At 32.7% G+C, this 69,558-nt stretch overlaps 3 protein-coding genes and 2 long non-coding RNA genes across 9 annotated transcripts; all 5 read left to right on the top strand.

Moving 5' to 3' along the window:
* Positions 1-5,017: 5,017 nt before the first annotated feature.
* On the top strand, positions 5,018-5,865 carry LOC134230406 (uncharacterized). Its single transcript, XM_062712206.1, has 2 exons — positions 5,018-5,083; positions 5,167-5,865. The coding sequence occupies exons 1-2, from the start codon at positions 5,046-5,048 to the stop codon at positions 5,642-5,644; spliced, it is 516 nt and encodes a 171-aa protein (XP_062568190.1). The 5' UTR covers positions 5,018-5,045; the 3' UTR covers positions 5,645-5,865.
* Positions 5,866-11,947: 6,082 nt separating this feature from the next.
* LOC134230405 (uncharacterized) lies at positions 11,948-15,216 on the top strand. Of its 2 annotated transcripts, none has more exons than XR_009984350.1 (5): positions 11,948-12,750; positions 13,932-14,042; positions 14,208-14,319; positions 14,542-14,682; positions 14,858-15,216. It is a non-coding gene; the product is annotated as an uncharacterized LOC134230405 (long non-coding RNA). The 2 variants fall into 2 exon arrangements; XR_009984349.1 differs by lacking the exon at positions 11,948-12,750 and adding an exon at positions 12,882-13,084.
* A 2,093-nt stretch (positions 15,217-17,309) lies between these two features.
* Positions 17,310-21,208, top strand: LOC134230404 (uncharacterized). Of its 2 annotated transcripts, XM_062712205.1 has the most exons (5): positions 17,310-17,429; positions 18,788-18,886; positions 19,038-19,158; positions 20,113-20,256; positions 20,443-21,208. In XM_062712205.1, the coding sequence occupies exons 2-5, from the start codon at positions 18,797-18,799 to the stop codon at positions 20,685-20,687; spliced, it is 600 nt and encodes a 199-aa protein (XP_062568189.1). In that variant the 5' UTR covers positions 17,310-17,429; positions 18,788-18,796; the 3' UTR covers positions 20,688-21,208. The 2 variants fall into 2 exon arrangements, with proteins under 2 accessions (XP_062568189.1, XP_062568188.1); XM_062712204.1 differs by lacking the exon at positions 17,310-17,429 and having other exon boundaries at positions 18,461-18,886.
* A 4,518-nt stretch (positions 21,209-25,726) lies between these two features.
* Positions 25,727-48,947, top strand: LOC134230403 (uncharacterized). Of its 3 annotated transcripts, none has more exons than XM_062712203.1 (2): positions 25,727-25,836; positions 48,289-48,947. In XM_062712203.1, exons 1-2 carry the CDS (start codon positions 25,799-25,801, stop codon positions 48,761-48,763), a joined length of 513 nt encoding a protein of 170 aa, XP_062568187.1. In that variant the 5' UTR covers positions 25,727-25,798; the 3' UTR covers positions 48,764-48,947. The 3 variants fall into 3 exon arrangements, with proteins under 3 accessions (XP_062568187.1, XP_062568184.1, XP_062568186.1); XM_062712200.1 differs by lacking the exon at positions 48,289-48,947 and adding an exon at positions 25,920-26,618 and having other exon boundaries at positions 25,771-25,836; XM_062712202.1 differs by lacking the exon at positions 25,727-25,836 and adding an exon at positions 48,065-48,125.
* On the top strand, positions 39,386-41,457 carry LOC134230402 (uncharacterized). Its single transcript, XR_009984348.1, has 4 exons — positions 39,386-39,500; positions 39,672-39,792; positions 40,895-41,035; positions 41,206-41,457. It is a non-coding gene; the product is annotated as an uncharacterized LOC134230402 (long non-coding RNA).
* Positions 48,948-69,558: the final 20,611 nt, after the last annotated feature.

Raw genomic sequence — 69,558 nt, 5'->3', positions numbered from 1 at the left:
TTGTAATTTTTCCTTTATGATCAATTAGACTTAATTATAAAAAGTAGTAGTATTTAAATTATTTCAAAACATAAAATGTCTGTACAAAGAAATATTTAGTATTTTTTAAGAAAACAATATTGTACAGGACGACAGAGTATTTTTGTATCATTACGAGCTTGTAAATAAAATATTACAAATATGAACAACAGAAGTTTATGAGTATTAAATAAATGCTCTTTTCCTCTGTCTTTGAAGTAAGTAATAGCAAATTTGCAACAAACATCAAAGTAGCATCTCATTTTGCTTTCATGTTGATTTTGGCACATATTGAGAATGCTTTAGCTTTGACATTTACTTAACAAAATGTGATGACTTTACAACAGGTTTTGTTTTAAATTTGATTCATATTTAAAATAATTGAAAAAAAAAACAAATGATAGCTATGTGTAAAAGATGTGACTTAAAGAATTCCCCATGGTTTGAAATTTGAATATGTCTTTTATCAAATAAAGCAAAAATAAATTAATAACAATTGTCTGAATGATGCCGTATTTATCTTTTAAATATCAAATAAGGGTATACTTTTGAGAATGTGAGGATGTGTTGCTTCTATATATACATGAACTACAACTGCTTTTGAAAATTGTCCATTATTACTGCTACAGTGTCATAACTAATTAGTAGGTAAATTGTTTTCTTCTATTGGATTTGAACTTGGATTTAATTTTAAAAGTTGTAATTCAACTTATACTCATAGAACCATTTCTTAGGAGAAAAGTCTTCAAAATCATATGTCAGGTTTGGATATTTTTAATATTCCAAGCAACCAAATTGAATTTAAATATGACCGTAACTATATTGATTTCCGAAACTTTTGAATTTGTTTACAAAAATTATACATAGCAGGTTGAGGTAAATGTTCTACCAAGTCTCTTTCTTTACACCTCTCTAAGATGATTAACATTAGTGAAGGACAAACTTCAAGAGTATTGTTCAACATTATTTTCGATCCCCGCGAGAAGTGGTGTAAACCAGATGTGGATACGAAATAAAAAATTCCAAGGAACTTTTAGAACATTTGAAATCACAAAATTTTAACAAAATCAATAACATTAAAAGGTACCACTTATCAACTTTAAATACAACTATTTCCCACGACAAATAAAGGTCCAGGCTTCCAACATCATTGATAGCTGTTTTATAAATAAAAATTAAACTCGTACCCATTTTAAACAAGAAGCCAATTGGCCACATCGCTCATCTGAGCACATGGGCTAGTTAAAAACACAAATCAGCTCAGTATTGAAAAACTAACTTGTCGGGGAGAGGGAATTCGATTTTTTATTACTTGAGAATGTCATTATATCAATTAAATATACACTTTACAAAACTTCTAAGTGTTCACTTTAATAAATGTATTTCTTTAAAAACTACCTCATAGAATGGTATGATGTTTTCACACTATTACAACAAATGAGTCTTCTCAACAATTGCAGAACGAAATTAAAATTCAATATCACCGATGAAAACCAATGTTCCGTGACGGAGAGCCGTTGGAATATTAATATCTGGACCATCTGTTCACCGCGTTTTACTCGTTTTCATTTTAGTGCTTAATTGTACTTTTTTAAAAAATATCACACAATATCAAAACCCATTTAAACACATTTTTCTTTAGGCTGTGCTCATTTTTCGTCACCAATTTATCACAATTTGAAAGTTTTTGAAAAAATTTAACCACACCGGAAGTGACCTTAATATTCATCTGGGGAGAAAATTTCGCGTTATACCAGGTAAAGAGAAGTGTCCTAAAGAAATCCTAGAAACATAGAAATAAACCATTTCAATCGTACGAAAATGATAAGAAATCGGTGCTCGTGGCAGTCTTATATCAGCTCAAGCAGTCAGAATTATCCTTAAAGCGGCGCACTTACGTGCTAAATACCTAAGGACATTGACCAAAAGGTACTTGTGTGACGATACACTGTCAAATTCCCGGATCTGAATCCAATTGAACACATTTGGGATTTTAAAAGAAATGTCAAAGCCCCTCCCCTTTTCCTCACAATTTCAATGGTTTTGAAAGATCAAGAATGCAGAACATGAAGGTACATGTAGGTGTGGCAGCAGATGGGTCGATCTCCTATTCAGTGGTACATGATATCCAACAATAAAGATTGTCTTGAAGTAATTAGAGCGAGTAGTGGGTCTTACTTCATCGATTTTTTTTTTGTGCGGATTTTCATTTTGCGGGTACATCATTTCCTTGACACTTTGCTTAAAATTCTGACGAGATACTTACATGAAATGTACGCATTATCGAACTTAAATATGCATCATTTACCAAGAATTAAAGAAATTATTTATTAATTGCATTTGTTCTTTAAATCTTCAAAAATGTGTGGTGAACACTTAGAAGTTTGGTTCAGTGTACATGTATAATTTTGCCATAATTGAGAATAAGAGTTTTAAAGATTTTTTCTATATATTTCTATGTAAACATTTCATTGCCCATTATGGCCCCACCTTACCCCCAGGGGTAATGATATGAACAAACTTGAATTAACTCTAAAGGATGTTTCTATATCAATATCACCAATCAATGCTTTGAGGATCTTGAGAAGAAGATTTTAAAAAGACTTTTCATATGTATTCCTATGTAACACTTCGATCACCCATTGAATCTACACTTCCTGAGGATGCTTACACATGAAATTCATCTTTCCTGTCCCAGTGGTTCTGGAGAAGGTTTTTAATAATTTTCATATATATTCCAATGTTAACTTTTGATCAGCCATTCCGACCCAGCCCTACCATTGGGTTATGATTTGAACAAACTTGAATCTACACCACTTGAGGATGTTTCCACATTAGTTTAATCTTTCTTGCCCCAGTGGTTCTGAAAAAGATTTTTAATGATTTCTCCTGTATATTCTTATATATTCCTATGTTAACATTTAAACAGCAAATGTAGCACCGCACTACCCGAGGATGTTTCCACTAAGTTTCATCTTTCCTGGTCCAGTGGTTCTGGAGAAGAAGATTTTTAATGATTTTTCCTATATGCATGTATCCCTATGTTAACATTTGATCAGCCATTGTTGCCCCGCCCTACTCCCCGGTGTCCTGATTTGAACAAACTTGAATCTTCATTACCCGAGAATGTTTCCATGTGAGTTTCATCTTTCCTGGCCCAATGGTTCTGGAGAAGAATATTTTTAAAAGATGTCATTAATTTTTCATTAATACATGATTATCTCCCCTTGGAAGAGGGCTTGTCCTTTCATTTAAACAAACTTGAACCCCTTCACCCAAGGATACTTTGTAGCAAGTTTGGCTGAAATTGGTCGATTAATCAATTGCTAATGTACGTATCACAGCTAATTAAGAAGGCTTCAGTGGTATTAGTAGACATATCAATTTGGTAGCACACATCGATCAATCTGTTTTCATTTGATTCTTGTTTTGATTAAATATGACATTAAATCTCATTCGTCTGTCCGTGTGTCCGTCGTTCCGTCTGTCCGTCAATTCTTATTCAAAAAAACTTTGACCTTGCCCATTACTTTTGATATAGATGAGCTATGACTTTCATATTTCTCATGTGTATTCCTTGTGACAAGATCTTTCTTTAGGTACCAACAAATTTGACCTTGGAGTTTGATCTACTTTAACACAAGAATTCCAAACTTTTTTGGCCATAACTTTTGAATGGTAGATACTAGGAATTTCATATTTCACATATGTTTTTTGTAGGAAGACCTTTCATTGGATACCAACAACTCTGACCTTTTGACCTTGACCTTGGAGATTTACATACTTGTGAAAAACTTTAACCTTGACTTTAACTTTTGAATGGTAAGGGCTATGGCTTTTATACTTCACATACTTATCCTTGTGAGAAGACCTTTTATTGGATACAAAGAACTTTAACCCTTTGACATTGACTTTGGAGTTGACCTACTTTTAAAAAACATTTTGATATCATTGACAGCTGCTTTTTCAAAAAGAACAGAACTCATAAATATAAATACCTTGTCAGTGGTTATTTGTAAAATTATTTTGTTGAAAAATTCTAATTGTACACACAAATATTCTGAAGTTGATTAAAAAGATCTCTCCTTGAGTTTCTTATTAACAATATGGTGTTTTTTGGTGATTATGTCTTCCAACAATCTGTTGGAATTCCCATGGGTACCAATTGTATCCCGTTCTTAGTAGACTTATTTTTTATTCATATGAAGCAGAATTTTTTTTAAATCTACAACTGGAAAAGAAGAAAATATTTGCTGTGGCCTTCAACTCGTTATTTAGATGTAGCAACATTGTATTGTCAATTGACAATGGTTATTTCCATTCTTATCTCGATACGATATATCCCGGAGAGTTTGAAGTAAAGGATACCACAAAGTCAGACACATCTGTTTCATATTTGGATAATTTACTAAAGAAAGAGGATGCTCATCCCTCCATGGCACCTGATCCCACTTCTGATGTTTTAAAGGTCTGTATTTGCTTTGCTTCAAATTTTGTATTGTTTTATGGACTAACGAGCTTGAATACTGTTCGTTATCTCCATACATTTCATCCAAAGTCGGCCAGAATACGACCCATTGATCGTTTATATTTGTTTGCTAACAATGTCATTAAACAACTTTAGAATTTACAAATTGCTGACATATCATCAATTTATCTGTGATGTGTATCCGGATCATATTCAGAGCATGTTCTTAGCAAATAATTGGGAGGAATATATACAATAAGCAGGCGACAGTAGAAAAAAAAAAGTTGACTCTAAAATCATCTCGTTTTTTTATACACCCACAATTTCATTCATAATTATTTCTTTTATTATTAAAAGCTGATGCAAGTTACCCAATGTTTGTGAATTCAGAAAACTGCAAAACAGGACACATTTTCATAAATTTACACTACTACAACATAGGTAATCTCAAACGGATGAAGTTTGTCCGGAGTCGTACTTATAAAATCTCGTGTGTATATACATGAATTTAGTTGCATTTCCTTATGACAGAGTACTTTAAATTCATATTCTTATTAAAATGCAGAGTGACGGTCTGAATAGAGATGATTGCATAGAGTGAGTACTAAGTCAAATATATACATAAATACTTTTAATTAAAGATAACGACTTTTGAAAACATATATCTATTTACTTTACAGCGGCCGTTGGTATAAAACATATAGCTGGTTGCCAAACGACGTATTTACAGGCGGACAAGAAGCAGACGGCAAAACACTTTACGTAGTCTGCGCCTACATTGGTGGCGTCTTTACACCTGGAAAATTCGGGCTGCATTTTAATAGTGGAGCCTGTATTCCGTACGATGGTGAAGAAAGGATTTGCCCAAGTTTTTACCATCTGTGCAATAAGAATTCTAATAAATGGATGTATAGCTGGGAGCGCGCCTCCAACGGAAACGTCCCTCATAACGCTCTAAGGGTGGATGAGGGGCTGTACGTGGGTCGAGTCCACCACGAGGGGAGTCTTATTCCATGTAAAGTTCACACAACGGATGGATGTGCTTATTTTGGTTATGCTGGGAAAGAACACAAAGCCAAGAGGTATGAGGTGCTCGTCTCCACATTGAAGTCTGGTCAGGCAGAGGAGGGGGAAGGGCAGAAAGAGGCCAAGGAATAGTCTCAATAAAGCCGAGAGGGAAATCAACTTTCTAATAGATTGTTCACTCTATAAGGAAAATATCGAAGCATAGAAACATAACGTAATTTTTTCTAGTTCAGATAGTTATCAGTTTGAAATATTTCTGGATCATTACCTTTGAAAAAATATTGATAATTTACTTCAGCTTGTAAATAGTTCTCTCGAATCTTATGTAATATTTTAAAGCAACAACAACTTGCTCTGTGTGCATTTTAGATTATAGAGTTTTATTTCTATAATTCTTATCAATTTTTTTTATTTCTACGATGGTATATTTTTGATACCTCTCTGTAGGCTCTTGAATGGAAATAAAGTAATGTTTTTGTCAATTGTCTATAATTAACTTGCATAACATTTTAACAAATCTTCTACATGTGATCCTTGGTATTAAGCAGGCAAACTTGATACATGATTATTATAAGCAATTAAGGATGATTAAGGTAGATTAAATGTATTACTACCTAAATCACGATCCTCTGCGGACAGTTATTCTTTACATTTACATGCTCTTCATTCCGCCAATCCACGTGCTACAAGCCCTGCTTTTTTTCTCTATTTGTCCCGCCCTGCACATGATTTTTTTAGCCGCGCCTATCGATGAAGCAGTGCATTGATGAGGAAATAAAGTACATTGACTATTTGTAATTTTATCTCGGACAAAGACATCAAAAATGTAAATATTTATGAATAAATCTGCTTTACACGGATATAAAAACATCGCTCAGAAAGGAACACAATGAATTGCCATAGAAATTCCCAGTTTTTGGGGGGAGTCTCAGAGTACTTGTGTTTAGAATCAGGGTGACTTTTAACAAAGTAATGTTGTTGATGATCAATTATCTATATTGAAATTACAGTTGTCTGTGATTCAAAAAAAACCTAGTTTATGATTTCCTAAGGAATGGTTGTCTATTTTGTTGAATAATTTTGTAAGGAATGGTTGTTTATTGTGTTGAAAAAATCTCTCTCTCTCTCTCTCTCTCTCTCTCTCTCTCTCTCTCTCTCTCTCTCTCTCTCTCTCTCTCATATTTTTTAAAAGCATTGTTCATACTTATTTGATTAATCTCCGATATCTGAAATGGGATTGTAAATAATGTTCATGGAGGAAGTACATATATTTGTGAAATACTATGGATGTCCTAGACAAGAAACACTGATAGAGCAGTATTTCAAATAACAATACTCTCTACACTACCTGAGGATGATTCCACATGAGTTTCATCTTTCCTGGCCCAGTGGTTCTGGAGAAGAAGATTTTTAAAGATTTTTCCTATATATTCCTATGTAAAACTTGGGTCAGCGATTTTGGCCCCACCCTTGCCCCGGGGGTCATGATATGAACAAACTTGAATCTACACTACCTGAGGATGTTTCCACATGAGTTTCATCTTTCCTGGCCCAGCGGTTCTAGAGAAGAAGATTTTTTAAAAATACCATTAATTTTTTACAAATTCATGTTTATCTCCCCTTGGAAAAGGGCGCGGCCCTTCATTTGAACAAACTTGAATCCCCTTCACCCAAGGATACTCTGTGCCAAGTTTGGTTGAAATTGGCCCAGTGGTTCTTGAGAAGAAGATGTAAATGTGAAAAAGTTTACAACGACGACAACAACAACAACGACAACGACAACGACGACAAACGACGGACAAATTTTGAACAGAAAAGCTCACTTGAGCCTTCGGCTCAGGTGAGCTAAAAACACACCATTTGGACAAGGCAACAACATGTAGCAGCTTTACTGTATTATGTACATAACATATGTAAAATATGAAAATCAATCTTAATGTACATGTAGATGTTGGAGTGAATAAATAAAGATGGAATTTTAACTTTTATTGTGCTCTACGTGTCTTCATAAACTACCATTGCAACCAATATTCACGTAGGAATGTTAATTCGGCGAATTTACACATTTTTTGTAATATCATATATGCAACGCTGCTATAACGGAAAAGTCTTGTAAAAAAATTTTTTTGCTATCATTAGCGATTCTATAGTCTTCATGTGACGTATATAAATGGTAACATATGCCTTAATAAAAAAGTTAAAAGTTCAACACTACCCGGGAGATAATTAATTTCTATTTGTAATAATAGTTATGTAAAATAATCTCTGTACAATAAAAAGTGCTACTAGAATCCTACTCTCCTATCAGTCTACAGAGATAATTATTCAACACTTTCGGATGAAACCCTACCAAATTTTTTTACATTTTGTACAGAAGATTGAAAAAAAATCACCAAATCCTGTGAACCATACGATTCTAGCAGCACTTTCCAAAAATTGTAGAATAAGGAATTTTTAATAGGAATAAAATTTATGTTCAAAGTATGCGGCGTAGTGTTGAACTTTTGCATCTTTTTTGTTGCGAACGACAGAGGAAAGGCTGGTCGGGAGGAAAACATACTGTCTGCTTTCATTTTATGAAGAAATTGAAGAAATATTAGCATACCTTATTCATAAGTTTTATTACCGCATGAATCACACACAATAATCATGCTAAATGCTTTCACGCCTTTTAACCTCCAAATTCTTGTGTTACTGATCAAGTTATGACGTCACGGGTTTGGTATTTAACCCCCGTGACAAAATACATGGATATTTATACCACCCAGAAACGACAAGATTGTGTCTACATTAATTTGGGTCTACTGAAAACTATCTATAGGCAAGAAGAATATCTGGTTGTAGCCTTGACATACCCGCGTACCTCTTATATCGCCTTGCTAACGAGACTCTAAAGAACCACGTGATTTTCGAATGAAAATGTTGCAATTCCGAACAAGTCATTCATTATCACTCAAAGTAGAAATTGATTTCTGTCTAATTCGTCCCTCAAACGAAAGAAATCATATTATTCACATATGTAGTGATTTCAGGCAATTGATCTCGGTCATATTGAATACTGTAAAACGAGAAAATTTGGCGCATACGTATTTTAGCGCAAACGCAAGTGGGAATGCATTAGCGCAAATAATTAAATTTTAGTGCTTTACACTTGTCATTAAAATATATAAATGTGATATTGTTTTTTATCCTCGCCCGTATTTGACTTTTTGGTTAGTCAAGCAAACACTCAAGTATATAAGTCAACTTTACCGTCGTGTTGCAATCACATGGACGTGGCACAATGTTAATTTTATTGTAATTTTAAAAGAAATAGAGTATTTACGCAATTTATTCATAATCAAAGAAGGCCATGCATTGAAAGAAAATAACTCTGATAAACGGAACTGGGAAATCATACAGGCACGTGGCATCGTTTTTGAAAGTGGGGGGGGGGGGCAACTAGAGATTTTTTTTTCTTACCTGAAAAGGCTGACAAGCAAAAAAAATTTAAATTTCTCCAAACTCGAAAACTATTTCATGTGTTTGTGTGTGTATGGGGGGGGTGATAGTGGCCAACTTTTTTCAAGGTAAAGTTCCTTTTACTTCCTATCTTTTTGCTACATTTCCTTGATATCACTATACTGTTGTCAAAAGTGGGGGGCCAACCATCCTTTCAATGGTCATTCTCCATAGTGAAGGTAATGTTGGCAAAAAAAGTGGGGGGGGGGGCAGGCCCCCTGCCCCCCCCCCCCCCCCCCGGTTGCTACTTCCCTGTCATAATTAGGTATGTCTGCAAGCTCAATCGCCATGCTTGATTAAATTGTTTATCTCGAGGCGATGGATGATTGACACGCCGAGAAGCCAAACTTTGACGGTACTAATATTAGGTATCGGGTAACAACTAACAATAGTTTAATCAAATTATAATTTGGCAGAACTTTCTCGATCGATGCTACCATGTACACTGCTAGTATGTATATAAAAAAAATCCAAAGCCCCTTCGACATTACGTAGTCGCGCGTTCCGGTATACATGTACTTTTGTGAAAGCTTTGAACACACACAAAAAATAATATTTAGAAATCTGTTAGAGCACAACAAATTTTAGCGTTCAGGGGCTCTTGCGCCAAAGGCGCTAAAATTAGTATTGCGCAAAATATTCTCGTTTTACAGTATGACATCGTTTACTTATTTACTCAAAAATCTAGATGTGATGACGTGACAGTGGTGTCTGCATAAAAGTAGATTCTTAGTTTATTGCGATTAAATGCAAAAATTATTGCGATTAAACACAAAACGCAATAAGTATTGCGTTTATTCGCAAAAGTATTGCGTTTAAACGCAAAACATTATTGCGATTAATCGCAATGTTTTGCGTTTAAACGCAATAATTATTGCGATTAAACGCAACGTTTTGCGTTTAAACGCAATAATTATTGCGATTAAACGCAATAAAAAATATTTCTCTCTGCGAATTGGCCTCAACTGACGTCCGTAAGTTTAAACTCTCTATCAATAATTATTGTATTGACAAAAAAATTATTAAAATTATGGTAAGCAATGGAATGTTAATTTTCTTGTTGATAACTCGCACATTTTGTCATCAATTATTTGTGTAAATACATAAATATTTCAACTTACATATGTTTTTATTTAGTCATGTATAAATGTCTATACTACATTTTAAAGTAGTTTTTAATGTTCCAAATTGTCTGAAATAAAACAAATTGATTGATGGAATGTTTAGTTATGTAAAAAATATCAAACAAAAGTTGTTTTTTTTAGTACGTGAGGACGAGGTAACAATCAAAGTCACTATTCCTGTCCATGAGTCGAATTATATATTTGGTATTTTCATCTTTCTTTGATTTTCAGGGGGTAACTCTTGCTCATGAGTTTACGGCTAAAATAAGATCTTTCATTCATAAAGCATCCGAATTATCGCCTGAACCAATAGATCTAAAGATTTTTATTAAAATCTATGCATTAGGATATTATGAATCAGCCTAAAGTTCAAAGGTCTGCCTTTGAAGCTATGCAGAAAAACAAGAAAAAGTGCATTGGTTTGAGCGATCCTTACACTTTCCTAACATAAATTTATAGGCCAGATTTTTTGAAAATTTATAATTATAGACCAAATCAGAAGCTGTATAATATCCTAATGCATAATTTAGCTGTATTTCAAACTCGATTTTGAAAGATTCAGACATGGCTTTCTTTCTTTTTTCGATAATTTGGAGAATTAAAAAAAACTCCTCTACTGTTACATGTATATGACTGAGAAGAAACAAACATGTATTTTTATTTCTGCCATTTTTTGATATGTTATTTCATTAAAATGGTAGAAGACACGTTATTTCATTAAAATCTCAGACTGTTCTTAGGCGGTTTAACTCTAGATAATTTTAACAGGTTTAAAGACATGCATTTAAAAACCGAACAGTTGTCCAAATTAACAATTTATATTGATACAAATTTGTACTGTTAAATCCTCTTTTTAACTGCGCAGTACAGAAATTTGCCTACAATAAAGGATCGAATTACCAGGTAAATAAATAATTCTTGAGATTCTTGCGCTCTCCTGGCTAAGTGAAGGTAAATAATTCTCGAGATTCTTATGCTTACCTGGTCAAGCAATTTTTTCTACGATTTATCTCTCCCCTTATATAGCAGCACTCTTGTTACACGTTGTCCAAGAAATATAATGACTGGTTTATTTGTAGCGTATATTTGTGTCCCAGTTACATGTAAATAATGTTTTGTATACGATTTTATAGTACTACTAGTGAACTTTTGTGAGGAGCGTTGACTTTTACAGTTTACGGTTTACTTTTACCTCAGGACAATGTATGGAAGCTCTTCTACGATATTAATGTTTACTCAGCAATTAATTACTTGAAAATATTTTTTTTATTTTAAATCACAAATATATTGCCCTTGAAGGGGCATAAATACGGACCCCTGGAAATTCCACGAGTGGGAGTAGGTGTCTGGGAAAAGTAGGCATCCCCTATCGACCGATCCCACCCACCGTGGACCATGTATTGAGTATAAAAACAGAGGTTTAACAATTGATATGAAAAAAGTCAGACAAAATACGATCCATTGATAGGTCTCATTTGCATACAAGTTCATTTTAACGACCACAGATTTAACGAAATGCCGGCGTTTAAGGAGGTTGTTGAAATCCCTGTCACGCCAACTTATCAGTTTGTAGACTGCTCTTATTAAAAAAACGATCGTACATGGAACAGTTCCTTGAGTATTGAATACAGTGAGATGTACACACCATATGTAGGTGATAGCGGGATATAACTACCTACGGTAGGTAAGGACAGTTAAAGATGGAAGAATTGAAGATTTCTCTTTTGTTACACAGTTTAGTTGTTAGTAAGCCCTTTTCGTTTAAAGTCAGAAAAACATACGAATATGAGGCAGATGTGTCAGACACAGTGATGTCTTTAATTGCAAGATCACTGGAATATCGAACATGAATAAAAGTAACTATTGTTAACTGATATGACATCGTCAATATATCTTATTGTTGAGTAGAAGGTCGAAATCTGTGTTTTCTTCTTCTCATGTAAATTTGAAATAAATGCTGCTTCAAAGGAATATGAAAGTTAGCTACTAAAGACGCACACTCAACAAGGCCAACAGTTGTTGGAAGATCTTTCCACCTAAGACTACATAAATCTTGTCAATGAGGAACTCCAGCATGCTTTTAATATCATCTCCAGAGTACTTGTGTAGAACTAGAGTGATCTTTAACAAAACAATTTGGTTGATGACCAAACAAATTATAAGAAAAATACCTACCTACATTTTTACCGAAGAAGCAGTTATCAATGATATCAATTTTTTTTTTTCGATTTCACTTGAATGATGGTTGTATGAAGAAGGATATGTTGATAATGAACAGTATTCAATATCAAAGTCCATAAAACAATACAAAATAGGAGCAGAGCAAACATGGACCTCCGAAACATCAGAGGTAGGATAATTGTATAAAGTGTAAGGAAGTCGTACCTTTTGATGTCACCTACTCTCAATAAAAATTAATCAATTCCCTTTTATCTTGTTTTCGGACAAAGGAATACATAATAAAAAAGATCATAAGGGGTGGATTATGAACTTTCTTGAGAGGGGAGATAACATATCCAGTCATAAAACTCCAGGGTAGAGACTTTCTGAAAAGGAAAATTCATAAAAAAAATCTTCAGATACAGCAGAGTGTCTTAAATCCCGTTTTCAATGGTTCAATAGTGCAAGTATTTTGTTTTCATCTTTATACACTAGCACCATTATCACCAGACTTCTTGATAGAAAGCTTGTATGATCAGGTGAGCTATAATTGTGAGGGACCCCTCTTTTAAAACGGTTTAAACTACGCAAAATAACCTATAACAACACCCGCTGAAAAGTCGAGTCTACAAATATATATAACTTTTGAGAATTTTAATTTATGGATAATACCATTTTATTTACAAATACAGAGCTAGGGATATATCACGTCGTTTTCTTTTATATTATACATCAATATAAACTGCAGTTTCATATTACACATCCGTCCTGAAGAGCTCTCGTACAGGTAGGTCAATACACATTTTATTTTTAAACAAACATTAGTAACGTTCTTACACGAAAGAAAGTTTTAATTCGAAAAGTAAAATAGATTTAATGACATACATGAAAAGTGGAATTGGTTTTCAGTATATATCAAGATCGACTGCATTATGACATAAAAAAAAATATACTCTTTACAATTGGATCGTCGAGCCGAGGTACTTTCTGCTTCTTACTTTAAAGGATATTTTCTTTACTTATTCTGGTAACTTAAAGGCAATCAAATGGAAAATTTCTAATTAATGAACTTTTCAAAAACTAATCATTTTTAATTACTATTGTGAATTTCTTTTTAAAAGAAAACACTGTTTGGCATATCCTTCATCAATATAGTTGTTTCTCTTTTAGAATTTGTCTGAATATTTTGTTTGGATTTGAGAAGAAAAGAAAAAAGGGAAAGAAAATAAAGGTTTCTTTATGCATGAAAATATAGTATTGGGTTAATAACTTTTTGACTGGGTTGGAACCACCACCCTCTCCTTTTAGAAAAGGAATCCCGCATCCACGCCTTTTCTCAACTTTATTTTTATCAGTCATTTACATGAATATGGTGTTCTTCTTTTTATGATATTCAATCAGTATTTCGGAAAATGTATTGTCTTGAAAAGCCTTTTTTTTTGGGGGGGGGGGGGGGGGTATTAGTTTCATAATTACCTTTCCGAATTCCTCAATTTTATCATAAAATCAATTTTAGATGGAAAAAGAAAAAATATTGCAGAAACAGCAAAAATATGTATAATTATGCATGAACTATGATCTTTAAAATACGATGATATATTTGTTGTTTACATTATTGTCTTACGTTTATTTAGATACTTTAAGAAAGAACAAGGATGACATTTTATGTGGAATTGCTATCGTCAGCCTTTGGTTTGATTTTATTCGTCGTTGCCATGGCCTTACCTGGATTCATAACTGAAGAGGTAACTGTAACCTTTTTGAAAGATTATATGTTATAATTGATTAATTGAAAATTCAATAACAGAAAAAAATCTTTTTTTGAGAGAGAGAGTCAATCAAAGGAAATAGTCATGAATTGTTATGATATAAATATGGGAATTTACTTAGTGTATTATGCAATGCTTTAGAGTATCAAAATGGGCATCTTTTACGCCAGGATGTGTGTTCCCAATCAATGTTCAACAAGCTCTTACGTAGATCTGGATGAGAAGAATGAAACCAAAGGGCAGCTTTAGCTCTGTAAATCAATCAATCTCTCTCTCTCTCTCTCTTTCTCTCTCTCTCTCTCTCTCTCATTTTTAAAGGCTTTGTTCATAGTTATTTAATTAATCTCCGATATCTGAAAAAGGGATTGTAAATAATGTCTGATGGAGGAGGTACATATATATGTGGAATATTATGGATGTCCTAGACAAGAAACCCTCACAAAACAGTGTTTAAAATAACCATACTTTTCTTCAGCAATGATAGATATGCAGATAGAGAGTCTCCTTGCTGTCGTCCTTGGGGGAGTCGGATGGTTGATTCTTTTTTGGAATACCAAGAGGAAAGTGTCGATTCCATCGACGTTTGTGATTGGGGGAATTTTACTACTTGTGGCAGGTAATGACTTTTTACCTTAATACTGATTTATTTGATATCAGTAAATAGCTGTAGAACATTAATCTATCAAATAAAGAAAACCAAAAATATGTTGTGTCATCAAAACGTTGAAATCAATCCTTATTATTGTATGCTTAAAACAAAATTATTTTTAAAAATATGTTTTCATCTATAGTTACATCTGAGTTCGCTGTCTTGCTTCAATTTATCGCCACGAACGTATCCAGAAAAGCATCACAAGGGAAAGACAGCACTCTCGGAGTTCCATACTCATTAATACTTGTCGCCTTTGGTATTTTATTCATGCTTGTTGCTGTTATAAGGAGCTTTATGTTCTTTATCAGAAATGAACATAATGAAGATAAAACGAAGACTTATCAACAGACAGGGGATGAACCAGGGAGAAATATCAAAACAAAATATAAAACTAGAGCTTAAAGCTAAAAGACATCATCCTTAAAATATGTTAAGAATTAAAGTTTGCTATATTAGAATATGTTATTATGATATTTTTTTAAGTAATTTATATCTTTATGATCAATTAGACGTACATTAAGTACTAGTATTTTACATTGTTTCAAAACTTAAATCGTCTGTACAATCAAATATATATACATTATTATTTAAGAAAACAATATTGTACGTAGAAAAACATCTCATTTTGTGTGTTGGATGAGGGGATGGATAAAACCATACAATGAAACATATAACGCTTTCAGTGTTCGTGCAGAATCACTGAAGCAAACGGTTTGGTTTAATCAATTTTTTTTCAAGATTGTAGTTTCTAAATTAAGAAACATTCAGAGAGAACGAAAAAGAGGATAGGACACCAAGAGATAGATAGGCAAACGTACTTCAAATATTAGGATATAAAGTTTTTAAAATTGCATCTTTTAGCTGTGTTATTAATGAAAGGATTTTGCCACCTAAAATAATCTAGTCTCTTTTTTATATTTCACGAAAGAGGGTTAGGATTGCTTAATCCAATCTCCTTTTTTCTATCGTCTTCCAATCATTTGAATTTTTAGTTGATGTAGTTTATGCTTAAAACAAGGTACGGTTTCAAATATTGCCTTGTGATTTTCTTAAAAAATGAAACTGATGTAAAATTTGAAAACTCATGCTTTGAAATTCCATGCGGAAAAATCAAGCAGATCATTTTCCTCACACACATTTCTAAATGCTTATTGTGGTGAACATGCATATTTTCCTTTATTTTCTGAAGAAGTTGAGGAAGATACCAATTTTCAATGCAATTTTCTGTCAGATAATATTGTTTCCAGGTATCGACCACAAAGATTTTGAGATATGTGAACTTTAAATGAATTTTACAACATATCTAAAAAATAAAAATTAAAGCTGAATATGACGTATCTGATCTAAGAATAAAAATACAAGAGTAGGTTTAGATTAAGATGATATTTGTTATTAACGTTCAATTAAATTCAAATTTTCACCAATTTTGAACTTAATTATCCCCACGTTTCTTTAGTTAAATTGATTTTAAACTGTGTCTGCTACTCAATTTCGAGCCTGAAATAAATCGGTTATTGTTGTAAAATTGTGATTTCTATAAACCGCTATTGATTTATATTGTGTACAAGTAATTTGCAGGAAAGTCCTATCTTGATATAAAGAAATAAAACTGATAGAAAGATCTTTTTAATTTTGGTTAGTGTGATATTATCTTTTTAAAAAGCCATATATGACGTTAAATTGGGAGACAGCTGAGGACACTATTTTCTTAAGGGAAATTACTCTTGAAATGGATCATTTTGAGACTTTCCTTAAAATAAAGAAATGCATCAAATTAACGACGTCATATTCCCAGAATGATACCTTTATGCTAAATACCTTCTTTATCGATAAAAGCCATGAACACAACTAATATTTGAGACAGTTTCAAAATTTAAAAAAAAAAAAAACATTTAATTTTTAGGGCACAATTAAGCAAAAAACGTACCTTCTTTTGAAATATTGAGATTAAGATGTTTTTCTTTTTCTTGATTAATTAAATAAATGAAATACCACTTGTCTGTAATATGGCTCCAAGGAAAAGTAAACACGTATGTTCCTCGCTATTTATGTTGAAGACACCCAATTTTATTAAAATAGCAGGCTATTATTAGACACAATTCAGTTCTATTTTAGACATTTTTTTACGCAATGTCAAAGTTTGGGATTTAAAGCCGATCAATAACGATTCTATTCATTTAAATCTTCGTTTAACTGCGCATAATCGACAAGTGCCAAAAATAAAGAATCGAATTACCATGTAAACATAATGCCCAAGATTCTAACGCTCACCTGGTCAAGTAAATTTTATAAAAAGTGATGTTTTTCTCACCTTTTTCTACACTATTAAAATACTTCAGTCCAAAACTTTCCACAAATTTCGTAGATGATTAATAACTGTTTTAAAAACATTTATTGGTAGGTAATATTTACTTACAGGGTCATTATAACGACCACAGAATTCACAAAATGCTGACTTTAAACGAGGTGGTTAAAATCCCTGTAACATAAACTTATCTGTTCTTAACCTGCCTATGTTTAACAGCTTATCGTACTCGGAGCATGCTCTTGATTGTTAAATAAGTTAGGAAATGTAAAGGTGATAAGGTGACCAGGTGATAGGAGGATATCTCTACGTAAATAAGAAAAGCTTACAATGGCAAAGGGTGACCTCGTTTGTCAAAGGAGTAAAAATTGGAAGGCCGCGATTGACATCAGCGGATGAAAATTAGGTAGGGACTGTTTCTTTACCAATTGCTCGACTTTTTTTAAACAAAATGTTGAGGTCCTTCGGATAGGCCCTGGAAAACTGAGGTCCCGTCTCATGGCAGGTGCTGGCACTATAAAGATACCTCATTGCCCGATTTTCAATTTCAACCTGCAAAGGACTAAATTTGAAGACCTTCATTGATAAACGTTGGCGATTCTATATGAGTGAAACATTCTCCAATGATACGTCAAGCAACATTCAATTATTTAATCAATCATTTATACATATTGTAAGTTGTTTGTTGACCCTTATGGTCAACATCCAGATATGAAACAGATGAGATAGACATTAAGTGTCATTGAATTCATGTCCACTGGGTTAAATATCGAATCGACATATCAATGAAAGTTTACCGACTGTATACAAGAAAGCATCACTAAAACTAAACTGCATGGCTCTACTTCGGCATAATAATGTTATCCTAATGTCGAGTTGAATAATATTTTTTTTAAAGACCGTTTTTTCCGTGTTTTCTTCTTCTCATATAGAAGTTTTGGAATAAATTCTGCTTCACAGGAATAAACGTTAACTTATAACGTATATTTCCATATGCTAGTATTTCATTAAGTGCCTAATCTTTACCTTCATTTACTAGCACCTTATATATTGTTGTTAGCATCATACTACTGAATACAAAGTTTGTCTGTTCAGGTGAGCTATAAAACTAATAGGGGACCTCCTCTTTGAAAACACTTTAAGTGCGCTTTAAATACGCACAATAACAAACCAATATTAGAATCTATTTGCACGTTTATTTTTAGAATCAAATATATATAGTTATTGGGACATGTTACGCTGTTTTCTTTGATGTTATATATAAATACAAACTGTTCCATATTACACAGCGGTACTGAAGAGCTCCCATATAGGTTGGTCATCACTCAGCTTTTATAACTGATTCTTTTCCTTTTCTCTAATGATTTTTCTCTTCATTCTTTGTTTAATTTTTCTTCTTTTTTGTCTAATTTTAATACGTTTGTTCGTTCGTTTGTTTGTTGTTTAACGTCCCTCTTGAGAATTGTTCACTCATATGGAGACCATACCACTTGCCGGTGGAGGGCTGCAAATTTTGACCTTTACTCAGGCCCATAGAGCAGGGAGATATCTTTTTCGTGCCAGCACCTATTATGATGCGGTTCCTCGGTTTAAGCCAAAAAAATAATGCATTGAATATAAAATATGGAAACTGGGATTCATTATCAGCGCATCAAAAATGACTGAAATACTTTCTTTAAATGAATTACAAGTATAACTTCTTTTTTTAAACGACAATTCCTCGCTTAGTAAATAATCTTATGTTTGTTATGGATACTTTAAAAGAGAATAAGGATGCCGATTTATGTTGAATTGCTATCGTCAGCCATTGGTTTGATTTTATGCATCGTTGCCACGGCCCTACCTGGATTCATAATTGAAGAGGTAACTGTAACTTATTTGAACGATTATAATTGTATTTAAACTCGGTAGAATATTAAATAGAAGAATAGAAACACCATTTGTTGTGCAACAATTAAAGGAAACAGTAATGTATTTTCCTTGTAATAGCAATTTATACTATTCAATTTTGTAGGTTAGCCAATTGAGCATTTTTTACGCCAGGGATTGTGATCGCCAGGAAACTGACAAATGCTCGACAAGTTCTTACGTAGCTTTAGATGAGAAATATAAGTTCAATGGGGCGCTTCAGCTCTGTAAGTCTCTTTCTCTTTCTCTCTCTTTCTCTCTCTCTCTCTCTCTCTCTCTCTCTCATTTTTTCTAAAAGTTTTCTACATAGTTATTTGATTTACTTCCGATTTTGAAAAGAAGTATTTTTAAATATTTACATTTACAATAAAGAACAAGGTTCACGTTTGCCTTATTTGGCCCTGTGAATTTCTGAAAAACTGAAACTACATAGTTTTTGTTAACAATGCATCTAATATCTTTTAGATCTTTGGTGATTGTGTATATATAAAAAAAATGACGTAATTTACTGGCTAGTCAATGCATTATAACGTCACGAAATGCGTCCTCAAAAAAAGTATACAAAATCGGCCAATTTTAAAAGCTATTTTTCGATATTTAATATAGAGCGCAATCTCTGATCTAAGATATCCAATCAGTAAATGAAAAACTGTTTCTGAGGATTAAAAGACATGTTTTATTTTTTTAGACAAGAGAGTGCGCTCATATGATTTTTCTTCATTAAAAATATACTCAAATATACCTGTTTAGCCTAAAATTCAAGAACATTGAAATTTTATCAAGTCAGTTCTCCGAGACCTGGCCTTTTAGGAGAAAAATTTTAATAGGATATGAAAACATGAAGTCTCTAATTTATTTAAATGCTTCATATGAACAATCAAGTGTTTATAAATCAATTGGTATATCTACAGGGCTATTTTATGCATAAAGTGAACCGACTTCTTTCCCCTATATATGATTCTTTACAAAATAAAATGCAGTATATTTCCTCATGAACTACATTACATATGTACTACGAATAAGCATGAATATCTCCTTTGTTACGCCACTTGACGTCAAAAAATATAGTGCACACTGTTTTGCGTTAAAAATAACAGTTGAACGCTTCACGCCGGCATATTTATCGAAGTCTTAAAAAAACCTTAACAGAACATATATAAAATAACCATATTTTTCTTCAGCAATGATAGATGTGCAGATAGAGAGTCTCCTTGCTGTCGCGGCCGGTGGAGTTGGATGGTCGATTCTTTTTTGGAATAATACCAAGAGAAAAGCGTCGATTCCATCGACGTTTGTGATTGGGGGAATTTTACTACTTGTGGCAGGTAATGACTTCCTACCTTAATAAACGATATCAGTAAATAGCCGTAGAACATTATCTATCTAAGGAAGAAAACCATAAATATGAGCGATAATCTACGCGTTCAAACCGTTTAGATTAATATTTAGATTAAGGATATGCTTTAAATATAAATGAGATAATTTTAAGTGAACTTTTTTTCCATTCATAGTTACATCTGAGTTCGCTGTCTTGGTTCGATTCATCGCCACGAACGCTTCCAAAAAAGCGACACATGGGAAAGAATTTTCTTTTGGAGTTCCGTACTCATTAATACTTGTCGGCTTTGGTATTGTATTCATGCTTGTTGCTGTTATAAGGAATTTTTACCTCAATATCAGACATGAAGATACCACGATGACTAATCAACGGACGGAAGATGAACCGAGGAGTAATATCACTGAAAACAAAATCTAAAGCTAAAAGACATCATCTTTAAAATATGTTGAGAATTAAATTTTATTTTGTAAGAATATGATAAATTTGTAATTTTTCCTTTATGATCAATTAGACTTAATTATAAAAAGTAGTAGTATTTAAATTATTTCAAAACATAAAATGTCTGTACAAACAAATATTTAGTATTTTTTAAGAAAACAATATTGTACAGGACGACAGAGTATTTTTGTATCATTACGAGCTTGTAAATAAAATATTACAAATATGAACAACAGAAGTTTATGAGTATTAAATAAATGCTCTTTTCCTCTGTCTTTGAAGTAAGTAATAGCAAATTTGCAACAAACATCAAAGTAGCATCTCATTTTGCTTTCATGTTGATTTTGGCACATATTGAGAATGCTTTAGCTTTGACATTTACTTAACAAAATGTGATGACTTTACAACAGGTTTTGTTTTAAATTTGATTCATATTTAAAATAATTGAAAAAAAAAACAAATGATAGCTATGTGTAAAAGATGTGACTTAAAGAATTCCCCATGGTTTGAAATTTGAATATGTCTTTTATCAAATAAAGCAAAAATAAATTAATAACAATTGTCTGAATGATGCCGTATTTATCTTTTAAATATCAAATAAGGGTATACTTTTGAGAATGTGAGGATGTGTTGCTTCTATATATACATGAACTACAACTGCTTTTGAAAATTGTCCATTATTACTGCTACAGTGTCATAACTAATTAGTAGGTAAATTGTTTTCTTCTATTGGATTTGAACTTGGATTTAATTTTAAAAGTTGTAATTCAACTTATACTCATAGAACCATTTCTTAGGAGAAAAGTCTTCAAAATCATATGTCAGGTTTGGATATTTTTAATATTCCAAGCAACCAAATTGAATTTAAATATGACCGTAACTATATTGATTTCCGAAACTTTTGAATTTGTTTACAAAAATTATACATAGCAGGTTGAGGTAAATGTTCTACCAAGTCTCTTTCTTTACACCTCTCTAAGATGATTAACATTAGTGAAGGACAAACTTCAAGAGTATTGTTCAACATTATTTTCGATCCCCGCGAGAAGTGGTGTAAACCAGATGTGGATACGAAATAAAAAATTCCAAGGAACTTTTAGAACATTTGAAATCACAAAATTTTAACAAAATCAATAACATTAAAAGGTACCACTTATCAACTTTAAATACAACTATTTCCCACGACAAATAAAGGTCCAGGCTTCCAACATCATTGATAGCTGTTTTATAAATAAAAATTAAACTCGTACCCATTTTAAACAAGAAGCCAATTGGCCACATCGCTCATCTGAGCACATGGGCTAGTTAAAAACACAAATCAGCTCAGTATTGAAAAACTAACTTGTCGGGGAGAGGGAATTCGATTTTTTATTACTTGAGAATGTCATTATATCAATTAAATATACACTTTACAAAACTTCTAAGTGTTCACTTTAATAAATGTATTTCTTTAAAAACTACCTCATAGAATGGTATGATGTTTTCACACTATTACAACAAATGAGTCTTCTCAACAATTGCAGAACGAAATTAAAATTCAATATCACCGATGAAAACCAATGTTCCGTGACGGAGAGCCGTTGGAATATTAATATCTGGACCATCTGTTCACCGCGTTTTACTCGTTTTCATTTTAGTGCTTAATTGTACTTTTTTAAAAAATATCACACAATATCAAAACCCATTTAAACACATTTTTCTGTAGGCTGTGCTCATTTTTCGCCACCAATTTATCACAATTTGAAAGTTTTTGAAAAAATTTAACCACACCGGAAGTGACCTTAATATTCATCTGGGGAGAAAATTTCGCGTTATACCAGGTAAAGAGAAGTGTCCTAAAGAAATCCTAGAAACATAGAAATAAACCATTTCAATCGTACGAAAATGATAAGAAATCGGTGCTCGTGGCAGTCTTATATCAGCTCAAGCAGTCAGAATTATCCTTAAAGCGGCGCACTTACGTGCTAAATACCTAAGGACATTGACCAAAAGGTACTTGTGTGACGATACACTGTCAAATTCCCGGATCTGAATCCAATTGAACACATTTGGGATTTTAAAAGAAATGTCAAAGCCCCTCCCCTTTTCCTCACAATTTCAATGGTTTTGAAAGATCAAGAATGCAGAACATGAAGGTACATGTAGGTGTGGCAGCAGATGGGTCGATCTCCTATTCAGTGGTACATGATATCCAACAATAAAGATTGTCTTGAAGTAATTAGAGCGAGTAGTGGGTCTTACTTCATCGATTTTTTTTTTGTGCGGATTTTCATTTTGCGGGTACATCATTTCCTTGACACTTTGCTTAAAATTCTGACGAGATACTTACATGAAATGTACGCATTATCGAACTTAAATATGCATCATTTACCAAGAATTAAAGAAATTATTTATTAATTGCATTTGTTCTTTAAATCTTCAAAAATGTGTGGTGAACACTTAGAAGTTTGGTTCAGTGTACATGTATAATTTTGCCATAATTGAGAATAAGAGTTTTAAAGATTTTTTCTATATATTTCTATGTAAACATTTCATTGCCCATTATGGCCCCACCTTACCCCCAGGGGTAATGATATGAACAAACTTGAATTAACTCTAAAGGATGTTTCTATATCAATATCACCAATCAATGCTTTGAGGATCTTGAGAAGAAGATTTTAAAAAGACTTTTCATATGTATTCCTATGTAACACTTCGATCACCCATTGAATCTACACTTCCTGAGGATGCTTACACATGAAATTCATCTTTCCTGTCCCAGTGGTTCTGGAGAAGGTTTTTAATAATTTTCATATATATTCCAATGTTAACTTTTGATCAGCCATTCCGACCCAGCCCTACCATTGGGTTATGATTTGAACAAACTTGAATCTACACCACTTGAGGATGTTTCCACATTAGTTTAATCTTTCTTGCCCCAGTGGTTCTGAAAAAGATTTTTAATGATTTCTCCTGTATATTCTTATATATTCCTATGTTAACATTTAAACAGCAAATGTAGCACCGCACTACCCGAGGATGTTTCCACTAAGTTTCATCTTTCCTGGTCCAGTGGTTCTGGAGAAGAAGATTTTTAATGATTTTTCCTATATGCATGTATCCCTATGTTAACATTTGATCAGCCATTGTTGCCCCGCCCTACTCCCCGGTGTCCTGATTTGAACAAACTTGAATCTTCATTACCCGAGAATGTTTCCATGTGAGTTTCATCTTTCCTGGCCCAATGGTTCTGGAGAAGAATATTTTTAAAAGATGTCATTAATTTTTCATTAATACATGATTATCTCCCCTTGGAAGAGGGCTTGTCCTTTCATTTAAACAAACTTGAACCCCTTCACCCAAGGATACTTTGTAGCAAGTTTGGCTGAAATTGGTCGATTAATCAATTGCTAATGTACGTATCACAGCTAATTAAGAAGGCTTCAGTGGTATTAGTAGACATATCAATTTGGTAGCACACATCGATCAATCTGTTTTCATTTGATTCTTGTTTTGATTAAATATGACATTAAATCTCATTCGTCTGTCCGTGTGTCCGTCGTTCCGTCTGTCCGTCAATTCTTATTCAAAAAAACTTTGACCTTGCCCATTACTTTTGATATAGATGAGCTATGACTTTCATATTTCTCATGTGTATTCCTTGTGACAAGATCTTTCTTTAGGTACCAACAAATTTGACCTTGGAGTTTGATCTACTTTAACACAAGAATTCCAAACTTTTTTGGCCATAACTTTTGAATGGTAGATACTAGGAATTTCATATTTCACATATGTTTTTTGTAGGAAGACCTTTCATTGGATACCAACAACTCTGACCTTTTGACCTTGACCTTGGAGATTTACATACTTGTGAAAAACTTTAACCTTGACTTTAACTTTTGAATGGTAAGGGCTATGGCTTTTATACTTCACATACTTATCCTTGTGAGAAGACCTTTTATTGGATACAAAGAACTTTAACCCTTTGACATTGACTTTGGAGTTGACCTACTTTTAAAAAACATTTTGATATCATTGACAGCTGCTTTTTCAAAAAGAACAGAACTCATAAATATAAATACCTTGTCAGTGGTTATTTGTAAAATTATTTTGTTGAAAAATTCTAATTGTACACACAAATATTCTGAAGTTGATTAAAAAGATCTCTCCTTGAGTTTCTTATTAACAATATGGTGTTTTTTGGTGATTATGTCTTCCAACAATCTGTTGGAATTCCCATGGGTACCAATTGTATCCCGTTCTTAGTAGACTTATTTTTTATTCATATGAAGCAGAATTTTTTTTAAATCTACAACTGGAAAAGAAGAAAATATTTGCTGTGGCCTTCAACTCGTTATTTAGATGTAGCAACATTGTATTGTCAATTGACAATGGTTATTTCCATTCTTATCTCGATACGATATATCCCGGAGAGTTTGAAGTAAAGGATACCACAAAGTCAGACACATCTGTTTCATATTTGGATAATTTACTAAAGAAAGAGGATGCTCATCCCTCCATGGCACCTGATCCCACTTCTGATGTTTTAAAGGTCTGTATTTGCTTTGCTTCAAATTTTGTATTGTTTTATGGACTAACGAGCTTGAATACTGTTCGTTATCTCCATACATTTCATCCAAAGTCGGCCAGAATACGACCCATTGATCGTTTATATTTGTTTGCTAACAATGTCATTAAACAACTTTAGAATTTACAAATTGCTGACATATCATCAATTTATCTGTGATGTGTATCCGGATCATATTCAGAGCATGTTCTTAGCAAATAATTGGGAGGAATATATACAATAAGCAGGCGACAGTAGAAAAAAAAAAGTTGACTCTAAAATCATCTCGTTTTTTTATACACCCACAATTTCATTCATAATTATTTCTTTTATTATTAAAAGCTGATGCAAGTTACCCAATGTTTGTGAATTCAGAAAACTGCAAAACAGGACACATTTTCATAAATTTACACTACTACAACATAGGTAATCTCAAACGGATGAAGTTTGTCCGGAGTCGTACTTATAAAATCTCGTGTGTATATACATGAATTTAGTTGCATTTCCTTATGACAGAGTACTTTAAATTCATATTCTTATTAAAATGCAGAGTGACGGTCTGAATAGAGATGATTGCATAGAGTGAGTACTAAGTCAAATATATACATAAATACTTTTAATTAAAGATAACGACTTTTGAAAACATATATCTATTTACTTTACAGCGGCCGTTGGTATAAAACATATAGCTGGTTGCCAAACGACGTATTTACAGGCGGACAAGAAGCAGACGGCAAAACACTTTACGTAGTCTGCGCCTACATTGGTGGCGTCTTTACACCTGGAAAATTCGGGCTGCATTTTAATAGTGGAGCCTGTATTCCGTACGATGGTGAAGAAAGGATTTGCCCAAGTTTTTACCATCTGTGCAATAAGAATTCTAATAAATGGATGTATAGCTGGGAGCGCGCCTCCAACGGAAACGTCCCTCATAACGCTCTAAGGGTGGATGAGGGGCTGTACGTGGGTCGAGTCCACCACGAGGGGAGTCTTATTCCATGTAAAGTTCACACAACGGATGGATGTGCTTATTTTGGTTATGCTGGGAAAGAACACAAAGCCAAGAGGTATGAGGTGCTCGTCTCCACATTGAAGTCTGGTCAGGCAGAGGAGGGGGAAGGGCAGAAAGAGGCCAAGGAATAGTCTCAATAAAGCCGAGAGGGAAATCAACTTTCTAATAGATTGTTCACTCTATAAGGAAAATATCGAAGCATAGAAACATAACGTAATTTTTTCTAGTTCAGATAGTTATCAGTTTGAAATATTTCTGGATCATTACCTTTGAAAAAATATTGATAATTTACTTCAGCTTGTAAATAGTTCTCTCGAATCTTATGTAATATTTTAAAGCAACAACAACTTGCTCTGTGTGCATTTTAGATTATAGAGTTTTATTTCTATAATTCTTATCAATTTTTTTTATTTCTACGATGGTATATTTTTGATACCTCTCTGTAGGCTCTTGAATGGAAATAAAGTAATGTTTTTGTCAATTGTCTATAATTAACTTGCATAACATTTTAACAAATCTTCTACATGTGATCCTTGGTATTAAGCAGGCAAACTTGATACATGATTATTATAAGCAATTAAGGATGATTAAGGTAGATTAAATGTATTACTACCTAAATCACGATCCTCTGCGGACAGTTATTCTTTACATTTACATGCTCTTCATTCCGCCAATCCACGTGCTACAAGCCCTGCTTTTTTTCTCTATTTGTCCCGCCCTGCACATGATTTTTTTAGCCGCGCCTATCGATGAAGCAGTGCATTGATGAGGAAATAAAGTACATTGACTATTTGTAATTTTATCTCGGACAAAGACATCAAAAATGTAAATATTTATGAATAAATCTGCTTTACACGGATATAAAAACATCGCTCAGAAAGGAACACAATGAATTGCCATAGAAATTCCCAGTTTTTGGGGGGAGTCTCAGAGTACTTGTGTTTAGAATCAGGGTGACTTTTAACAAAGTAATGTTGTTGATGATCAATTATCTATATTGAAATTACAGTTGTCTGTGATTCAAAAAAAACCTAGTTTATGATTTCCTAAGGAATGGTTGTCTATTTTGTTGAATAATTTTGTAAGGAATGGTTGTTTATTGTGTTGAAAAAATCTCTCTCTCTCTCTCTCTCTCTCTCTCTCTCTCTCTCTCTCTCTCTCTCTCTCTCTCTCTATTTTTTAAAAGCATTGTTCATACTTATTTGATTAATCTCCGATATCTGAAATGGGATTGTAAATAATGTCCATGGAGGAAGTACATATATTTGTGAAATACTATGGATGTCCTAGACAAGAAACACTGATAGAGCAGTATTTCAAATAACAATACTCTTCTTCAGCAATAATAGATGTGCAGACCCAGATAGCATGACTATGTTAGGCCAACATTTGTAAAAGGTTGTATGGTTGGCGTTGGGGGAACAACAATGGGCCAACGTTGGACCAATGTTACCAAGTCAACCTTCTCGACCATGACAGAATTCCTATGTTGGCCCAACGTTGGTCCAACGTAAGCAACTTCCATTCACTTTAGTTTCCAAGGAAGGAAGGATCCTGGTGTTGGTCCAACGTTTGACCAATGTTTATAATCCCTTAAAGAAAAGTGTATTTACAAGTTTGTTGTAGTACGTTGGCCCGATGTTTGTAATACACCCTTAAAGAATGCGTCTTATCAAGTTGGTAGTAATATGTTGGCCCAACGTTAGCCCATTGTTAGTAATACACCCTTAAAGAACGTGTCCTATCAAGCTGGTAGTAGTATGTCGGCCCAATGTTGGCACAATGTTTGTAATTCGCACAAGTGTTATTTTGTTTAGGTCTTCAAAGATGGGATATTTATATTGGGCCAACGTTGGCCCAATTGTTATACTGCCAACTAATTGATGGTGTCAAATTTAAAATTAGCTGCTGAGCTTTATGTTTGGACAACGTTGGCACATTCTGAAATAATTAAGAGGACTTTCTATGTCCATGCTTATCATTGGATGACTGCTCTTGTTTAGATATGATATTTTCAACATTTTAACTTTGCACGTAAGTGATCACAGCACCAAAGAGTGTTTTATTCTATTTTTTGAATTATGTTTATGCTTATTTATTTGTAATAAACCAGATAGCAGAACATCGTTGGCCAATTCTTACATTATGGTTGTATTATCTATGTTGAGTTACCTTTTTTGGGCCAACAATGGCCCAACATGGAATATCGATAGCTGGTTATGTATAATGGTGCGCTAATGTTGGGCTAACTGTTGCATAATATCATAAAATTATTATCATGAGAGAAGATATGTGTTTGGCATCGGCCCAACGTTGGCCCAATATACCATGAATCTAACTGAGCATTATGGGTAGACAACAACCGGGCTGCTTGTAATATCCTCGCCATTTTTAATCTGACACGAGCGAGCGTAATGAGACTGATACCTTACATATCTGCGTCCACTTTGTAAGTATTTATAATATGTTTGCCCCGGCACAGTTGTATTAACTATTAGTTTTTAAACGATATCATGTACAAATCTGCGTAAAGCAGACATGGGGAAGTGCAGAGGCCAGGTGCTGTTGGGTCAACATTGTATCCCAGATAGCATGCTAACATTGGGCCAATGTAATCGGTTACATCGGACCAATGTTGGCAAATAACATTGACCCAATTTAAGTTTGCTCATCGGCCCAATGTTAGCCCGATATGTTGTGCCAACGTTGGTCCAGTGTAGAGTGTTATTTCTACAGATATTGGCCCAACGTTACGCCAACATTGGCCCAGTGGATGTGACATTGTTTGCCCAAAGTCAATAGGAACGTTAGGCCGATGTTGGCAAATGACGTTGGTCCAGTGTCATTTTGCTCCTTAGCCCAATGTTGGCCCGATATTGGTCCAACATTGGGCCAATGTGTATAAACATTTAATTGTTACAAATCTGTATATTAACAAATCTGATCGTCTCTACAATCAGAAATAAATCTACAACCAATCCTACCTGAAACTTCAAGCTAGCTAAAATGAATTTACAAGGCTTGTTAAAATTCTTATAAAAACAGAATAAATTATCAGTGATTAAATGTTTTGTTTCTATATACAAGAAAAATAAATGAAAGTTTAAAATAACAAATGTGTTTTGATACAGTTAAAACAATAAATAATTTGCCCCTTATTTAGATTGAAATTTGTGTCTAGTAGAATACATTTCGATTTCCGAAGTCTACCTCTTAATTTACTTATATACACTTAACGTCGAGCACATGATCAAACATTTTGAAAATGTTGAAATTGTTGAAGTTAAAACAAAATTTATTTAGTACTAAACATAAATTGGGTTCTTTCATTTAAAATTTGTTCAGTGTAACGACAAGTTTTCTACACATGTATTTTATATGGGGCAACATTGAATCAAAATCGTTGTGATGATGATGATGATCTAGCGTAGAAATGTTATGCATTAATGCCTTTATCACGCAAGCTAATCACTTAATCACACCATGAAACAAAAAAGACGGTTATTCCTTAATTGATAGCTTAAACATATAGTGATATACTTGTAAATTTTATCGTATGTTTACTCTTCACTAAGAAAAGTAACAAATGTATTAAGTACCAAATACTACAATTTTAGTGCTACTGGAGATTCTAAAAAGACATTCAGAACACAATCAAAGAATAGCTAAGGTATGCCAAGGACAGGGATGGGGGAGGAAGAAACGGAGAGAGAAGAAAAGAAGGGGGAGGATGAGACTTTGGAGAGAGAAGAGGAGACTTAGGAGAGAGATCAGATGGAAAGTGGCAGTGCCTAGCTTTTTTCTGTAATATAGTGTGACATACCTGTAGTTCTACCCTTTTATGTGTCTGTTTGTCGGTTACAAACACGATGCAGATGCCAGAAACATTTTTTTGTATAAGTAAACAAATTGACGGGATTCATTTTAGTATTGTTTTAAGAACGGGGGGGGGGGCTTTGTTTATTTGTTAGATGTGCTTATTGATACCTGCAATTTACTGAACTTCTCCATAAATTTACATCAGAGAGGGAGTATATAGTCATGTTACCCTACATGTATCGCTTGAAGTGAGCATCAACTTTAATTTCTTTATTAATGTTTTCTTCATGCACTGAGCAATAAAAAAACTAGTATGTTATAATTCAATTTTATATTTTGATTTCTTTTTCCTCAGTTTTTTAATTAATGCTATGAGATATATATTGAGATTATGTATTAAACTATTAATCTAGCATACTAGTATATAGCTAGTATTAAAGGGCTTTTACCATTAAACTGTACTACGAAACTAGTATAACCTTATTATTTGTATTTGTCAATTTTGAGGACAAATGGCCAACCAGTAAAGAGCAAATGAGTTGTCATGATGGAGAGCCAATAAGATACAAACCAACGTTGGCCAAAAAATAATGTTTGCCTAATATTGAAAGAATAAGTGGCCCAACAATGGCTCAATAATATCCTTTCTTTGGTCCAGCAATAAGCCAACAAGTTGGTCTGATTAAGGGTCGATGAGCAAATTACCGTTGGCCCAACATTAATTGCTTGCAATGGCCCAAATGTACAAAAATGACGTTTGCCCAACATTGAAAAAATACATTGGCCCGACAGTGGCCCAATATTTTTTTTTCAATTATTTATTCAATAACATACAATATAACAGTGAGGTAAAACTTCCGCAGAAGCCCTCTGAAAATACCTCACCAGGGGTGCCAGGAGCTCACTGGATCAATATAGTATTATATAATATATCTCCAAAATTTGAACAGAATTTTTTCACATTATGCTAATATATATTATATATAATTATTGACGCTTCATTTTCATACATATACATAAATATCTCAAAGCAAATTCGCACCATTTTCATATATGGTAACAAAGTATACGTTTAACACCATTATACTAATATATGTTTATTGACGCTTCATTTTCATACAAATACATAAATATCTCTAAGCATATTAGCACCATTTTTATATATAATAACAAAGTACACGTTTAACACCAATAGAAGCATGACCCTGTTGCAGTGGAGATTGTGTGGGAAAAAAAGAAAAATAAGTCTATATCAATCTCACTGTAACTAGTATTAAGGGCCAGGTCACCCTCAAATACGGGTCTTTTTGTGTTTTACAGCTTATGAACAAGATCAATATGTAGAGTTTTGTGATAATAGAATTAGATTATAATAACGCATTAGAATGAATGAATTTTGCAAAGACATGAATATTTTTTCCTTTCATACATAGTTTGAATCTGGCATTACATTTTCATTTATGATCTATTAATTTATTGATTTTGAACATATTTTAAACATAATGTTACATGTACATGAATAATAACATAGCAAAAAATAGTGTGCCGTATAGTGGACTTAAAAATGTGAATTCATGTATATTTAATTTATCACGGCAGCAGATAATACCGAAAAAAAAACAGCAATGAAAAAAAAAACCTAGTGTGCCTTATAGGGAATTAATAAATGTGAATACATGTATATATAGTTTATCACGGCAGCAGATAATGTCAATAACGTTATAACTGGTATTAGAATCACAAGGAATTTTGAAACATATGATTTATTTTCTCTTTGAATTTTGTCAAATCATCTGATTGTAATAGTAAAAAAATCGATTTTATATCATTTTTAATGCATTTTTAATACTGCGGTCAGTTATTTTTAAACTCTCATATTTAATTTTATTTCTTGTTTTCCATATGACCCATTTATAAATACATATTAAAATGTAAACAACGGTTCTTTGGGTTTGCGATTCCTTCAAGTATCCTAATATTATTGTTTGTTGGTCAATTTGCAAAGTTCCATTTAGTTGTAGCACATTTTCAATTATATCTTCTAGTAACTTGAGTGTTGTTTTCACTTTTGCGCAATGGAAAAAGAGGTGTTGTTGATTTTCTTGATGATTTTTACACAAGTTGCATAAACCATTGGATAGTCCGATTTTACATAATTTATCTTCAGTATACAATATGTTATGCACGTATTTCCATTGGAATTCTTGAATCTTATTTTTAACTTTCAGTTTTGAAATACTGTCCCAAACTAGGTCCCACTGTATGTTATTTTGATATATATTTTCCCATTTTTCTTGACATTTTGGAATTATTGTCTTGTTTAATATTTTTTCTATGTTCTTTAAATTGATATCTTCATAGGTTACTACTGTATTAGTGTCTCATTTTATGAGTAAATTATTATTCAATTTATAAGAGAGTTTCATTTCGCTATTAAATACTGAGTTGTTGTTTTTTTTTCAATATTGGATAAAACAATTTAGGAATAGCTGATGTTATTTTACTATAATCAAATATCCAACATCTTTTGTCTAATAATTTATTAAAAATGGTGTCATTATATTTAAAACAATTTTCAACTTCATTCCAAATGTCTTTAATTTTTAATAAACCGCTTTTAATAAATGATTCCACATATAGGCCTTTCCCTTGGAATTGAATAAAATTATTACCAAAGAGTGAGAGGTTAAGTATTTCCTCTCGGTTTCCTGGCTGACAGTGGCCCAATATTAACTGTTACATTGCCCTAACAATAAGCCAACAAGTTGGTTTGATTAAGGGCCGATGAGGAAATTACCGTTGGCCCAACATTAATTGCTTACAATGGCCCAATTGTACAAAAATGACGTTTGCCCAACATTGAAATAATACATAGGCCCAATAGTGGCCTAATATTAACTGTAACATTGGCCCAACAATAAGCCAACAAGTTGGTTTGATTAGGGGCCGATGAACAAATTACCGATGACCCAATGTTGAATACAAACGGTGGCCCAACATAAGGAGCATTGTTGGCCCAAAAAAGGACCAATAACATTCTGCTATCTGGGGATAGAGAGTCTCCTTGCTGTCGTGCTTGGTGGAGTCGGATGGTCGATCCTTTTTTGGAATACCAAAAGAAAAGTGTCGATTCCATCTATGTTTGTGACTGGGGGAATTTTCCTACTTGTGGCCGGTAACAGCTTTTAGAATTTTATGCTGATGTGATTGATATCAGTAAATACCCATAGAACATTAATCTATCAAATAAAGAAAACCAAAAATATGTGGTGTAATCTTCACGATCAAAATGTTGAAATCAATCCTAATTATGGTATGCTTAAAACACAATCATTTTTTAAAAGAAATTGTTTTCATTCATAGTTACATCTGAGTTCGCTGTCTTGCTTCGATTCTTCGCCACGAACGCTTCCAGAAAAGCATCACAGGGGAAAGACAGCACTCTCGGAGTTCCATACTCATTAATACGTGTTGGCTTTGGTATTGTATTAGGAATGTATAATGAACTTTATCTTCTTTATTAGAAATAAACATAATGAAGATAACACGAAGACTTATCGCCAGGGAGAAATATCACTGAAAACAAAATCTTAAGCTAAAGCTAAAAGACATCATCCTTAAAATATGTTGAGAATTTAAATTTGCTATATTAGAATATGTTATTATGATAATTTTTTAAGTAATTTATACCTTTATGATAAATTAGACGTAAATTAAGTACTAGTTTTTTAAATTGTTTTAAAACTTAAAATGTCTGTACAATCAAATTTATATACAGTATCATTTAAGAAAACAATATTGTACAGGACAAAAGTGTAATTTCGCTTGTTAATATAATTTTACAAATATGAAGTTTATAAATATAAATGTTCTTTTTTCTATATCCTTGAAATGTGAATTTCGCATCAGAAAATTTGACATCAAAGCAGCTCATATTGCTTTGATGTTGATTTAGTTTTTGTGTTAAATTTGATTCACTTGTAAAAACGATTGTAGAACACGTGATAGCTATGTGTAAAACATATGATTATAAGAATTTCGCATGTTTTGAAATTTGGAAATATCTTTTATCAAATTCGTCATCATCGCCCGCGTGGCGCAATGGTTAGAGTGTGGTCTGCTCTAAAGTCGCAAAGTAAGGAGTTGTTCTTTACGTCGAAGGTTCCAATCCCACTGTGGGACGTGGAGACATGTCCTTAGGATGAGTTCGTATAAACCCCATGTCGCAGTAGGTGCTGGTATGAAAAAGATTCCTCCCTGCTCAATGGTCCCGTGTACCGAGTATAAAACAAAATTCTCTCATCCAAAAGACCGGTCTCCACAGTGGGATTTGCATCCGCGTCTGAACGATAAACTCCTTATTTCGCGACTCTAAAACAGATGCTCTAACCACTGCGCAACGCGGGCTACCATAACAGAGGAATTTGTGTTTTTATATGAACTTAATTGAAGCTAGTTGGATAAATTGATTGATTTTATGTTGTTAAACGTCCTCTCGAGAATTTTTCACTCTTATGGAAACACTAATACTTGGCGGTGGAGAGCTGCATATTTTGTCCTATACTCGGCACTCAGGGCCATTGAGCAGTGAGGGATCCTTTTCGTTCCAGCACCTACTGCGACATGTAACCTTGGTTTATACGGTCTCACCAGAGGGAGTCTTAAAATTGAGAGGAAACAGAATGCAAATATAATTTGGTGAAATTTGTTTTTAGAAGACATCATTGCTTCTTTTTCAGCATCATTTTGCTAATTCGTTTATGTTTGGATTAAAATGCATTTAAATGACCCTTGGTCCATGTGCTTCCCAGGATATAAATGCTTCCCTTGCTTTTTTGGATAGCATGAGTGCCCTCCCTTAGAATGCCATATACATTCTTTTATAGGAGCTTTCTCATAAACATTATGATATAAAGTTTCCAAATTACATGCATTTTGTTTTCACTACCATTTGATAATTTTAACTATTTTTAAAAGAGATGTAAACATTCACTGAAGGGCTTTAATCGCAGACTTTTACTTTACTTTGAGGGTTACAAACCCTGGATTAAATAAGGCAAACAGGGTTTCATATGAATATACCTGTGCGTAGAAAAACATTTCATTTTGTGTGTTGGATATTTAAAGGGGATGGATAATAACATACCTTAAAAATATTTAATGCTTTCGGTGTTTGTGCAAAATCACTAAAGCAAACGGTTTAGTTTAATCAATTTGTTTTTCAAGATTGTAGTTTTAAATTAAAAAAACATTCAGAGAGAAAGAAAAGGGTAGGACAACAAGAGATAGACAGGCAAACGTACCTCATATATTAGAATATCAAGTTTTTAAAATTGCATACATCTTTTAGCTGTGTTATTAATGATAGGATTTTGCGACCTAAAATAATCTAGTCTCCTTTTTTATATTTCATCAAAGAGGATTAGTATTGGTCAATCCAATCTCCTTAATAGGATTGGTCAATCCAATCTCCTTTTTTTCTATCGTCTACCAATCATTTGAATTTTTAGTTGATGCAGTTTATACTATTGACAACAAGGTAAGGTACGGTTTCAATACAAATATTGCCTTGTGATTTTCTTGAAAAATGAAACTGATGTAAAATTTGAAAACTCATGCTTTCTGAACCATTGAAATTCCATGCGAAAAAATTATGCAGATCATTTTCCTTATATACATTTCTATGCTAATTATGATGAACATGCATATTTTCCTTTATTTTCGGAAGATGTTGAGAAAGATACCAATTTTCAATGGAATTTTCTGTCAGATAATATTGTCCACAGGTATTGACCACAAAGATTTTGAGATATGTGATCTTTAAATGAATTTTACAACATATCTAAAAATTAAAGCTAAATATGACGTATCTGAGCTAAAAAATAAAAATACAAGATTAGGTGTACATTTAGACGATATATGTTATTTACGTTCAATTAAATTCAAATTTTCACCGATTTTGAATTCACATATCCCCACTTTTCTATAGTTGAATTGATTTAAACTGTGTCTGCTACTCAATTTCGAGTCTAAAATACATCAGTTATTGTTGTAACATTGTGATTTCTATAAACCGATATTGATTTATATGTTTACAAGTAATTTACAGGAAAGTCCTATTTTTATATAAAGAAAGAAAACTGATAAAAAGATTTTTACTTTTGGTTAGTATGAATTTTTTTAAAAAGCCATGTCAGACTTTAAATTGGGAGACAATTGAGGACACTATTTTCTGAAGGGAAATTAATCTTGAAATGGATCATTTTTAGACTTTTCTTAAAATAAAGAAATGTATCTATTAATGAGTCATATTCCCAGAAGATACCTTTATGCTAAATACTTTCTTCATCAATCAAAGCCATGAACTTAACTGATATTTGAGACAGTTTCAAAACATTTTGAAAGCATTTAATTTTTAGGGCACAATAAAGCAAAAAACGTACCTTCCTTTGCAATATTGAGATAAAGATGTTTTTCTTATTTTTGACTAATTAAATAAATTAGATACCCCTTCTCTGTAATATGGCTCTAAGGAGAAGTAAACACATATGTTCCTCGCTATTTATGTTGAAGACACCCAATTTTATTAAAATAGCAGGCTATTATTAGACACAAATCAGTTCTATCTTAGACATTTTTTACGCGATGTCAAAGTTTGGGATTTAAAGCGGAACAATAACGATTCTATTCAGTTAAATATTCGTTTAGATGCGCAGTATCGACAATTATTCAAAAATAAGAATCGAATTACCAGGTAAACATATGCTCAAGATTCTACCGCTCACCTGGTCAAGTAAATTTTATTGTGATTTTTTCTCATCTTTTTCTACACTATTACAATTCTTCAGTCCAAAACTTGCTACAGATGTCGTAGATGAATAATAACTATTTTATAGATATTTATTGGTAGGTTATATTTGCTTACAAGGTCATTATAACGACCACAGAATTTACAAAATGCTGACTTTAAACTAGGCCGTTCAAATCCCTGTAACATTAACTTTTCTGTCCGTAGCCTGCCTCTGTCTAAAAGCTTATCGTACTCGAAGCATATTCTTGGTTTTTAAATACAGTAGGTAGACCTTTCAACTAATTTTTCAAGTTGCACCTATGGTAAAAAACATTGTATAGATAGATTTATAGGTATATGAAATTATCAAAAAATATAATAGCTTATGCATACTTTTAATTACATCATTAAAAAGTTTAATCATTTATAATTGACTTTTTCGATGTTGTGTTTAAGGACAGGTAACTCAGGTGTGAAAAATGACCAACTTAGTGCCGATTTATGAGTTATCGTTTATAGGAATGACATATAGGCTGCTTCAGCATTGGTTTTGTTATATACACAAAAGGGTTCCTTACATTGTTTTGTACAAAAAAGTTTTGACCAAGAGAAAGAGAATGCCTTCACTCTACTTGAAATAACAGGATCAAATGAATGGGGAACAGACTATATTCAATATTTTTAACTCTCTTTGACGATTATTATGAAGAAGAAAATTTAATGTCATGTTTTTTGTGTTCGCGCTTTTTCGCTTCCTGTGTAAATATATATTTTTTAACAAGTAAATGCAACAATTGATCATCTTATTTGTGTTACTAAGCACGAAGGGGAACGACCGAGTATAAAAATTTAATTAGGTTAGAACTGAGAAGGAGGGTAGATTTCACTTTTTATTTTAATTAAAGATTTTAATTATATGCAGTAAACCGGTGTCCGGAACTATACAGTAAATAAGTTTTACATTGGTGCTAAATCTTAAAACCACTGGATTCTACTGAGAGCAAAGAAATACTTGGGAAATGCTAAAAACTGCCTTGCGTGTAAACAGTTAGATACCCCGAGCCTGCTCTAAACAAGTTTCAGCAGTGAATTATCGTTCATAACACCGACCCCTAGCGGCAGTTGAAAGGCCTACAGTAGGAGATGTACATGTAAACACGTGATGATAGCGGGATAATTCTACGTAAATTAGAAAGCTGACAATGGCAAAGGTGACTTCGTTTGTCGCTGAGTTAAAATCGGAAGGTCCTGAGTTCAAATCTCGGCCGCGATTAACCTAAGTGGATACAAATTAGGTAGGGACTGTTTCTTCACCAGGTGATTGGCTTTTTAAACAGAATTTTGAGGTTCTTTGGAGATGCCCTGGAAAACTGAGGTCCCGTCTCATGGCAGGTGCTGGCTGGATAATGATACCTCACTGCCCAATTTTCAATTTCAACCTGCAAAGGTCTAAATTTTAAGACCTTCATTTATACATGTTAGCGATTCTATATGAGTTAAACATTCTTGAATGACACGTCAAGCAACAAACAATCATTGTATCTATATGAGTTAAAAAGGATGTGAAAGACATTCTTGATTTTATGACATATATCGAATTGATATATAAATGAACGTTTACCGACAAACAATCACTTGTATGATATTGTATTAATGTCGGGTTGACTATATAAGACCGCAGCAAGTGTTTTGTTCTCATGTATAAATTCTGCTTCACATGAATATACGTCAAATTATAAAGAAGTACATTTCCATATACTATTATTTCATTAAGTGCCTATTTTTACCTTTATTTATTAGCACCTTATATATTGTTATTAGTGTCATAAAAATACAAAGTTTGTCTTGTCAGGTGAGCTACAATAATAATTAGGGACCCCCTCTTTGATAAAAAAAAAATGTTTTAAATAACGCACAAAAACAAACCACAAAACCCAAAAAGATATCAGAATCTATTTGCGCGTTTATTTTTAGAATCAAATATAAATAGTTATAATTATGTTCCTTTGTTGTTATATAAATATATAAATATAAACTGTTCCATATTACACAACGGTACTGTAGAATTCGCTTATAGGTATGTTATATATAAGTTTTATGGTTGATTCTTTTCCATTTCTCTAATGATTTTTCTCTACGTTTTCTGTTTGATTTTTCTTCTGATTTGTCTAATTCTGAACAAAAGATACCTTTTATACGTTTGTTTGTTGTTTAACGTCCCTCTTCAGAATTGTTCACTCGTATGGAGACACTTCCCGGTGGAGAGCTGCAAATTTTGACCAATACTTAGACCAGTAAAGCAGGGAGATATCTTTTTCGTGCTAGTGCCTATTGAGACGTGGTTCCTCGGTTTAAGCCAAAATATAATGCATTGAATAACAGATATTGAAACTGGGATTCATTATCAGTACATCAAAAATGACTGCAATACTTTTTTATATGAATTACTAGTATAATTTCTTTTCTAAAAAACGACGATTCCTCGCTTAGTAAATAATCTTATGTTTATTATGGATACTTTTAGAGAGAATAAGGATGCCGCTTTATGTTAAATTGCTACCGTCAGCCTTTGGTTTGATTTTATGCATCGTTGCCATGGCCCTATCTGGATTCATAACGAAAGAGGTAACTGCATATAACCTTTTTGAAAGATTATAATTGTATTTATTTCTATAAAATAATAGACTAATCAGAATATTAAATAAGTGAATAAAAACGCCATTTGTTGTGCAACAACTAAAGGAAACGATCGTGTATTTTTCTTATAATAGCAATATATACTATTCGATTTTGTAGATTAGCCAATTTAGCATTTTTTACGCCAGGGATTGTGATCGCCAGGAAACTGACAAATGCTAGATAAGGTCTTACGTAGCTTTAGATGAGAAATATAAGCTAAATGGGGCGCTTCAACTCTGTAAGTCTCTCTCTCTCTCTCTCTCTCTCTCTCTCTCTCTCTCTCTCATATTTTTTCGAAAAGTTTTCTACATAGTTATTTGATTTACTTCCGATTTTGAAAAGAAGTATTTTTAAATATTTACATTTACAATAGATTTCCCCTATAATTCTTTACAAACTGTTTTCTCATGAACTATATGAAGCTAACACGCTTCATGATAAATATGCCGGCGTGAAGCGTTGTAGTTCCTATACCTGATGAATCTTCAAAAAACAAATTTATTTCTTTAATAATATCTAATAGAGGGAGTATATTATGTAAGACTCCAAGATCCGATGGTGACTCCAAAGTCCGATGGTCTCGCCAAACCCCGATGGTTCGCTGTCTTTACGGACTCCAAAGCCCGATGGCCTGTTTCCTATGAGACACGTTGCGCTAAAGTGCGGTGGTCGGACACGCCAAAGTCAGATGGTGCGGAGGAACAATCAAAGTTGATGACGTCACAATAGGCTGAAGTCATGCCATTGCCCTGCATTCAAAATCAATTCAATCATATACAATTTTACTGATTCTTATCATATTGTTTTCATCCATCAGAAGCATTAATTAGGGTTAGTACTTCCACACCATTCGACTGATAAGGGTTAGTTCTTGAACACTATTGGATTTATAATGTGTTTCTTCGAACCCACCCAAAAAATTAGGGTTAGCCTAGTCTTCCACTGATTTGGATTAGTCCAGCCAAGATATTTAGATTATACCTGTATTAACTGAGTGTAACGCATTTTCCGACTGATTAGGCATAGTTTTGCACCTTAATTCAAAAGATGAGGGTTAAAATTATTGACACTTAATGTTTACTTCAAACAATCTATCCTCGTCGCTGGAGCGGTTTCGCATTTTTGGCACAGCAGTACTATGACGTCATAAACTTTTATCGTTTTCAGCACCATCGGGGTTTGGCGTGTTAAACCATCGGGGTTTGGTGTAGACCATCGGACTTTGGAGTCCCATCGCACTTGGAGTCCTACATATATATATACATGTATGTGTGAAATTTTATCGAAGTCTTAAAAAACACGGATAAAACAAATATAAAATAACCATTATTTTTCTCCAGCAATGATAGATGTTCAGATAGAGAGTCTCCTTACTGTTGTTCTTGGTGGAGTCGGATGGTCGATCCTTTTTTGGAATACCAAAAGGAAAGCGTCAATTCCATCAACGTTTGTGATTGGTGGAATTTTTCTACTTGTGGCAGGTAATGACTTTCTACCTTAATGAACGATATAATTAAATAGCCGTAGAGCATTATCTAAGGAAGAAAACCATAAATATAAGCGATTATCTACGCGTTAAAACCGTTTAGATCAATATTTAGATTAAGGATATGCTTAAAACAGAAATAAAATATTTTTTTTCAATTCATAGTTACATCTGAGTTCGCTGTCTTGGTTCGATTTATCGCCACGAACGCTTCCAAAAAAGAGACACATGGGAAAGACTTTTCTTTTGGAGTCCCATACTCATTAATACTTGTTGGCTTTGGTATTGTATTCATGCTTGTTGTTGTTATAAGGAGCTTTTACCTCAATCTCAGACATAAAGATACCACGAAGACTAATCAACGGACGGAAGATGAACCGTGGAGTTATATCACTGAAAACAAAATCTAAAGCTAAAAGACATCATCTTTAAAATATATTGAGAATTTAATTTTACTATATAAGAATATGTTTTTATGATACATTTGGATTTTTTCCTTTAGGTTATGATCAATTAGACCTTATTATATAAAGTACTAGTATTTAAATTGTTTCAAAACTAAAAGCGTCCGTACTATTAAATGTTTGGTATTATTTATGTGCTGTTATGCGATCATTATGTTTAATTTGATCGGGTTTGGTATTCCATTTTTTGTAAACTGGTGTATAAAATTATCTCCTTTGACTGAAGATTCATTGTCCGTGCAGTTTTAGCGCCATTTAGTTTGTCGGGGTAGCCAAGTCACAAATGTAAGTTTTATACTTATTCTTTTTTGATAATTGGTTCAAGAATTTATTTGAATTGTAACATTTTATATGTTTATTGCTATACAGATTTGCATATGGAAATTTATTATTTATTTTCAAGTGTAAACTTTGTAATTCTTTCTGCAAGTTTGTAAATTTATTTGCTTGGCTAGACTATTGCATTTTTGGTATTTTTGAAGGTGAATTATCTTATTTACTTGTGTTTAAATGTACTTGTAACATTTTTGAGCTGTGTAACATCATATTTATGAAAGTTATTGTTATTTTGTAGCTTCTTACCGCTAGACGCTATACGTTATACATTACCATCGTTAGTTACCATCGTTAGTTACCATCGTCAGTTGTCATCACACATCATACTTAAGACTTACAAGATGTGAATAAAAGTGTAACAGTGCTTTGCGTGGTGTATCATTAGCAGTTAACTATGCAAAGGGCAGAATGATCTATGAAAACAATATTGTACAGGACGACAATGTAAGTTTGCGTCATAACGAGCTTGTAAATATAATATTACAAATATGAACAACAGAAGTTGTTTATAAATATTAATGCTTTTTTCTCTGTCCTTGAAATAGTTAATGACGATTTTGCAACAGACATCAAAGTAGCATCTCATTTTGCTTTCATGTTGATTTAGGCACATATTGAAAATGTTATCGTTTTGATATTTATTTTAAAAAAATATGATGACTTACAATGGGTTTCGAGTTAAATTAAGTTAAAAAAAGCAAAAATAAATTAATAACACTGAATGATGCCGTATTTTTCTTTTAAATATCAAATAAGAGTCCACTTTTGAGGATGTGAGGACTTAGTGCTTCTATATTTACATGATCTACAACTGCTTTTGAAAACTGTCCATAAATATTGCAACAGTACCATGACTAATTAGTAAGTAAATGGTTTTTTTTCTATTGGATTTGAACTTGGATTTAATTTTAAAAGTGGTAATCCAACTCATACTCATAGAACCTTTTCTAATGCGGAAAGTCTTCAAAGTCATCTGTCGGTTTTGGATATTTTTAATATTCCAAGCAACCAAAATGAATTTAAATATAACCATAACTATATTGAATTCCGAAACTTCTTAAAGTCTTTCGAAAAAAAATACATAGCGGGTTGAAGTAAATGTTCTACCAATCCTGGTTCTTTACTCCTTACTAAGATGATTAATAGTAGTTAAGGATAAACTTCAAGAGTAGTGTGCAGCAATATATTCGATCCCCGCGAGAAGTGATGTAAACCAGATGTGGATACTAAATAAAAAATTCCAAGGAACTTTTAGAACATTTGAAATCACAAAATTTTATTAAAATCAACAGCATACAAAGGTACCACTTATTAACTTTAAATACAACCATTCCCCCACGACAAATTAAAGTCTAGGCTTTCCAATATAACTTGTAACCATTTTAAAATCCATTCATTGTTCCACAATAAAAATGCCAAATAATTCAAAGGCCCACTTTCACTGTCGCCAATAGAATATGTAACCATTTAAATGGAACATTGTGAACATTTCTAAATTTTAAAAAATTCTTCAGAAAAATTAAAATTAACTTTAGGGAAGACGAGAGAAAGTAAAATAATGTTTATTAAATTTGATTTCTATGGTAATATATACTAGTACAGTCAAACTTGTCTTAGCGGCCACCCGAAACCAACGGCTACTAGCAGTCAGCGGTCACTTTCAGTTCCCCCCGACGATTTTTACTATATCTTTTAACTGAAATAAACGACCACCTGTGTAACACGGCCAGCGGCCACTCAAATCTTTACCCACGACATTATTCACATAGTATTAAGCGGCCATTTCGTCACTTGCTGCGATTCTATCATATCTTTGAAACACATTCGCTTGGGTAATTATATGCTTGTTGGTCAACTTTAACCTATTATAGCAATTAAACAAATTAGATACGAGGGGTGATCAAAAAGTTCGCAAACTAATTGAATAACTTCCGTACAAGAAACAATATTTGGTTTTAATTTGATAATATTTTAAATTAATCCTCCCCGATTTTAATGCACATCAACCACCGTTCTGCGCATGCGCGAATCACGTGATATTGGCGGTCACGTGACCCCCTCTGTTCTGTCACAAAAGTTGAAAGATTTTTCCGTGTTTTATATTTCTTTCCATGAGAGTTAATTTTTATGACAAGAACAGTTCATTTGTCAGAAATGGTCATATCTCGGCAACAGAATGGGTGGATAATAATATCCTTTCCAAAAATAAGCATGGCGACCATTAAAACACAAATCTTCTGTCTCAGGAGAGACCTTTATTCAAGGTGGATAGAGAATGGGTGCATCCTTTTTATCATATCTAATATGTTTAATATCTAAAGTAAACGATATCTTAGGTATTTAATACTTATATCATTGTTCAAATATTCAACTATTTTTCAAAGTGCTAATTGGAGGTCTTTGATTGCAAATTCCTTAATTAAAAATACATATCTTTTTTTAAACTTGCTTTCAATGGGCAAGATGACAAGTATCATTTTTAACCATCAGCCTTCCTTCACTAAAACGATTAATCCAGTCATTAATTGAATTTATAGGAACTCATTTTTCTCAATAAACTGTCTACAAATTATTATATGATACTGTAGAGGGATTTCTAAGATATGCAATAAATTGCACAGTCGTTTGTTGAACGAGTTCGACTGAGACAACCATTTTTGGTCACAAGTGACCTAAATAGTGACGTCATTTTCACATTTTGACGTCACAAACAAGGAGTGAAACTTTATTCAGCATATGCTATTATAGAACTTGTGTATGGCTATGTGTGTACTGAATTTCATTCTAATCTGAATTGTGGTTTTCTAGATATAGAGATAGTTTGCAAACTTTTTGATCACCCTTCGTACGCTGAACTTTGTTAGCATTCATGAAAAAAATATGTTTTCCTTTTGGACTATTTAGTCAATTTGTTTACGACTGACGATTGAAAAATAAAGAAATTTAAATAACAATAAATTAATTAATTTTCCCACAGCTTAAGAAATTTTGTACTTTACGATATCCATTCATTATTACCTAGGTTGTTTACTGTAATACTATGTGACCCTATACATAAGGCTATAAATGCTTTCACACCTTCTAGATTTTGATTCCAGGTAGAAGCCCTAATTGCTGTTCTTGTGAAAACAAAAAATTAATGCACTTTATATGGCATGATTAACGCGTGCATTTCACTATCAGGGGACGATTAATAAGGATTAGTTACGCTCTACTGCATCTGACACCTGTGTTGATTTCCAATTGCGTAATACACCTCTCTTGGTCAACTGATTAAAATTATTTGTGTGTCTGTGTATTAAGAAAAATTCTTACAGCTTTATAAATTAAAAAAAGAATGTATCAGACTTTTAATATAAATTCATTAAGTTAGTACACTGCCAATAAATTAAGTGTGTGTGTGTGTGGGGGGGGGGGGGGGGGTTATACCGCTGATCATTACTTGAACATATGACAGTCATTTTTTTTTTACAGAATATACTGATATTTTCTTACTGAAATATTTTCTAGATTTTTTAAACTACTGAACTGTTTGAGTGTTTTTTTTGGGGGGGGGGGTTAGGAGACAAAATAATTTTTAAAAGATATTAAAGTGAGGCACATTTATTTCTTCAAATGATAATCAAAATAGTTTAATATTTCAATATATCAACAACAAAATCTTTTTGGGTTTCTTAACATATTTTAAATGCACATGAATTAATATATATACACATAAAAGCTTTTGTTAAATTGACCTGTTTTACTCTCTGATTATTTTGAATCTAACTGTAGTGCTAAATGTTGTTCATTTTTTAACGACTGGCTATTTTAATGGCAAACTGGAATAAGAGGCCACCTGTCTTAAGTGACCAGTTTCCAAAGTTCCCAAAGGTGGCCTCTTAAAACATGTTTGAATGTACTTTAGCAATTGCATTGCAACAAAAATATAGATTTTAAGGTATTATTGAAATTGAAAAAATTTCATCGGTATGATTTTTAAACCTAATTACATAAATATTCTATATAAAAAACAATTGTTTAAATATAATTACATAATAATAAATACATGTATAAAAAATATATATGAAATAATATAAGTTGAAAACAAGAATACAAATAAATTAAGTTTTTAAAAGTATTGTAGAGGGGAGGGGGTAGTCCACTGATTTATAAAGCGGTGAAAACCGAAACCTGATATATCTTATTATATATATTACTATCAATCGCAGCTGTAGTATATTCAAAACAATTTTACTAGTTGAATAAATTTTCACGTTTTATTCAGCATGCACTTTTGCATGTACCACATCATTATTATCCAGAAAATCATGACGATTTCCTTTCATATTATGTATCTAAGCTTATTTATACCTAATGATATTATTTCAAAGTTAATTTGAATAAACATTGAATTTCATTAACAAAATATCAAAGTACTATATCTGATATATTATAATATACATTTTTTGTGAAATATTCCGTTAATAAGTATTTACGATTTTTTTATAAGAACTTTTCCTCCAGAAAGTTTCAATATTAGTGCTGAATTTTCAAAATTTATTTTCCGGAATGCATAAAAAATAATTTCCTTGAAAAAAATTTCAGCTTAAAATTTTCAAAAATTTTCATTTTTCCATTTTTACAAATATTTAACTAAGGTTTTTCTAATGATCATCCAAAATTTGATCTTCAGTTGTCGTGATACAAGACGGATTTAGAGCTCTTAACCTTTGTTATGTAAATAGGATCCGTGTCATAATCCGTTTACATAAATTAATATACTGATATATGTTCGTTCAAAACAGATAATTTTAATAAAGAAGTTAATTCTAAATAAAATTAAACAGTTTCTAGTGATTTGCTGAATTTCATTTTGTTATAAATCAGATATGTTCTATTTGTTAACAAAAACAAGGCACGAGCCCTGTTTACATTTTGAAGAACTTTAAGTTCTGTATCTCGTTTGTTAATCAATGTATGATGTTCAAATCTTTGATGATCATAAGATGATGCCTTAGTTAAGAATTGTAAGCATTAAAACTGGTTGTAAAAATTCAGTTGAAATTGTTTTTATGTCCCTTTATAATTGGGACCAAGTTATTCAACACACTTTGAAAAATGATTTTTTTTTTCTTTTTAAAGTGCATTAATATGACCAAGGCATACAAGTGTTAAATGATAAATTAGAAACTTCTGAATGAAAGGTTACATATACACAAAGAAACATAAACACATAAATATAAACATGCATATATGATATATAAATTAATACAAGTAAATGTAGATGCAGCATTTTCATGGGGTTATCAAATTGCAATAAGCATGTGATCAAAAATCTATTTCATCAATTTTATGCAGTATACAAATGCCATATTAACGCACTTTGAAAAAGATCTTTTTTTAATTATATATTTTCAGAGTGCGTTAAGCGTGTCCATAGAATAAAAAAAAATGTTGATGTACACTCTTTACGCACTTTGAAAAAAAATTCGAAGAATGATGATTTTGTCCCAAATTTAGGAACACTTTGAAAAAGATTCAAAGTGCGCTAATTCTGTCCCAGTTTTAACGCACTTTGAATAAAAATTTCAATCTACCAGAAAGGTCTAAAACCTGTATACGATATGCTTAACTTTATTTTCTTTTCTCTCCGGGAACAACGTCAAAATGCAGATCGTCGGATATAAAATTCGACTTACACCGAGGCACTCGTTTTAATTTTTTAAAACTTGGGTTATCCTCAAATTATGTTTGTTTGCCCTCTCCCGATTCAGGAAGCAATTGGATTGAGAAGTTGATGAATTTTTTTTCCCTATATAGAAATCATTTTTGACAAGAGAAAAAAACCTAAAGGAATATAAAAAAATAGACACCTTTTAAAAATGGCTTCATATAAATATAATTAATATAGTGTATGCTTATTTTTTCCAAAACAGACCCCTTTTCAGGATATAACATACCTGATTATTAACAGAACATGGTATATAGAACATATTTAATATTTCTTATATTGTGCATGATTGTGCATGATTATTTCTTAAATCATTATTAAAAGCTGTTGCAAGTTACCCGATGTTACTCGATGTTTGTGAATTTAGAAAACTGCAAAACAGGACACATTTTTATGAATTTATAATACTACATTATAGCTTATATCAAACGGATGAAGTTGGTCCGGAATCGTGCTTATTAAATCTAGTGTGTGTATAATATATGACTCTAGCTGTATTTCCTTTTGACAGAGTACTTTCATATTCTTATTACAATGCAAAGTGACGGCCTGAATAGAGATTTTTGCATAGAGTGAGTACTAAGTCTATATATATATATATATATATATATATATATATATATATATATATATATATATATATATATATATATATATATATATATATATACTTTTCATTCAAGATAATGATTTTTGATAAATATCTCTAATACTCTATATAACTGTTCTTTACAGCGGTCGTTGGTATAGCACAGGTGGCTACCTGCCAACTGATGTGTTTACAGGGGGACACGAGGCAGACGGCAAAACACTTCACGTAGTCTGTGCTCACATTGATGGCGTCTTTACACCTGGAAAATACGGGAAACATCTTAGTGGAGCCTGTGTTCCGTACGGTGGTAAAGAAAAGGTTTGCGGATGGTTCTATTATCTGACCAATAGCTATAATCATAAATGGATGTATAGCTGGGAGGGCGCCTCAAACGGAAACGTCCCCCACAACGCTGTGAGGGTGGGTGAGGGGCTGTACGTGGGTCGAGTCCACCACGAGGGGAGTCTTATTCCATGTAAAGTACAAACAACTCATGGATGTGCTTATTTTGGTTATGACGGGAAAGAACATAAAGCCAAGAAGTATGAGGTGCTCGTCTCCACATTGAAGTCTGGTCTGGCAGAGGAGGGGGAAGGGCAGAAAGAGGCCAAGGAATAGTCTCAATACAGCCGAGAGGGAATTGAGTTTTCTTATAGATTGTTCACTCTATAATGAAAAATATCAAAGCATAGAAACATGATGTAAATTTTCTAGTTTAGATAGTTATCAAATTTAAAATATTTCTGGATCATTACCTGTGAAAAAATATTGATAATTTACTTCAGCTTGAAAATAGTTCTCTCGAATCTTAAGTAATATTTTAAAGCGACAACAACTTGCTCTGTGTGCATTTTAGACTATAGAGTTTTATTTCTATAATTCTTATCATTTTTTTTATTTCTACGATGGTATATCTTTGATACCTCTCTGTAGGCTCTTGAATGGAAATAAAGTAATGTTTTTGTCAATTGGCTATAATTAACTTGCATAACATTTAAACAAATCTTCTGCATGTGATCCTTAGTATTAAGAAGGAAAACTTGATACATGATTATTATAAGCAATTAAGGATGATTAAGGTAGATTAATGTATTACAACCTAAATCACGATCCTCTGTGGACAATTATTCTTTACATTTACATGCTCTTCATTCCGCCAATCCACGTGCTTCAGGCCTTGCTTCTTTTCTCCATTTGTCCCGCCCTGCACATCATTTTTTAACCGCGCCTATCGATGAACCAGTGCATTGATGAGGAAATAAAGTACATTGACAATTTGTTATTTTATCTCGGACAATGACATCAAAAATGTAAATATTTATGAATAAATCTGCTTTACACGAATATAAAAATATGGCTCAGAAAGGAGCACGATTAATTGCCAAAGAAATTCCCAGTTTTTGGGGGGAGTCTCAGAGTACTTATGTTAGAATCAGGGTGACTTTTAACAAAGTAATGTTGTTGATGGTCAATTATTTATATTGAAATTACAGTTGTCTGTGATTCAAAAAAGCCTATTTTATGATTTCCTAAGGAATGGCTTTTTTTTTTTTTTTTTTTTTTTTTTTTTTAAAAATTTCGTAAGGAATGGTTGTTTATTGTTTTGAAAAAATCTTACATTTAGATGTTATTGACTTTTGAATTCCCGTGGAAGGACTAAATCTGCCAAGGGTAAATTGTAGAGAGAATTCGGATCGGAAAATCTTGGCAAGCAAAGAGGAAATTTTCTAAAAGTTTTTGTAGTTTTTGAGAACCCACATTTCATAAACACGATTTCTAGAATATTGTGTATCACAGTGCATCTGAAGTTTCTCTTTCACAGCACTTTTTTTAGTCATAGTAAAGATAGGGGCTTGGTACAACATATGTTGTACCCGGCAGTGTATCTGTGTTTTTCAAAGATTTTCATAAAGTTTAGGAATCCGCTATCGATATGGTAGGTCGAACTCACCTTGGATGATTAGAATGTTCTTATTCGATACATTTATAATAATGAGTCTTACAAAGACGATATTGTTACAAGCCCTGTCTACTGGAAACATTAGATATTGTTTCTGTAATCTTTCTTATTCTTCTATCACCTCCGATTTGGTGAAATTTACAGCAGGATGGATAATTTGCACATTGCCTTTTCACTTTAATTCGATTTCAAAAACACTTTTTGACAAAGTTTCCTACTTTTCATAGTTATCCAAACATACCGCACTTCTGACAAAATTGTCGACGGAATTCATGATAAAAATATTCTATCGCAAATTGAAAGATCTATGCTCTCTGTATTTAGAATTTCTTATTGACAAATGACACAAACTTTACTCAACAAGAGGAGGTCACCTGAGTATCATGTAAAAACTTTCCAACAATTGTATTTGGTTCGTGTTATAAACCAGAGGCCGTGAAATTTACAATTTTGAAAGAGGCACCATTGCTTACATGTATCATTCTGGACTTTTACGAGAAGGGCTGACTTTTACAGTTGACGGCTTACTTGTACACTGGGACACTGTATGGAAGCTATTTAACGATATGATAATTTAGCTCGACGTATAATTCAATGAAAATAACGGATTTTTCAAATGCACATTCATTTGTATAAATTGTCTTTGAAGGAAACGACAACCACCTACCCTTAACTCCCGGCCTAATAGGTCCTAACACCATACCTGTGACCATTTCGAAGGCTTTCTTATCCATTATCAATTCTGCACCTCCGTATATGACACAGGTTTAAATGTCCAAGTATTCCATCAACTGTAAAAGTCAGAGCTTCTCGTAAAAGTCCACTAGTAACTATACATGTATACACTTAGCTTGCTTACTCTGCTTACCTAAACTCAGAGGTAGATCAGAGTAACAAATAGAAAATGTATTTCCAATTATAACCAATTGTGCACCCCACCCCTCAAGAACTACTGACACTGGGGCCATATATTTCAAAAATTTGGAAATTTTATCATCAATTTTATTTCATTATAAATTGTTGATTTATACGAAAGAGCAGATTTTAAAACATTAAATTATTTTCAGACTATGTACACACACACACACACACACACACACATACGTGTGAAGGGTGTCATACGGGGACAGGGGTTAAAGACTGTCAAAGTGGGGACTTCTTCATTTTAAATATTTCTTTGACTTTTGACTTAAAATATTAATCACTATGTAACCTTGATGACAAATATAATGATTACATATCAATATCTTTAATTTTAAGCTAAGCACATTTCACAGCACAAGCGGGGACCTATTTCACACTCATTAATATTCACACACCAGTTCTTGTTTTATTGTATCTAAACGGGGACATTTTCCAAAACGAATAAAATCCTCTCTATTGTGCCCTTTATTCACTCATTACCACCGTTTCATCAACGATTAAGACACCTGTCTTCATAGGCACTTGAATGCTTAATATTTTAACTCGGATATGAGTTCATAACGGACAGTTATTGCATGATGAAAATATATATTTAATTTTTCTCTCAAATAATTTAGAAATTTAGGAATCTGTCTTAAATTTATCAATTTGGCATCACTGACCTCTTTGTCGCAGCGGCATGATTAATGGAATTTAAATATGGTGATTGCAACATAGCTTGCAAATATCAAAGCTACTTGTTTTACATGTAATTTATGATTTTCCAAATTTTTTGCCTCAGAATTAGAGTATTGAACAAGAATAATAATTGTCATTTGACATACTTACAACTATAAAAAAATATAACACAAGGTCAAAAGGAGGCGCTGATAATACCACTCAAAAAAATGACCAATTTCAAAATGAAAAGAAAAATTTATATTGTCCTTTGATAATGGTCAGCTATTGAATATAATCGATGAATACTTTAAATCAAATCCAATGCATTAACGTATACGCTTCATTACAAAATGGAGTATGACGACTTCTTTAAAATATTTACATTCCATTGCATCTTTGATCAGGTACTTTTATTAAAAAAAACATTAACTAAAAAATCTTTCAAAGCGAAGACAATTATTCATTTTTTGTTTTTATGCAGAAAACCGATGATCCGGAAGTATTATACATGTGCAGTATTTTGAATGGCACAAAATGTTTATGAATACATTTCACTAAAGTCAAATAATTTTATTTTTTATAAGAAATATACAAATGAACTAAATTAACAGAGATAAAAAAAAACAGGAGTTAAAATGTTTTTCACAACCGTTGCTTAAATTATCAAAGAAAATTTACAGGACATTTCAGTTGCGACTGTTGCAAATAGGGTACTTTAAACCAATTAACTTTTTTGCAAAATCATCTGATTGATTGAGATATGTATACTGTACTGTAAGGGCGGGTTCGAGCACCCTCGTCCTCATTGTTAAAAAAAAAATTCCGAAAGTAGACACTTGTGTTGCAGAGCTACATTTCCCCCATAGCCAACCCCCAACTGCCCCACAGGGAATCGTACCCTAGAGCAGAATTTCCCTCCAAGGGAAATTCACACACCAGAACAAAATTACTCCTTGAAGTTCTCTCTTTCTCAGAGTAGGATCCCCGGCCCCCCATCCCTTGTCATATAGAGAGTAGATATAAACCACAGCCGCATTATAATGAAATAAACTACAGACATATTTTTGAATGGTAAATGAGTGTTTTTCAGCTTATGTATATTTAGAAAGTATATATTTCAAATCCTCAACCAAAATGTTTAGCTTTCAAAAGAAACGCAAATCTCCCAGGATTAGATGTATCAACAATTTAACACCTCTAAGGCTTTAGCGGTAGATGTATTTTTAAAGTTCTCTTTGACAAGGGTGTTTAAAGATTTTTTTTCATAGAAAGTCCTTTATTTATGCATACATTTTATTACTTATATTTTGCTTGAATCCAATGAACGGAAGAATTGTTTGAGTTCGTATCATGTGAAAACGAATTAATTAATTTCATAAATAGTTAGTTTTCTCCTTTTATTTTATACGTCTACTGATTTTTTCCTCTATAAAAGTCATGCAGTGAAATGTGAATAATTCCCTAGAAATCTCTGCGAATGGGCTAATCCCCGTGAGATAGTCAAATGATCTAATCCCTGCTTCGGAAGTTAATTCCTCGATTATCTGTTATTTCTAGATTTTACTTTTGTTTCGGTTCTAATATGTTAAGGGGCTAATCCTCGTGCGTTAGTCCGGAAGCTAATCCCCGGTCATTCGTAATCCTTTTTTTTGATTAATTTTATATTGGTATAATAACATCGTCAAAAAATATATAATTGGTGTGTTAGCAAGATTCTAGTTCCCCTTGACCAGGACTTTTCCCCGAGACACAGCCACTATTATCCCCTGACTAATGAAACCACGCCCTCAAGCTTGGCAACAATCAACACTGCTTGATGACGGTGATATTATTAAAAAAAAAATTGATTGTGCAGAATTCATGCGGGCAAGGTTCATTATACCCCCGCTTGAAAAGGAGGAGGGTATACATAAAAAATAGTATGCCCGTCCGTCCGTCTGTACGTCCGTCTTTTACGCTTTGGGGTACCCATCTCTTATCTGCAACTCCTCTCATACCACTGAAGGAAATTTAATGAAACTTTCACAGAATTTTTATTACATATAGCCATTGTGCACCTACTATTTTACTTTTTCATCTGACATATATTTGGATTTTCCAGAGCAAAACATGGATACTGTCATTATATTCATACGGGAGGCGGGGGTATTATTTAGTGAGTTCATTGTTACAGTACCTCTAGTTGTAATATGTTTTCATAGAATATTAAGAATATTATAATGCATAAAGCATGTAGTTAAATGCTACTTTGGGATTTTCACCCTTCGAAATCTTTGGCAACCTTGGCTGTGCCTTAGTTGACAATGGTTTTCTTTGAGTGAAGCCCTGTGGGGATCCGGGTTAGAATAGGTACTCAATACCACCTTGCTTATCGTAAAGGCGACTAAACGGGGCGGTCCTTCGGATGAGACCGTATAAACCGAGGCCCCGTGTCACAGCAGGTGTGGCACGATAAAGATCCCTCCCTGCTCAAAGGCCGTAAGTCCCGAGCATAGGCCTAAATTTGCAGCCCTTCACCGGAAATGGTGACGTCTCCATATCAGTGAAATATTCTCGAGAGGGACGTTTAACAGCATCAATCAATCATCTTTGAGTGAAAATGATCCTTAAGCCGCGGGTTTGAGACCGTATAAACCGAAGTCCCGTGTTGCAGTAGGTGCTGGCACAAAAAAGATCCCTCACTGCTCAATGACCCTGGTTGCCGAGTGTAGGGCAAAGTTTGAAGCTCTCCACCGGAAAGTGGTGGCGTACGTCTAAATATGAGTGAAAAGTTCTCCAGAGGAATCAATCAATCAATGTCATGCAGTATAAAATAACAGGTTTGTTATCATAGAACAAATGATACAAACAAAAAACTGATCGAATAGATGGGAATCTTTTCTTAGATCTTTTTTGGTTGTAAATGATTTTCAAAAAATAGATTTCAAAAATACATGTACTTAGAAATTTTAATTTACTTAGATGTTCAAATTTCCATCTTTCTGTAACTATCCTTAATTTTCTACACACTTTTTTGTCACATTAAATCCCATTAATAATTATCTTTCTAATATTTGATAAAGGGCTAAAATTTTATCTAGCGTTGGGGCTTAGTTATGAAAAATTCTTAAGTTGTTCTGCTGCCAATAAACTTAAGGATTAACTTTATCACTGCTGAAAAAAAATCGTAAACAAGGAGATACTTTTTTTGACATACAAAAAGAACACTAATTTATCAGTTGCAAAACTATTATTCAATTCCATTATCTCTCCATTATAAGTATTACACACACATTTTAATAACTCGAATCCGTTTATTTCTAGTTCTATTATTCTTTACTAAAAGAGATATCAACTCTAAGGAAAAATTATTTCGAGATAATTAGCTTGTTTAAAAGAGGTATTATTATACAGTTAAAAGTATGTCATTAAAGGGGTTAGCAAGATTCCAGTTTCCCAGGGCCAGGACTTGGTTGAGAGGAACTGGAAACTTGTTTACTCCATCAATGATATACATTTTATATATACAATTATAACAACACAAAATTAAAAAAAAATTATATATTAATGAGGATTGTATTGTTATGGATAATTGAGAATAAGCTGTTGGGGGCGGGGACTAGCTCATTTGATTAAGCCAGTTCTCCTTGGGCGAAATTGTACTATAGAGCCAGTTTTCCGATGGTTGATATTTTAAGGCGGAAAGACCGATATTTTTATGTATTATATTTGATTATATAATTGAAAAGTAGAGGACGCATGAATGGATGTTAAAGAATATTAGTAAGCTATATGGACATTCGCGAATCAGTACAGAAAAGATCGTAAAAAATACAGCACAACAACAGATAGAATTTGTTAATACTAGTAAATCTTGGGAATAAAATAGGGGAACTGTGTGTATAAATAATCACAATACAATGGAGGACATTTGTATATAAAAAACTACAACAAAATAGGGGACATATTTAATGTATAAAAATCCACATTACAATAGGGGACATTTGTGTATAAAAAACTACAACACAATAGGGGACATATTTTGTGTATAAAAATCCACACTGCAATAGGGGACATTTGTGTATAAAAAACTACAACACAAAAGGGGACATAATTTGTGTGTAAAAATTCACAATACAATAGGGGACATTTGTGTATAAAAAAAACTACAACACAATAGGGGATATAATTTGTGTGTAAAAATTCTCAATACAATAGGGGACATTTGTTTATAAAAAACTACAACACAATAGGGGACATAATTTGTGTGTAAAAATTCACAATACAATAGGGGACATTTGTGTATAGAAATTCACATTACAATAGGGGACACTGTGGGTATTGATGATCACAATACAAATATGGACATCCCTGTATAAAACATGCAAATACAAAAATAAATGTGAATGACGTATGTATATACATGTACCTCAGGCTTATCAAAATACAAGAAGGAACATGTTTATGAATTATTCTAAAACCTCAATGGAGGAGAATTGAGTAAAAATACCAAGTATTTTTTAAAACGTAGCAATTATAAAATTTAAGATGCAGAAAACCTATTCTCTGATAACAATTACTTTTGATTCAGTTTTGTTTTGTTCGGATGAAAGCTTGAAATTGAGTTTGCATTTTGTTTAGGAATTAAATACAGGTAATGTGGTACTCCCATCCACACCTCATCAAACCTCCAAGCGTATAAATCAGTTTTAAAGTGAAGTAATAATTACATTGACAGTAGTGTACTTATTCTTAAAGATATATGCATGAAACAATTTGAAAAGAAACAATATATTAAGCTGTCAAGAAATGATTTACTTTCTTTAAATGACCATCCGACATTTTTGATAGAAAAAGTATTAGTCATCGGTAGTTTCTATGTCTTAATGTACAAGTGCTTTGTATCTTTTAATCGAACTAGAATATCAAATATCTTAGTATTGAATTGTATGGTACACGCATTATATTTCCAAATTAACAAAATCTGTTTTCAGAATCCGTATACTGAGTATACCCCCCCCCCCCAGTCGAAATTACTAGATCTGCCTATGGAAAAGAACAAATTCATCTTCATGGTATATATTGAAAATTTAAGATCTTGAAAGAAGACAATTATTTAAAAAAAACATCTTTTAAGAGTTTATATATGTTATAAAAGTTATTTGAATGCTTGGAAACTTAATTCGTTGCACGCGACGTCATTATACGTTCTTACTGAATAACGACGATACCTTTATGAAATTTTGACCTTAAGGTCGTATGCAACATACTTTGAACTTTATTGAGCTCTTCCCTGGGGTTGAATTCTACTAGATGATTGACTTGTGTGCAATACTTTAAATTTTTCTATAATTATGGATTTGCACACCTCTTCTAAAACAAATTTCGAAAAAAAATCTGTAAATTGTGTTTTGTAATTTTTGTATACTTTTCTTTGAATAATGAAAAAAAAAATTTATCTTTCAAAAACCCTGATAATGCATGCTGATTTTTTTTTTCTATAAACATCTGATGACATTTTAATCTTTAATTAAAAATATCTTGAAAAATTATCAGCAGGTAAGGTACCTTGAGTATATCCTTAAGGACCCCTTTTTTTTCATAAAATTAGTCAAATGATTAAATATTTTTTCTTCATTATTCTTTACGCCTTCTTCCTTTCTCTCTTTCGACTGTGATCAAACGTATGCATTGTACTACTGTATATGTCCATGCATAACAACTTCCACGTACCGAGGTACCGGGAGTGGACTGCTACTTATTCTGTGTATTATAAAAATATGATTTTTTTATATTTTTAATTTGAAAATACTAGTAGCAGATATAATGGCTGTCCGAATATTTACAATGGTTACTGGCTAATTACAGATAAAGGATCCTTTTAATTAATCAGATTTTTTGAAAATACTCTATATAAGCTAACTTTATGAATCGCACAGGTTTGATATATAGTTTTTTTTTCAATATATCGTCTTCACACACTTCGAATTCTAAGGGGAATGATGAGATCGCTGTGGCATATAGACAGCATAAAATTAAGGAATCACTGCGGAGTTACATGTAGTATATTATGCCAGGGCATCAACAATAGTGGGAAACATGGGATAATTTGCATAACGGGCGAAGCCTATTATACATAAATTATCCCATGTTTCCTAGTCAGTGATTTCTTATACTTCCATTTCATTGTGAAAAAAATATTGTAGATTTAAACTTAAATAAAATGCAGACATAGATTTGAATTACACGACGATTCCCATCCTAATTCAATAGCCATCGGCCACGGAAGTCAAACACAACAGCAGCCGCTCGAGATTTTCATGCAAAGGCCTCCTTAGCGTTAGACTCGCAGACAGATGCGCACGAGATTTGCATGCATATTAGGCCTCCTTAGCTGCTGACCTATTGACCTGCCTTACTTACATTCCGGTATAATTACCAAGGAATTAACTCCGCTAAGTTTCAAAGAGTTATCACAGAGAGAAAAATAAGAGAAATAGAAATATTACAGCATAACCCCCCTTCCTTCTCTTCAACACCACATTAAACATTTCGTTTTCATGAAGCGAGGCATTTATTGATAATTTCTTAGATTCCTTCCAGTATCTCTCCCCTTCACAAATTTTAGACTGTCGAGGCTTAATTTTAAAATTTTGTTGTTGTTAATAGCCCTCCTGTGATCATCAAAAATTTCGACAATTTATACTTTCAATTTTGTTTGCAAGATAATTTGGTCCAACGCACTTTGTGCAGATGTCACCTATATTTGAACGAGAGTTTTTAAAGATATACCCTTTTTCGCAATTCAGGTAAAAGAAATTGGAGAATTAATTCGGAACTTACCGCTGCTTTTTGTCCAGGCAATAAATATACAGTTTTCAAAATGGATGGGACTGTAGCTCTCCAGTCCGTCAAAATATATTTTCGGAGAACTACCGTTCTGCAGCTAGCATTTGCCACACCACTATTACAAGGCACATTGTAGGAATCTCATGCATGTATATGGATATGTCTACCACCCTTAGCTATGCAAATAACGGCTTAGAAATAAAATTGTAAAAACACTGTTAGCTTAAACTTTCCAACCCCAATCCCGCTCTTACCCCCCCCCCCCAAAAAAAATGCATGACAACGTTCAATTCTGGTGAAATGTATATTTACAGGAAACTTTTAACTATGCGAATTATACTAAAGCATATTTATCTAAATGAGTATTATTTTGTCACCAAATCAAGAATTATGTTTAAGCTTAAGAAAATCAACCCTACTGCAGCATTTAAACATAATATAAACAATATTATTTCGAATTATCGGCTTAAGTACTCCACTTTTTGCAAAGATATGCATTATGTGGACACTGAAAATAGGGTTACGGTTTTATTGGGGATAAGCCCCATTTCAATATTAGCCCCCCCCCCCCTGTTTAATTTGCTTATCGCGACTGCTTATCGTCAATCATCAATCTGCAATACTACGTGGTTAATAACGTGCAAACTGTCCCAAGTTATGTTAGAATTATCGAATTATTCGAATAACATAAGTTTAAATAACCTTTATTCCTTAAAAAAATTATAGGCTCGATTAAGAAACTTAATTTACATGCGTAAGTACAAAGTTAATCGTACATCTATAATCAAGATGTTCCATAGACACGAATGTTTGTCAGACTGGCTGATGATCATACCTTAGTAACATAATATGTGCAACTTAAAAAATACGGACTTAAAAATGTTCCATAGACACGAATGTTTGTCAGACTGGCTGATGATCATACCTTAGTAACATAATATGTGCAATTTAAAAAATACGGACTTAAAAATAAGAAAGAGAACATATCTCAAGGTAATGTTTGTTTCAGGAAAGGTCACGTGACACGTTTTTCACTATAATACCGGGGTCACGTGTGTAACCCCCAAGTACAAACCTTCGCTCATTATGAAAAGTTCACACTAACACACATCTTTTAATCCTAACTAACCGGGGACATTTTTTCAACATGTTAATAATGGATTTTTTCGGCTTTTTGGGGTAATTAGACAACCCTGATTTCGAATTTGGCTCTATTTTTAATCGGAGACAACCGGGGACGTCCCCGGTTGGAAGGTGTGTAAACAAACAAATGTCCCCGTTTGATACCCTTCACGCACGCACACACACACACACACACACACACACACACTCCAAGTACCCCTGAACCAGTGGTCCTGAAATGAACAATTTTGAAAGAGGCACATTCCTTCATCATAAATATGTACTTAGATCATTGGTATAATACCCAGGAGCAAAGGAAAAGATTTTCAAAGAATTCAAGCATTGTTACTATATACATGTAAACATTACAGTCCCGCCCTTACACAAGAGGCCCTGACCCAGGGGCTTTGAAATTCACAAATCTCAAAGAGGCATCCTTCCTTATCATTACTATGTAGTACATAGTTCATTGGTTTAATTCCCAGGAGCAGACAAGAAGACTCTTAAAGAATTCATGCATTTACACTACATAATCAATAGAGCCCCACCATAACACAGAACCCCTGACCCTGGGGCCATGAAATTCACAATTTTGAAAGAGGTAGCCTAATTCAACTAAACTATGTACTTGGTTAGTTTATGTAAAAGTGTTTTATGAACGGATTGCACATATGTAGATATTTCCATTTTATGTCAATACGATAAATACCCCATGAGCATGAGCGCTAAAAGAGGCTGAGTCTGTTGCCCAATCCTATTCCCCTTAACATCTGTGAATAAAAAATAATATTTAAATGAAATTAATTCAAATGACATTATCAACAACAAGCCAATAAAATTATGAATTTTTCGACATGGGTCGCTGTTTTTTCTATCTTCACATTTTTTAATTTAATTCTTTGTGTTTATGAACCGACTGATCGGGCAAGCTAAAAAAAAACGTAAGAACTTCCTCTTTGAAACAATGGACTGTATTACATGATAAAATACACCGTTGAACCCACTGAAGATTACAGGCATTTATTATTTACGGATTTTATTTAAATTTTTGGATCATTATTTTATTGATTAAGAAAATACAGTAAAGCAATGCAATGCCATGCATGTTTGTATAGATTCTACATGTTATTATAAACATATCATGGTCTACAAAACACATTTTACACTAAAAGAATCTAAAATAATTTCAAACAGATACTTTCTGTTATATGTGTGTCATTACTCTGAATTTTATTGCCCTTCCTTTATGCTCATGATATTGACTTACATTAACAATTACAACATATTCTCTTTGTTATTCTTAAAAAATGTTTTGACGTCAATTAAAGCACTGTGTCATTTAAACAGAATAAACATAGATTTGTCCAAGCATCAAGGGTGATGGTTAAAGGTTGTTGAAAACTGAAAAAAGTGTCAAATATCAGAAAGTGTGAAGATTGCACATTGCAAGCAAGAACTACTTGAACTTGCGTTAGTAGTATTTATCAAGATATTCAATACACTTAAATTTTAACATTTAATAAAATCTGTTTTTTTTTTAAACCAAACCCAAAGTAATAGCACTGTCTTTAATTTTTTTTTTATTTCTTTTCTTTATAATATTTTTCAAAGTAGACAAGTATGTCTCAGACCAAGACGTTGTTTCTTGATTTGTTCTCATCTGCTGTTGGATTAGTTTTCTATTTCGTTTCTATGGTAACTCCTGGATTTATAGTGGATGAGGTAATTCAAATCTGATTTTGAACGATCAAAAAGGTGATATTTTTCTCATCATTGATACATGGAAGGATTGATACAATTACCCATTTATTGTATAAGAAAAAAAACCCTTAATAAATCATTTAAATTTTACAATAATGTATAGGAAAACATGATGAGGAGCATCTTCTATGCCAGGACTTGTGTGTTTGATAAATGCTCAACAAGATCTTACCTAGCTCTTGATGATGAAAAGAACAATAATGGGGCGCTTCAGCTATGTAATTCTCTCTCTCTCTCTCTCTCTCTCTCTCTCTCTCTCCTGTATGTTTTTGAAATAATATTTATATAATAAATAATTAACTGCATTTTTTTTTTTACATTTTTATTTTTATTGTTAATAACGTATTAACACTTTCCTTCAGCAATGATAGATGTGCAGATAGAGAGTCTTCTTGCTGTCGTTCTTGGTGGAGTCGGTTGGTTGATTCTTTTGTTAAATGCCAAGAAGAAAGACTAAGGAGAGAGATCAGATGGAAAGTGGCAGTGCCTAGCTTTTTTCTGTAATATAGTGTGACATACCTGTAGTTCTACCCTTTTATGTGTCTGTTTGTCGGTTACAAACACGATGCAGATGCCAGAAACATTTTTTGTGTAAGTAAACAAATTGACGGGATTCATTTTAGTATTGTTTTAAGAACAGGGGAGGGGGGCTTTGTTTATTTGTTAGACGTGCTTATTGATACCTGCAATTTACTGAACTTCTCCATAAATTTACATCAGAGAGGGAGTATATAGTCATGTTACCCTACATGTATCGCTTGAAGTGAGCATCAACTTTTATTTCTTTATTAATGTTTTCTTCATGCACTGAGCAATAAAAAACTAGTATGTTATAATTCAATTTTATATTTTGATTTCCTTTTCCTCAGTTTTTTTAATTAATGCTATGAGATATATATTGAGATTATGTATTAAACTATTAATCTAGCATACTAGTATATAGCTAGTATTAAAGGGCTTTTACCATTAAACTGTACTACGAAACTAGTATAACCTTATTATTTGTATTTGTCAATTTTGAGGACAAATGGCCAACCAGTAAAGAGCAAATGAGTTGTCATGATGGAGAGCCAATAAGATACAAACCAACGTTGGCCAAAAAATAATGTTAGCCTAATATTGAAAGAATAAGTGGCCCAACAGTGGCTCAATAATATCCTTTCGTTGGTCCAGCAATAAGCCAACAAGTTGGTCTGATTAAGGGTCGATGAGCAAATTACCGTTGGCCCAACATTAATTGCTTGCAATGGCCCAAATGTACAAAAATGACGTTTGCCCAACATTGAAAAAATACATTGGCCCGACAGTGGCCCAATATTTTTTTTCAATTATTTATTCAATAACATACAATATAACAGTGAGGTAAAACTTCCGCAGAAGCCCTCTGATAATACCTCACCAGGGGTGCCAGGAGCTCACTGCATCAATATAGTATTATATAATATATCTCCAAAATTTGAACAGAATTTTTTCACATTATGCTATTATATATTATATATAATTATTGACGCTTCATTTTCATACATATACATAAATATCTCAAAGCAAATTCGCACCATTTTTATATATGATAACAAAGTATACGTTTAACACCATTATACTAATATATGTTTATTGACGCTTCATTTTCATACAAATACATAAATAATAGTGTGCCGTATAGTGGACTTAAAAATGTGAATTCATGTATATATAATTTATCACGGCAGCAGATAATACCGAAAAATAACAGCAATGAAAAAAAAACCTAGTGTGCCTTATAGTGAATTAACAAATGTGAATACATGTATATATAGTTTATCACGGCAGCAGATAATGTCAATAACGTTATAACTGGTATTAGAATCACAAGGAATTTTGAAACATATGATTTATTTTCTCTTTGAATTTTGTCAAATCATCTGATTGTAATAGTAAAAAAATCGATTTTATATCATTTTTAATGCATTTTTAATACTGTGGTCAGTTATTTTTAAACTCTCATATTTAATTTTATTTCTTGTTTTCCATATGACCCATTTATAAATACATATTAAAATGTAAACAACGGTTCTTTGGGTTTGCGATTCCTTCAAGTATCCTAATATTATTGTTTGTTGGTCAATTTGTAAAGTTCCATTTAGTTGTAGCACATTTTCAATTATATCTTCTAGTAAAATGAGTGTTGTTTTCACTTTTGCGCAATGGAAATAGAGGTGTTGTTGATTTTCTTGATGATTTTTACACAAGTTGCATAAACCATTGGATAGTCCGATTTTACATAATTTATCTTCAGTATACAATATGTCATGCACGCATTTCCATTGGAATTCTTGAATCTTATTTTTAACTTTCAGTTTTGAAATACTGTCCCAAACTAGGTCCCACTGTATGTTATTTTGATATATATTTTCCCATTTTTCTTGACATTTTGGAATTATTGTCTTGTTTAATATTTTTTCTATGTTCTTTAAATTGATATCTTCATAGGTTACTACTGTATTAGTGTCTCATTTTATGAGTAAATTATTATTCAATTTATAAGAGAGTTTTATTTTGCTATTAAATACTGAGTAGTTGTTTTTTTTCAATATTGGATAAAACAATTTAGGAATAGCTGATGTTATTTTACTATAATCAAATATCCAACACCTTTTGTCTAATAATTTATTAAAAATGGTGTCATTATATTTAAAACAATTTTCCACTTCATTCCAAATGTCTTTAATTTTTAATAAACCGCTTTTAATAAATGATTCCACATATAGGCCTTTCCCTTGGAATTGAATAAGTTTATTACCAAAGAGTGAGAGGTGAAGTATTTCCTCTCGGTTTCCTGGCTGACAGTGGCCCAATATTAACTGTTACATTGCCCTAACAATAAGCCAACAAGTTGGTTTGATTAAGGGCCGATGAGGAAATTACCGTTGGCCCAACATTAATTGCTTACAATGGCCCAATTGTACAAAAATGACGTTTGCCCAACATTGAAATAATACATAGGCCCAATAGTGGCCTAATATTAACTGTAACATTGGCCCAACAATAAGCCAACAAGTTGGTTTGATAGGGCCGATGAACAATTTACCGATGGCCCAATGTTGAATACAAACGGTGGCCCAACATTGTTGGGAGCATTGTTGGCCCAAAAAAGGACCAATAACATTCTGCTGTCTGGGGATAGAGAGTCTCCTTGCTGTCGTGCTTGGTGGAGTCGGATGGTCGATCCTTTTTTGGAATACCAAAAGAAAAGTGTCGATTCCATCTATGTTTGTGACTGGGGGAATTTTCCTACTTGTGGCCGGTAACAGCTTTTAGAATTTTATGCTGATGTGATTGATATCAGTAAATAGCCATAGAACATTAATCTATCAAATAAAGAAAACCAAAAATATGTTGTGTAATCTTCACGATCAAAATGTTGAAATCAATCCTAATTATGGTATGCTTTAAACATAATTATTTTAAAAAATTGTTTTCATTCATAGTTACATCTGAGTTCGCTGTCTTGCTTCGATTCTTCGCCACGAACGCTTCCAGAAAAGCATCACAGGGGAAAGACAGCACTCTCGGAGTTCCATACTCATTAATACGTGTTGGCTTTGGTATTGTATTAGGAATGTATAATGAACTTTATCTTCTTTATTAGAAATAAACATAATGAAGATAACACGAAGACTTATCGCCAGAGAGAAATATCACTGAAAACAAAATCTTGGGCTAAAGCTAAAAGACATCATCCTTAAAATATGTTGAGAATTTAAATTTGCTATATTAGAATATGTTATTATGATAATTTTTTAAGTAATTTATACCTTTATGATAAATTAGACGTAAATTAAGTACTAGGTTTTTAAATTGTTTTAAAACTTAAAATGTCTGTACAATCAAATTTATATACAGTATCATTTAAGAAAACAATATTGTACAGGACAACAGTGTAATTTCGCTTGTTAATATAATTTTACAAATATGAAGTTTATAAATATAAATGTTCTTTTTTCTATATCCTTGAAATGTGAATTTTGCATCAGAAAATTTGACATCAAAGCAGCTCATATTGCTTTGATGTTGATTTAGTTTTTGTGTTAAATTTGATTCACTTGTAAAAACGATTGTAGAACACGTGATAGCTATGTGTAAAACATATGATTAAAAGAATTTCGCATGTTTTGAAATTTGGAAATATCTTTTATCAAATTCGTCATCGTCGCCCGCGTGGCGCAATGGTTAGAGTGTGGTCTGCTCTAAAGTCGCAAAGTAAGGAGTTGTTCTTTACGTCGGAGGTTCGAATCCCACTGTGGGACGTGGAGACATGTCCTTAGGATGAGTTCGTGTAAACCCCATGTCGCAGTAGGTGCTGGTATGAAAAAGATTCCTCCCTGCTCAATGGTCCCGTGTACCGAGTATAAAACAAAATTCTCTCATCCAAAAGACCGGTCTCCACAGTGGGATTTGCATCCGCGTCTTAACGATAAACTCCTTACTTCGCGACTCTAAAACAGATGCTCTAACCACTGCGCAACGCGGGCTACCACAACAGAGGAATATGTGTTTATATATGAACTTAATTGAAGCCAGTTGGATAAATTGATTGATTTTATGTTGTTAAACCTCCTCTCGAGAATTTTTCACTCTTATGGAAACACTAATACTTGCCGGTGGAGAGCTGCATATTTTGTCCTATACTCGGCACTCAGGGCCATTGAGCAGTGAGGGATCCTTTTCGTTCCAGCACCTACTGCGACATGTAACCTCGGTTTATACGGTCTCACGAGAGGGAGTCTTAAAATTGAGAGGAAACAGAATGCAAATATAATTCGGTGAAGTTTGTTATTAGAAAACATCATTGCTTCTTTTTCAGCATCATTTTGCTAATTCGTTTATGTTTGATTAAAATGCATTTAAATGATCCTTGGTCCTTGTGCTTCCCAGGATATAAATGCTTCCCGTGCTGTTTTGGATAGCATGAGTGCCCTCCCTTAGAATGCGATATACATTCCTTTATAGGAGCTTTCTCATAAACATTTTGATATAAAGTTTCCAAATTACATGCATTTTGTTTTCACTACCATAATTTTAACTATTTTTAAAAGAGATGTAAACATTCACTGAAGGGCTTTAATCGCAGACTTTTACTTTACTTTGAGGGTTACAAACCCTGGATTAAAAAAGGCAAACAGGTTTTCATATGAATATACCTGTGCGTAGAAAAACATTTCATTTTGTGTGTTGGATATTTAAAGGGGATGGATAATAACATACCTTAAAAATATATAATGCTTTCGATGTTCGTGCAAAATCACTAAAGCAAACGGTTTGGTTTAATCAATTTGTTTTTTCAAGATTGTAGTTTTAAATTAAAAAAACATTCAGAGAGAAAGAAAAGGGTAGTACAACAAGAGATAGACAGGCAAACGTACCTCATATATTAGGATATCAAGTTTTTAAAATTGCATACATCTTTTAGCTTTGTTATTAATGATAGGATTTTGCGACCTAAAATAATCTAGTCTCTTTTTTTTTATATTTCATCAAAGAGGATTAGTATTGGTCAATCCAATCTCCTTATTAGGATTGGTCAATCCAATCTCCTTTTTTTCTATCGTCTACCAATCATTTGAATTTTTAGTTGATGTAGTTTATACTTAAAACAAGGTACGGTTTCAATACAAATATTGCCTTGTGATTTTCTTAAAAAATGAAACTGATGTAAAATTTGAAAACTCATGCTTTCTGAACCATTGAAATTCCATGCGGAAAAATTATGCAGATCATTTTCCTTATATACATTTCTGAGTGCTAATTGTGATGAACATGCATATTTTCTTTCATTTTCTGAAGAAGTTGAGAAAGACACCAATTTTCAATGGAATTTTCTGTCAGAAAATATTGTCCACAGGTATCGACCACAAAGATTTTGAGATATGTGATCTTTAAATGAATTTTACAACATATCTAAAAATTGAAGATAAATATGACCTATCTGAGCTAAAAAATAAAAATACAAGATTAGGTGTACATTTAGACGATATTTTTTATTTACGTTTTCACCGATTTTGAATTTACATATCCCCACTTTTCTATAGTTAAATTGATTTAAACTGTGTCTGCTACTCAATTCCGAGTCAAAAATACATTAGTTATTGTTGTTACATTGTGATTTCTATAAACCGATATTGATTTATATGTTTAGAAGTAATTTACAGGAAAGTCCTATTTTTATATAAAGAAAAAAAACTGATAAAAAGATCTTTTTAATTTTGGTTAGTGTGAATTTTTTTTTAAAAGCCATGTAAGACTTTAAATTGGGAGACAGTTGAGGACACTATTTTCTGAAGGGAAATTACTCTTGAAATGGATCATTTTTAGACTTTTCTTAAAATAAAGAAATGTATGTATTAATGAGTCATATTCCCAGAAGATACCTTTATGCTAAACACTTTCTTCATCAATCAAAGCCATGAGCTTAACAGATACTTGAGACAGTTTCAAAACATTTTGAAAACATTTAATTTTTAGGGCACAATAAAGCAAAAAACGTACCTTCCTTTGCAATATTGAGATAAAGATGTTTTTCTTATTCTTGATAAATCAAATAAATTAAATAACCCTTGTCTGTAATATGGCTCTAAGGAGAAGTAAACACATATGTTCCTCGCTATTTATGTTGAAGACACCCAATTTTATTAAAATAGCAGGCTATTATTAGACACAGATCTGTTCTATTTTAGACAATTTTTAAGCGATGTCAAAGTTTGGGATTTAAAGCGGAACAATAACGATTCTATTCAGTTAAAAATTCGTTTAAATGCGCAGTATCGACAATTGCCAAAAATAAGAATCGAATTACCAGATAAACATATGCTCAAGATTCTAACGCTCACCTGGTCAAGTAAATTTTATTGGGATTTTTTCTCATCTTTTTCTACACTATTACAATTCTTCAGTCCAAAACTTGCTACAGATGTCGTAGATGAATAATAACTATTTTATAAATATTTATTGGTAGGTTATATTTGCTTACAAGGTCATTATAACGACCACAGAATTTACAAAATGCTGACTTTAAACGAGGCCGTTGAAATCCCTGTAAAATTAACTTTTCTGTCCGTAGCCTGTCTCTGTCTAAAAGCTTATCGTACACGAAGCATATTCTTGGTTTCTAAATACAGTAGGAGATGTACATGTAAACACCAGATGATAGCGGGATAATTCTACGTAAATTAGAAAGCTGACAATGGCAAAGGTGACTTCGTTTGTCGCTGAGTTAAAATCAAATTAGGTAGGGACTGTTTCTTCACCAGGTGCTCGGCTTTTTAAACAGAATTTTGAGGTTCTTCTGAAATGCCCTGGAAGACTGAGGTCCCGTCTCATGGCAGGTGCTGGCTGGATAATGATACCTCACTGCCCAATTTTCAATTTCAACCTGCAAAGGTCTAAATTTTAAGACCTTCATTGATACATGTTAGCGATTCTATATGAGTTAAACATTCTTGAATGACACGTCAAGCAACAAACAATCATTGTATCAATCCTATATATGCGCATGACCCTTATGGTCCCCATACAGATATGTGAAAGGATGTGAAAGACACTAGCTAGTGCCATTGATTTTACGTTCACTGGGATATATCGAATTGATATATAAATGAACGTTTACCGACTATAGACAAAAAAAGCCTCACCGAAACAAGAAGGTATGACTCTACTTCGTCGATATAATATTATATTAATGTCGGGTTGACTAATAAAAGACCACAGCAAGTGTTTTCTTCTCATTTAGAAGTTTCGGAATAAATTCTGCTTCACATGAATATACGTCAAATTATAAAGAAGTACATTTCCATATACTATTATTTCATTAAGTGCCTATTTTTACCTTTATTTATTAGCACCTTATATATTGTTATTAGTGTCATACTACTGAATACAAAGTTTGTCTTGTCAGGTGAGCTACAATAATAATTAGGGACCCCCTCTTTGATAAAAAAAATGTTTTAAATAACGCACAAAAACAAACCACAATACCAAAAGAAATATCAGAATCTATTTGCGCGTTTATTTTTAGAATCAAATATAAATAGTTATAATTATGTTACGTTGTTTCCTTTGTTGTTATATAGATATATAAATATAAACTGTTCCATATTACACAACGGTACTGTAGAATTCGCTT

This window comes from Saccostrea cucullata, unplaced genomic scaffold (assembly GCF_032062105.1).
Source record: "Saccostrea cucullata isolate Sc308-1 unplaced genomic scaffold, CSIRO_AGI_Scuc_v1 ctg756, whole genome shotgun sequence".
NCBI lineage: Eukaryota > Metazoa > Mollusca > Bivalvia > Ostreida > Ostreidae > Saccostrea > Saccostrea cuccullata.
Note: the sequence above shows the minus strand (reverse complement) of the source record. Positions and strands in the feature narration are given on the sequence as shown.

Bases quoted from the DNA above. Each gene is read 5' to 3' on its own strand.
- LOC134230406 (XM_062712206.1), top strand. From the start codon at position 5,046: ATGCAGAGTGACGGTCTGAATAGAGATGATTGCATAGA. The intron at 5,084-5,166 runs GTGAGTACTAAG...TTTACTTTACAG, and splicing joins AATAGAGATGATTGCATAGA to CGGCCGTTGGTATAAAACAT.
- LOC134230404 (XM_062712205.1), top strand. From the start codon at position 18,797: ATGCCGATTTATGTTGAATTGCTATCGTCAGCCATTGGTTTGATTTTA. The intron at 18,887-19,037 runs GTAACTGTAACT...TCAATTTTGTAG, and splicing joins CTGGATTCATAATTGAAGAG to GTTAGCCAATTGAGCATTTT. The intron at 19,159-20,112 runs GTAAGTCTCTTT...ATTTTTCTTCAG, and splicing joins CAATGGGGCGCTTCAGCTCT to CAATGATAGATGTGCAGATA.
- LOC134230403 (XM_062712200.1), top strand. From the start codon at position 25,799: ATGCAGAGTGACGGTCTGAATAGAGATGATTGCATAGA. The intron at 25,837-25,919 runs GTGAGTACTAAG...TTTACTTTACAG, and splicing joins AATAGAGATGATTGCATAGA to CGGCCGTTGGTATAAAACAT.